The sequence below is a fragment of the Ambystoma mexicanum genome, chromosome 5p (genome assembly GCF_040938575.1).
Source record: "Ambystoma mexicanum isolate Mex_15411 chromosome 5p, UKY_AmexF1_1, whole genome shotgun sequence".
NCBI classification, from domain to species: Eukaryota; Metazoa; Chordata; class Amphibia; order Caudata; family Ambystomatidae; genus Ambystoma; species Ambystoma mexicanum.
In genome coordinates this window covers 1008964224-1009036312 of record NC_090930.1, presented here as the reverse complement: position 1 = coordinate 1009036312, position 72089 = coordinate 1008964224, and positions in this window count along the sequence as shown.

The following is a 72089-nucleotide window of genomic DNA, read 5'->3' as shown; positions in this document are numbered from 1 at the left end:
CACGCTCCACCCATACTGTTTTTATTGGTGTGCTGTCTACTCGGAACAAGAAATCGCTGGATTTCCATTTACCTTCTTGTAGCATAGTGGAACTTTGTAATGGGGCGGCAACTGTGGATGTCCTCCACTCTGCTTTGGTAAGGCTGTCTCGCATAGTGTCTGCAATCATGCTATCTCAGCCTGTGTATTCGTCATTAATATTTCTAAATCAGGGGCACCCGTGGAATTAACTAGAACATATGGGGGAGGTGGTGCAGCTACTGGGGTAGTCGGCACACTTGGTTGTGGTAAGAAGAGTGCATCACAATACCCTTCGGTGGGTTTTGTGAGGAGTGGGTACTATTTCTTAGGTTCTGTCCTTCCTTTGTCTTTTTCTCCTGCCTCACATTTTGGCACTGCTGAAGCTTCGGACTCCTTTTCTTTGGTCTTTGTAGGGGGCATTTCTTCGAACATCCTCCACAAAACCAACACTTCTCATCTATTTTGGAGCTGCTTCCCTTTGTATTTAGCCATCAAGTATGTCTCCACATGATCTAACAATATCTTATCAAAAGATCCCTCTTCTGGCCAGACCCGAGGTAGCCCTTCGCCTTTAATGTCTGTCACCCACTGGCCATGATATTTCTTTATTTTGTCACTGCAGCGAAGGAAGTGTTTACAAATATGCGAAAGTGGTGTGTCCCACCCATGATGCTGCTATATACCTTTCGCCCCCCTTAGTATGTGTAAACATGTGTTGATGCTGCTAGTTCTTAACCTTTGATGTATAACTTACACTTTGTGTTCCTTTCAATTACTTATAATTACTTGTAATTTGCAATGATAGGCATACAAAACATAAAACACATTTACCAGTTAACGTTTGGACACAACAGACCAACAAATATATTAACAACACTGAACAGAGAACATAAAACCTTAAAATATTCCCTGAAACCCAAGCTGTTGTTCATATAGACATCTACTTTTTACCCACAGTCACACTCAACATTCACACCACCTCTGCCCCTTCTGGGCCTTCCTCCAGAATATTATAGGTACTAAATAATTAGTCACTACTGTTTTCCCGAGCCTACTATCTATACGAGGCTCGTACTTTTATCCTTTTTCTCAATTATATTCCTGCACTGCTCGGGACAGTGCTATGCGGCACCGCCTTCCACCCCCTTTCGGAGATAGGTTCCTATATCTCCTCTTATTTCATCACCTTATTTATAAAAAGAAAAAACCTAATGGCCATGAAAGAACAAAGAACTCCTTTATAGCGAACAACCACTCCACTCACTTACATCCATCCCAACCCTTAAGGCTGCTCCCACTTTAAAAAATGTGCTCCAATCCCTTTTAATATCCCAACCTTTAATTCTTCTTGCAATCAATACTCACGTGTCCATGGTATTTCCGAGAGACTCTGTTTGCGGTATATCCAGAAGTGGGGCTTCCCTGTGGCCTGCCCGGCTCTGGAGAGCAGTTGGGTATTCGCAAAGTCAGGACCCACAAAACCTGCTCAGGAGCATATACTTTTTGTAGAATTCTGGTCAACCGTAGGTGGCGTTTGCCCCTCCTGGGGAAGCCCCGGATCTCGCCGCAGTACGGGGACATCAGCGATCTATCACGTCGGACTGGTCACCACTTGGTAGCGACCTTGTCCCAACACGATACCAAACAAGCCAAATAAGGACACACCCTACTAGTGAATGAGACCAGGAGATGGATTGCAAGTTGAACTAAGTTTTACATAAAGTTGTGCATGCAGAGAACTCTGCTACCCTGAGAACGCTCTGCCAAACAATACACAGGCAGCACATTCTGAACCCAAAAAATGTCAGGAATGATGTAATGACATATAGTACAAAATAACAGTTTCGATTGGTTGGCCCTCATGTCATAGTGTACTGTAATGGTGATGTCAGGCTCCAATTAGCTGAGGTGGTTGGGGCGGTCAGTTGGCACGTGGGTCAGCTGGGCTCATCTTCGCAGGGTGAAGATCAGGCTTAGTTCACAAAGTGTTACAATCCTAACTAATCTAAACAACACAATGGTCACTAGCAGGCAAAGAATAATGTGGGTCATAAAATCAATATTAAGATGGGGGGTTGTTCATAAACTGTAGACAGATATATACACATGCTAACCCATGCCTGAATGGTGGCAAGGGTTTGTTAGTTCCTCTCCCAGGTGCCTTATCTGTGGGATTTGATCTGTGATTTATTCTCCCAGATGCATCATGATTTAAAACGAAGGATGGATGGGTTTTAGTTTTAATGGAGGATATATGATTGCGCTGGATTAGGTATGTGATGGGCAATTTAGAGTGGTCTGGGGGAAAGGCCTTTCAGGCACTTATATTCAAAGAGAATGGAGGGGCATAGGCTCTGTAGGCTGTAACTTCTAAAAGTGGGGGTGAGGTGGCACAGGCAGGTACGTGAAGAGCGATGGGCACGCAGGCCCGGGTTTGCTCTGGTCACGTGTGGGGCAATGAGCTCAGAGAAAGAGAGAAGGCTACTGTATACTTGCAACTATACATGGCCAAGCTTCCATGAGAAATGGGTTTGTGCAGAGCTGCCAGGGGGAGAAGGGGGAGGCTAGGCTTTCTGTGTGCAGCGCTGGACAGGGGGAGATCATTGTGTATGTAGCCTAGGAAAGGATGGCCTTTCAGGGTGGCACAAAAGTGAGTCCATACATCTCACCAGATGGCTTTGTTTATCACGTCCAAATTATATGAGCAGACAAACAAACGTGGGGACGTCTCCCACCATTTGGGTCTTCATAAACTCCATTTCATGCGGGAATGTCAGGGGGGTCCGAAAAGACCTTTCCTCACCAACACCTGGAATAAATACCATCACTGAGACACAACTTGCTTCCACATATACGGTGTGTGAGAGAAGCTCCTATGTGGCTACTTTTGCCTTCCACTGCCCCTCTCAGAGCTTTTTCTACAAGTGGACCAGAGAAAATGAACACCAAAAACAAGGTGTTATTCTCATTTAGTTTGAATCATTGCACCACCTCCACAAGACCAAAAATGTGCAGTACGTTCCTGCACAGTTTTGAGCATGCAGTGTCCTACACATCCAGCTATTTGTTATTTGCCGAACCAGCTGTCTATTGGTACATTTTGCCACTTTTTTGGTCCCAATTTTTTATCTGACTCATGCAGAACACAGGACTCTGACAGACAGTTTATCATTTCAGCACTAGGTATCATTTAAAAGGGTGGAAGCACAGATGACTGCAATAACTGTTCCTAACCAAAAATGCACTATGAAGTTGAGGAGCCAGTGGTGTAGGCATCCTTTCAAATATTTAGATGGTCAGTCACCCATGTTCTTCTATAACTTCGGTGTATACGTGAATAAACCCCTTCCTGGACCACCCACAACCTTTTGGAGACCAGGGTTCGAGTATGGTGAACACATTAAGTGGACAAATGCCTCATCAACTTTGTGAACTCCTCCCCCAACAGAGCACCAGGTTTTGCTCCACTCCACCTATATTATTTTGAATGCATTCAGTAAAAATTGAATTTTAGAGGTGAGCTATCATTTTATTATTTATTGTTTTAATGTGTTAAGAGGGGTTTTCAGTGCCTACTCTGGTGAGGGGGTTCAGAGAATGTGCATCCAATGTTGCCCCAATGCTTTTGGCTAAACTCTTAATTCGAACATCGAACTGTGAAGGGTACCTCCCACCTTTATAACACAACTGGCAGAGATAGCACTCAAAAAGATGGTTTGTTCTATATGAGGAGACTTTTTACCAACAGATCTCAGGCAATGCCATGAGTGCTAATTTTGCACCCAGTTTGGCCAACTTTTATGTGCACCAATTTGAACACGATCATGTATACCCTAGGACCAACCCCTTCAAACTACATGTATGCACTTGGCGCTGATACATTGGTGACATCTTTCTGATCTTTGAAGGAACAACAGAAGAACTTAAAACCTTTCACACCTGGCTCAATGATGCAACAGACATCTTTACTTCAGCCTGCGGTCAAATAAGCAGGATATATACTTCCTCGAACTCCATATTGTGGCACAGGGTGGCTTCATGACAGCCAAAGTCTATTAAAAAAGTACAGACCGGAACTCTGCATAGTCCAGCTACCATCCACAAGCACTATGGGACAACCTCCCATTTGGACAATTCCTGAGGTAGAGACAAAGTTGCACCTTACCAGGGGACTGTGTGGTCCAGGCGGCGCCCTGAAAAAAATACTGGTACAGAGGGGGTACCCTAAAAAGATTGTCAATACAATATGCAAAAGAACAAGAAATATCCCAAGGGAAATCACCTTACAACAGCAACCAACACCTCCAGCAAGGGAAAACAAAACTGCAGTGTTTAGCTACTCCACTTGTTTTAAGAGCCTTAAGAGAAAAATAACATAAAATATGCCACATCCTTGGAACGGGATTGAGACCGTGGCATCCCCTTTCTTTGTAATTAAACACAGACAAAACCTCAGGGATAGACTAGTGCACATCCTTCCTAACAACAATCATCAGGAAATTGAAAGAAATGGGGAACTAACCCTATTGGCCAGTGTCCCTGTTACAGGACACGCACCATGCGGCAGATGTTCCATGTGCGTGCAAACATATTGCAGCATAAGTATTGACATTGGGAGGAAAACACCATGGCATCAAAAGGTCTTTTCCAATTGTAACAGCACAGGAGTAGTCTATCTACTAACATGCCCCTGCACATTACGCTACGTAGGGATGACCATATGACCCATTAGGAAAAGTCTAATTGAACATGAATCATGTATAAGAACTCTTAAAATCACATCCCCTATGCTATCACATTTTAAGGAAATGGGCCACACTGCAGAAGACTTTTGAATGGACAGTGCCAGAGAAGCTACAACCCCCATTCTGGGGTGTTCATTTCACAAACATGCTCCTCAAAAAGGAACAGCAATGGATCTCCAGCCTGGATATGTGTAAGAATGGTCTTAATGAAGCCATTGAATGGCGCAGCCTAGCGGTCCTACAGTGAGCCGGGTCAAGCTATATTACTTGCTGGCAGTATCTCTTGCACTACAACATGCAAAGTTAGTTTGTGCTGCGAGAGCGCACCATGGGACCAGAAGAGTCGTAGACATCGGGAACAACAGCACCCCTGATGGTGCCTTGAAGTTATTCCACTATGCGCCCTCTAGGAGAGGCATTTCATTTTGCCTTGGATGTCAGAGTCAACTGCACTAAGCCTGACAAGGGGTTTAGGTCCCCCAGCGGCATACACCAGATTGGTGCTGTACTTTGACAAATCACCAGCTGTTGTTTTCAAGCATGAAATTATTGGGTAAAAAAATAAGAAAAAATAAAACAAATAAAAATAATCATCAATAATTCACAGTATTATTGAAGGTGTGTCAACAGTAGAGGATTGCATCTTTTGACTAATGCAGCTTCCAAATGCACGTATTAGAGATCCTAGTTTGGGCTTCCTGCAAACAGGCACACTAGGGCATTGTCCCTGATGGAACTCATGGTCCTTCATTCCAAGATGGCCACTCCTGTTTAGCCATCCATACTTGCTCACTGCAGCCCGCCCTCACAATCATACAAATTACACATGCTGTACAAGATGTGTTGCTTAGCAATCCTCTATGACTTTGTGTCGTACCAACAAGATGGTGCAAGATCAATGCCGAGTGACTCACCTGCTCCTTCATGGTAAGCAAACCTTTGTAGGTGCAGCGCTGCGCCAGCCCGCCCACCTACGCAGAGCCATGATTTACAGCAACTCTATACCCACTGCTCACGCTGTGGGCTCTCTAAGCCATGCCGGCCGACACAGCGTTGATGATGGAATTGCCATCACGTGTGGCTGTGGCCAGGCACACATTACCACAAAATGATACCCTTAAGATTCACCTTAGACCAGCATCAGCATATTGGATTCACTCTTGCGAGACCTTGCCTTTCTTTTCTCCCATACAGCGAGACAAGCACGCTACATCCATATAGTTTGACTGTGCATGAGTGCTGTTCTTGCTCATTTCTGGGCAAGCACTGAAACTGGTCCTTTACGACCCTACCAAGCATCAATATCTGGCAATAAGGTACACATTTACTGATTTGCTCGTTTTTTAAACAAAACAATGTGTTAATCACGTCTGCATGAAGAGTGTTGGTGTGGGAACCTAAAAACACCTGAATGGAGCCTTTTTAAGTGCCCTGAATAATGGCATTCTTTTCTGTGAAATTGTTAGCCGACATTTATAGCACATGAGCGACTGTCCCTACACCATGGTGGCATGAGTTGAATTGTTTTTCATTCTCTTCCTCCCCCCAACCCGCAGGTCACAGGATGGCAGTCTGATCCTTAGACATGGATCACAAGGGAATAACACCCATGCTCAACTTGTTGGTCCTGAAGATAATGACCTCAACAGCTTCAGTCAACCTCTTTCTGTGTAAGATATCCGACAAGTAACAGGGATTTGTTCTTTGAATACAATACCAGCCTAGTGGTCGGTTTATTGAGCATCATAGTCACTACTCAACCTCAGTGGTTGGAAAGAAAAATATTTTAGATAACTTACAGTAGCCATTACACATTTACTGCACATATTGCTCTGTGGGTGCATAAAGGACTCTGTAGCCACGTATAAATCCCCCCCTGAACGTGCAGGATGTAAACACGATGGGAGAGCATTGCTCTGTTTCTGATTATGTGGGCTACTGTATGCTTTTTAACGTTTAGTTAAGTAAAATGGGGCTTTGTAAGTAAGGACAGTTTTCTTTCCTTTTAGATAGGTGGCACACCACCGCCAACCTAGGGATAGCACCCTCTGAAAGGGACATGATGTGCTTCTACCTAGGGACAGTGTAAACATTCTGGAGACGTACTCTCATATCAAACCTTGTTGTACTGCTGTGCGCTCCAAATCCCCTTCTTGTGAACGGTATGTTAGGCAGGTTGAAGTTATGAATGCTTGTGTAGGTAGAGGCACGAGATACGCACACTCATTCAGGAACACTGGATACATGCCATAGTTCACTCTGTTTAAGCAGCAGAGTACTAGCAGGACAATCTGGGCTACTGCGGACTGGGGGTTGCACCACAAACCACTCCTATATTCTGTCACATCTTGAATGTTCATTGTTTGTGGCTAACATTGCTCATTGTTTGTCCATGTGCACAGCACAAGCAAAACATGTTTTTGTGGTTAGGGAGGAGGTGTGGATGCCCCTCTGAGTGCGACAATATTGCAAAACTCATACACTCTGTGGACAGTCCGTACTGAAAGTGTACATGCATTCTATCACCATAAAACTCACGTTAAAGTCAGCATAGACTTGCCCTTAATGTGAGTTTTTAGGAGATGTTAGTCATGTAATGTACATATTGTAAATCTCATACGCTCCGTGGACAGTTCGTAATGAAAGTGTACATTTATTCTATCAACTTACAACTGACAATGTCAACTGTGAATTGTCTTTGATGTGAGTTTTTAGGCGATATTAATTGTGCAATATACTAACTAAAAAACTCCTACGCTCTGCATGCGTGATGTCATCTTTGATGTCCTAGGTGTTAGTCTTAACAGTGCATGGCAGTGGTACTAGTTATGGTTGCATAACTTACCATAACTGGCACATTTCTTTGTTTTGTTTTTTTGATTTTACCTTGCTACCATAATGCCCCTTTAACACACTTCTTTTCAATCAATGTCATAGTTTTTTATAAGTGAAAATTCACCATAACGTCCCTTTAACCTTTCTTAAGACAGAGTTAAGAGAGAATTAAGGTGATCAGATTTAACACAAACAAAACCTATAAAATAGGAACTCATATTTCAAGCAAGTCCACCTTAACTTTGCGTCCCCTGTTGCGCAGCGCATGACCATGATGATGATCTCACAGATGATGACAGTTTTTCCACTGAATATATGAATATATATATATATATATATATATATATATATATATATATATATATATATATATATATATATATATATATTACATGGCCACGGTAGTGGCCATGTAGTTATGGTTAAGTTGCTGTTTCCATAGGAAGAGCACTTTTTGGGTGGCTTATAACTTCGCTCTCCCTGGACGGATCCTCACCAAACTTTGCAAAAAAAGTAGTTGGGTCACTCAGAATTTTTTAGCAAAGTTTGGTGAGGATTCGTCTAGGGGGGGCAAAGTTATAGGGGGGGTCCCAAAACTTTTTTTTCCCCATAGACATAATGGGAAAAAACTTTGCTCACGCCTACAGCTAAAACCGCTGGACGGATTTACACCAAATTAGCGGCAGGATCGGCGGCTTGGTCCCGAAAGCGTGCTTTGCTTTATTTGGTGTAAATCCGTCCAGTAGTTTTTAAAAAAATTACAAAAATGTAAGTGAAAAAAATTAGTGATATCTGTGTTCGCTTCGCGGACACACTTCCCTGTTCGCTCCGCGGACAGGACAGTGATTGGGCAAGCAGCTTGCGTGATGTCCGCGGACATCTGACGTGCTCTCTCATTGGATGCGTGAAAGCGTGCAGTGCGTCTTTGTTCCTCGCATGAGAGGCTTTGTATCCCGCCTGCACAGTAAGTCCCCCACCCCCGCTCATGCCCGTGTCTGTCTCCTGTTCCTCCCACCCCTGCTCTTGCCCGTGTCTCTTTCCCCCTCCCGACCACCCCTGCTCTTGCCCCATGTCTCTTTCCCCCTCCGGCCCACCCCCGCTCTTGCCCCGTGTCTCTTTCCCCCTCCCGCCCACCCCCGCTCTTGCCCCGTGTCTCTTCCCCCTCCCGCCCAACCCCACTCTTGCCCCGTGTCTCTTTCCCCCTCCCGCCCACCCCTGCTCTTGCCCCGTGTCTTTCCCCCTCCCTCCCACCCCCGCTCTTGCCCCGTGTCTTTCCCCCTCCCTCCCACCCCTGTTCTTGCCCCATGTCTTTCCCCCTCCCTCCCTCCCCCGCTCTTGCCCCGTGTCTTTCCCCCTCCCTCCCACCCCCGCTCTTGCCCAGTGTCTTTCCCCCTCCCTCCCACCCACGCTCTTGCCCTGTGTCTTTCCCCCTGCCGCCCACACACACTCTTGCCCCGTGTCTTTCTCCCTCCCACCCACCCCTGCTCTTGCCCTGTGTCTTTCTCCCTCCCGCCCACCCCCGCTCTTGCCCCGTGTCTTTCTCCCTCCCGCCCACCCCCGCTCTTGCCCCTTGTGTCTTTCACCCTCCCGCCCACCCCCGCTCTTGCCCCTTGTGTCTTTCACCCTCCCGCCCACCCCCGCTCTTGCCCCTTGTGTCTTTCACCCTCCCGCCCACTCCCGCTCTTGCCCCTTGTGTCTCTCCCCCTCCCGCCCACCCCCCGCTCATGCCCCGTGTGTCTCTCTGAATCCCACCCACCCCGCCCACCCCCCCTTTATCTCTCCCCCCCCACCCCGCTCATGCCCCGTGTGTCTCTCTCCCCTTCCCCCCGCTCATGCCCCGTGTCTGTCTCCTGTTCTCTCCACACCCCGCTCATGCCCCATGTCTGTGTCCTGTTCCCCCCACCCCCCGCTCATGCCCCGTGGCTATCTCCTGTTGCCCCCCACCCCTCCCGCTCATGCCCGTGTCTGTCTCCTGTTCCCCCCACATGCTCATGCCCCGTGTCTCTCTCTTGTTGCCCCCCACCCCCCCACTCATGCCCCGTGTTTGTCTCCTGTTCTCCCCACCCCCTGCTCATGCCCCGTGTCTTTTTCCTGTTCCTCCCACCCCCCGCTCATGCCCCGTGTCTGTCTCCTGTTCCCCCACCCCCGCTCATGCCCCGTGTCTGTCTCCTGTTGCCCCTCACCCTCTGCTCATGCCCCGTGTCTCTCCTGTTGCCCCCCACCCCCCGCTCATGCCCCGTGTCTGTCTCCTGTTGCCCCCACCCCTCGCTCATGCCCCGTGTCTTTCTCCTGTTGCCCCCACCCCCCGCTCATGCCCCGTGTCTTTCTCCTGTTGCCCCTCACCCCCGCTCATGCACCGTGTCTGTCTCCTGTTCCCCCCACCCCCCGCTCATGCCCCGTGTCTCTCCTGTTGCCCCCCACCCCCCGCTCATGCCCCGTGTCTGTCTCCTGTTGCCCCCCACCCCTCGCTCATGCCCCGTGTCTGTCTCCTGTTGCCCCCCGCCCCCCGCTCATGCCCCGTGTCTGTCTCCTGTTGCCCCTCACCCCCCGCTCCTGCCCCGTGTCTGTCGCTGTTGTTCCCCCCACCCCCCGCTCATGCCCCATGTCTGTCTCCTGTACCCCCCACCGCCTACTCATGCCCCGTGTCTGTCTTCTGTTGCCCCCCCCTGCTCATGCCCCGTGTCTGTTTCTGGTTCCTCACACCCGCTCATGTCCCGTGTCTCTCTCCTGTTGCCCCCACCCCCCGCTCATGCCCGTGTCTGTCTCCTGTTGCCCCCCCACCCCCTCTCATGCCCCGTGTCTGTCTCCTGTTCTCCCCACCCCTCGCTCATGCTACGTGTCTGTCTCCTGTTCCCCCCACCCCCCGCTCATGCCCCGTGTCTGTCTCCTGTTGCCCTCACCCCCCGCTCATGCCCCGTGTCTGTCTCCTGTTGCCCCCCACCCCCGCTCCTGCCCTGTGTCTCTCTCCTGTTGCCCCCCACCCCCCGCTCATGCCCCGTGTCTGTCTCTTTTGTTCCCCCACCCCCCGCTCATGCCCTGTGTCTGTCTCCTGTTCCCCCCACCCCCGCTCATGCCCCGTGTCTCTCTCCTGTTGCCCCCCACCCTCTGCTCATGCCCCGTGTCTGTCTCCTGTACCCCCCTCCCCCCACTCATGCTCGTGTCTGTCTCCTGTACCCCCCGCTCATGCCCCATGTCTGCCTCCTGTTGCCCCCCTGCTCATGCCCCGTGTCTGTCTCCTGTTCCCCCCACCCGCTCATGTCCCGTGTCTCTCTCCTGTTGCCCCCCACCCCCCGCTCATGCCCCGTCTCTGTCTCCTGTACCCCCCCACCCCCCCGCTCATGCCCTGTGTCTCTCTTCTGTTGCCCCCACCCCCTGCTCATGCCCCGTGTCTGTCTCCTGTACCCCCCCACCCCCCGCTCCTGCCCCATGTCTCTCTCCTGTTGCCCCCCACTACCCCGCTCATGCCCTATGTCTGTTTCCTGTACCCCCCACCCCCCGCTCATGCCCCGTGTCTGTCTCCTGTACCCCCCCACCCCACGCTCATGCCCCGTGTCTGTCTCCTGTTCCCCCCACCCCCGCTCATGCCCCGTGTCTGTCTCCTTTTGCCCCCACCCATGCCCCGTGTCTGTCTCTTGCATTTCCCCACTCCACGCTCATGCCCGGTGTCTCTCTCCTGTTGGCCCCCACACCCCCCGCTCATGCCCCGTGTCTGTCTCCTGTTGCCCCCCACCCCCTGCTCATTCCCCGTATCTGTCTCCTGTTCCCCCATCCCCTGCTCATGCCCCGTGTCTGTCTCCTGTTCTCCCCACCCCTCGCTCATGCTCCGTGTCTGTCTCCTGTTCCCCCCACCCCCCGCTCATGCCCCGTGTCTGTCTCCTGTTGCCCTCACCCCTGCTCATGCCCCGTGTCTGTCTCCTGTTGCCCCCCACCCCCTGCTCCTGCCCTGTGTCTCTCTCCTGTTGCCCCCCACCCCCCGCTCATGCCCCGTGTCTGTCTCTTTTGTTCCCCCCACCCCCCGCTCATGCCCTGTGTCTGTCTCCTGTTCCCCCCACCCCCGCTCATGCCCCATGTCTCTCTCCTGTTGCCCCCCACTACCCCGCTCATGCCCCATGTCTGTTTCCTGTACCCCCCACCCCCCGCTCATGCCCCGTGTCTGTCTCCTGTACCCCCCCACCCCACGCTCATGCCCCGTGTCTGTCTCCTGTTCCCCCCACCCCCGCTCATGCCCCGTGTCTGTCTCCTTTTGCCCCCACCCATGCCCCGTGTCTGTCTCTTGCATTTCCCCACTCCACGCTCATGCCCCGTGTCTCTCTCCTGTTGGCCCCCACCCCCCCGCTCATGCCCCGTGTCTGTCTCCTGTTGCCCCCCACCCCCTGCTCATTCCCCGTGTCTGTCTCCTGTTCTCCCCACCCCCGCTCATGCCCCGTATCTGTCTCCTGTTCCCCCCATCCCCTGCTCATGCCCCGTGTCTGTCTCCTGTTCTCCCCACCCCTCGCTCATGCTCCGTGTCTGTCTCCTGTTCCCCCCACCCCCCGCTCATGCCCCGTGTCTGTCTCCTGTTGCCCTCACCCTCGCTCATGCCCCGTGTCTGTCTCCTGTTGCCCCCCACCCCCTGCTCCTGCCCTGTGTCTCTCTCCTGTTGCCCCCCACCCCCCGCTCATGCCCCGTGTCTGTCTCTTTTGTTCCCCCCACCCCCCGCTCATGCCCTGTGTCTGTCTCTTTTGTTCCCCCCACCCCCGCTCATGCCCTGTGTCTCTCTCCTGTTGCCCCTCACTACCCCGCTCATGCCCCATGTCTGTTTCCTGTACCCCCCACCCCCCGCTCATGCCCCGTGTCTGTCTCCTGTACCCCCCCACCCCCGCTCATGCCCCGTGTCTGTCTCCTTTTGCCCCCACCCATGCCCCGTGTCTGTCTCTTGCATTTCCCCACTCCACCCTCATGCCCCGTGTCTCTCTCCTGTTGGCCCCCACACCCCCCGCTCATGCCCCGTGTCTGTCTCCTGTTGCCCCCCACCCCCTGCTCATTCCCCGTGTCTGTCTCCTGTTCTCCCCACCCCCGCTCATGCCCCGTATCTGTCTCCTGTTCCCCCCATCCCCTGCTCATGCCCCGTGTCTGTCTCCTGTTCTCCCCACCCCTCGCTCATGCTCCGTGTCTGTCTCCTGTTCCCCCCACCCCCCGCTCATGCCCCGTGTCTGTCTCCTGTAGCCCTCACCCCCGCTCATGGCCCGTGTCTGTCTCCTGTTTCCCCCCACCCCCTGCTCCTGCCCTGTGTCTCTCTCCTGTTGCCCCTCACCCCCCGCTCATGCCCCGTGTCTGTCTCTTTTGTTCCCCCCACCCCCCGCTCATGCCCTGTGTCTGTCTCCTGTTCCCCCCACCCCCGCTCATGCCCCGTGTCTCTCTCCTGTTGCCCCCCACCCTCTGCTCATGCCCCGTGTCTGTCTCCTGTACCCCCCGCTCATGCCCCATGTCTGCCTCCTGTTGCCCCCCCTGCTCATGCCCCGTGTCTGTCTCCTGTTCCCCCAACCCGCTCATGTCCCGTGTCTCTCTCCTGTTGCCCCCCACCCCCCGCTCATGCCCCGTGTCTGTCTCCTGTACCCCCCCACCCCCCGCTCATGCCCTGTGTCTCTCTTCTGTTGCCCCCACCCCCTGCTCATGCCCCGTGTCTGTCTCCTGTACCCCCTAACCCCCTGCTCCTGCCCCATGTCTCTCTCCTGTTGCCCCCCACTACCCCGCTCATGCCCCATGTCTGTCTTCTGTACCCCCACCCCCGCTCATGCCCCGTGTCTGTCTCCTGTTGCCCCCCACCCCCGCTCATGCCCTGTGTCTGTCTCCTGTTCCCCCCACCAACTCATGTCCTGTGTCTCTCTCCTGTTGCCCCTCACCCCTCGCTCATGCCCCGTGTCTGTCTCTGTACCCCCCCACCCCACGCTCATGCCCCGTGTCTCTTTCCTGTTGCCCCCGACTCCCCCGCTCATGCCCCGTGTCTGTCTTCTGTTCCCCCCACCCTCCGCTCATGCCCCGTGTCTGTCTCCCGTTCCCCCCACCCCCGCTCATGCCCCGTGTCTGTCTCCTTTTGCCCCCACCCATGCCCCGTGTCTGTCTCCTGCATTTCCCCACTCCACGCTCATGCCCCGTGTCTCTCTCCTGTTGGCCCCCACACGCCCCGCTCATGCCCCGTGTCTGTCTCCTGTTGCCCCCCACCCCCTGCTCATTCCCCGTGTCTGTCTCCTGTTCTCCCCACCCCCGCTCATGCCCCGTATCTGTCTCCTGTTCCCCCCATCCCCTGCTCATGCCCCGTGTCTGTCTCCTGTTCTCCCCACCCCCCGCTCATGCCCCGTGTCTGTGTCCTGTTCTCCCCACCCCCCGCTCATGCCCCGTGTCTCTCTCCTGTTGACCTGACCCCACCCCCTGCTCATGCCCCGTGTCTGTCTCCTGTTGCCCCCACCCCCCGCTCATGCCCCGTGTCTCCCTCGTGTTCTCCCCACCCCCCGCTCATGCCCCGTGTTTCCCTCGTGTTACCCCCCGCCCCCCGCTCATGCTCCGTGTCTCCCTCGTGTTCCCCCCACCCCCTGCTCATGTCCCTTGTCTCTCTCCTTTCCTCCCCACCCCCGCTCATGTCCCGTATGTGCCCTGTACACCCCCGCTCATGCCCTGTGTCTCCCTCATGTTCCTCTCCACCCGCTGCTCATGCCCCGTGTCTCTCTCGTGTTCCCCCCACCACCACTCATGCCCTGTGTTTCCTTCCTTTTCCCCCCACCCCCTGCTCATGCCCCGTTTGTACCCTGTTCCTCTCACCCCCCGCTTATGCCCATGTGTCACCCCTGTGCCCCCCTAACCCCGCTCATGCGCCGTTGTGTTCTTTTACACCCCGCCTTCCCTTTCCATGGTGGCCATCTTGGTAAAAGATTTTCCTTCCTACGCCGAGACGCCGCAGGCGTCCCGGCGTAGGAAGGAAAATCTTTTTGTTTTTTTTACCACCCGGCATTCCCACTTTGAGGACATAAGATGTTAGTGGTCTTCAACTATTGAAAAGTATGTTATGGTCACGTTGTACTAATAAAAACCTTTAAAATTTAGTTAAGAAATAATGTTACAGGGACGTTATGGTTAAGTTGCACTAATAAAAACCTATGAAATTCAATGAAAAAACTTTGTTAAAGGGACGTTATGGTTAAGTTGCGCTACTAAAAACCTATGAAATTCAGTGAACAAACTTTGTTAAAGGGACGTTATGGTAAAGTTGCGCTACTAAAAACCTATGAAATTCAGTGAAAAAACATTGTCAAAGGAACGTTATGGTTCCAAGTAAAACCGAAAAACCCTTGAAATTCGCCAGTTATGGTAAGCTAAGCAACCATAACTCGCGCCACCACCGTGCACTGCTAAGACTAACACCCAGGACATCAAAGATGACATCACGAATGTCATAGGTTTTTAGTAGCACAACTTTACCATAACGTCCCTTTAACAAAGTTTTTTCACTGAATATATATATATATATATATATATATATATATATATATATATATATATATATATATATATATATATATATATATTACACAACCACGGTATTGGCTGTGTAGTTATGGTTAAGTTGCTGTTTCCATAGGAAGAGCACTCCAATTTTGGTTGAAACCTCGCTTTGGTTAGTACTATTATGTATTATTCATTCTGTAACTGAAATCGTATCACACAAGGTCAAATGGCTTGATGGTAATTTAGAATTATCTATTCATGCGGTATTTTATGATATCTGTGTATTTTAAAATGTATAAAAAGGCCTTTTATGCACTAAGCACTTTACTCTATTCTCAAATGCAGAATAATAATGTCAGGCTGCTAAATGCACAAAGCACTTTACGCATTAGGAATTGCATTCCATGATTGCTGCTAGCACTAAGCACTTTAATAGCATATTCTGCCCAGCAAGTCTAAATAGACATTTGTACCCAAAAAAAAATCAATTTAAATACATACGAGTTTTAACATGAATAATTTATGTGCACTAAGCGCTATATTTTTCTAAATACCGCACTGTTTTAAAAAAACCGTACTGTTTATGTGAAAATACACCTTATATAAGTGTGATTTCGATTCTGCAACATGTTTTTATCGATATTTAAGAATGGCAGCTTTAAAATGTTTTGCTTTACTTTACCATTACGAATGGTTTAGTTCTTGTACCCAACCCAAAATGGCAGATCTATGGAATAGACCAATAGGAAATGAGAGTGACTGTCTTCACCGAAATCATAGAGTTTAAACGTGGTTAAATAGTCCTTCCTTTGTGTTTCTTGCACTAAACGTGAACAAGCGGTTTGTTACCGCGAAACGCGTCATTTTTCGTGTTGTTTTCTCTTTTGTCCTACTTAATTAAAGTACATTTTTTTGGCTGACTTAATGGTTTGTTGCCTCAGTGTTTACTGCTTCCTGGAGTGCCTTCCGCTTTCCCTGCACCTTCGTACAGGGTTTACTATATATATATTCCCGTTGTTTCCTCCCTCCCCTGTCCCCAATGGCCTCTTTCTTTCCTCCGGTTAAGGAGGGACCATATATAGTGAAAGCATTAAGTACCTTAATTTGGCCAAAGAAACATTTTTCTTAATCAGGGAAAACTATGGCATGAATATTGTGTTTTATTATACATGGTAATTATAAACATCATAGTTAAGTTATATACTGAATATACTAAGCTTTCTATTCTGATGAGAAGACTCTTTTATAATCAGTGAAAACCTTGTCAAAATTGTTATGTTGCACTAAGCACTTTATTTGTAACATTTGTCATTTATATGACACAGAATATTTGCTGTGATTAAGCATAATGCATTTATTAACATCCTTGTTACGTTATATACTGAATGCACTAAGCACTTTACTTAAATAGGAACACTTTTTTATAATCAGTGTAAACCTTGGCAAGATTGTTATGTGGCACCTAGCACTTTATTTGTACCATTAGTCACTTATATGACATATAATATTTGCTGCTATCATGCATAATGCACTTTACCCAGCATTTAAGCAACAGTGGAGGGGATGAAATATTGATTATTATGATGCCTATTGTATTCTATTCTTAAGGATGGAAAATGATTGTTTTTTACCCCCTGTAATACTGAGAGACAATTTTGTTGCCAAAAGTGTTTAATCGATGCTATCATGTACTAAGCACTTTATTCAAGATATTAGAAACTTGATATATTGGAAACATTGGCAGCTATAATGCACTTTGCACTTTGGTAATGGCATTTAAGATTTTATGCTGTGGTAATTTAAATGGAAGTGACTTTCTCTCAAAAGAATGTTTGGTCATATTTTGGAGATATTGTTAATACATGACCTATGACAGCACAAACGTTTTGAGAATTGTGGAAACACATATTGTCATATTGCACAATGGACTTTATTGATATGGGGATACTATATTAGCCTATGAATATCTGGGTGGCTATTTTGTAGCATCTTTAAAAGTAACACATTGGATGTAAGATATATATGTATATACATTTTCCCATTCCAAGATGTCACTCAGAGAAACATGCATTGGGTCTGAGAGGGAAACCTAAGGGAAAGTAAAGAAGGACTTTTTTCTCGCATGCACAAGTGTTTAAATGAGAAGCCTGTCATTTATGTTTACAACCAGATGAAGCCCTTTGGGGTGAAACGCGTAGTTGTTTTTGTTCTCTCCTGAGCAACTTGTCCACTGTACTTAACAAATAAAGGACGTTTGATGGATATCCTTGGATCCGCCAACAGCGCGGCGGGGACCAGAGGCGAAATGCTTTTTTGGAAACTGTTTTGGTGTGTCAGAGTGCTTGGGGAGGTTCGGAGAGTAAGAGATGGGTGAAATACTGTATTTGTTTAGGCGGCAGGTGCTAATGATGTATCCGAGCATGCCCGCCCTGTCCGGGATGTTTGTAATTACTGAAAATGAGGGGTCTCATAGGGATAGTTCTTCCGTCCGTGCTGTGCGCAGGCAACTTGAAACTGTTCTAAGGACAAGCGTGGTGTTAGTGAATATTAAAATTGAGTACATGGCGTAGTTAACATTTTTGTTTCTATGGGTGTGCTCCTGACTTATACGGTGCCATGGGTGTGATATGCTGCAGTGGTTGTGGCCAGGGCCTAGAGTCTTGGGTGCATGGCTGTAGGCCGTAGGCCGTAGGCCATACTCCCAAGACTCTAGGCCCTGGCCACAACCACCGCAGCATATCACAGCAATAGATACACACGTAGTATCGCATATCGATCAGGTGGTTGTGGGGAGGGCCTAGGGCCAAAGGCCATGCACACAAGATCAAATTTATACATAGAGATGATATGAGCCACAATGGGTATGATATGCTGTGGTGGTTGTGGGCAGTACGTAGAGTCTTGGGTGCATGGCCAAAGGCCATGCACCCAAGACCAAAGTTATAAGCACTTCAGATATAAGGCACCATGGGTTTTATATAGTGCAGTGGTTGTGGGCAGGACGTAGAGTTTTGGGTGCATGGCTGCAGGCCGTAGGCCATACACCCAAGACTCCAGGCCCTGCCCACAACCACTGCAGCATATCACATTCATACATCACACCCATACAATCGAATATCTATCTGGTAGGTGTGGGCAGGGACTAGAGTCCTGGGTGCAAATTGAGTATATGCTACAGTTAAAATGTTTCATTCTATGGGTGCGCTAATGATTTATAAGCCACCATGGGTGTGATATGCTGCGGTGGTTTTGGCCAGGGCCTAGAGTCTTGGGTGCATGGCCGTAGGCCGTAGGCCAGAGGCCATACTTGCAAGGCTCTAGGCCCTGGCCACAACCACTGCAGCATATCCCAGCAATAGATACACTCGTAGTATCGCTTATCGATCAGGTGGTTGTGGGAAGGGCCTAGAGTCTTGGGTGCATGGCCGAAGGCCATGCACCCAAGAACAAAGTTATAAGCAGAGGAGTTATAAGCCACCATGGGTTTTATATACTGCACACCCATACTTTCAAATATCTATGGCCATATTCCAAAGACTCTATGCCCTGGCCACAACCACTGCAGCATATCACAGCTATAGATGCACCCGTAGTATTGAACATCGATCAGGTGATTGTGGGAGGGCATGGAGTCTTGGGTGCATGGCCAAAGGCCATGCACCCAAGACCAAATTTGTACGTAGTGAAGTTACAAGCCACAATGGGTATGATATGCCGTGGTGGTTGTGGCCAGGACCTAGAGTCTTGGGTGCATGGCCGGAGGCCATGCACCCAAGACCAAAGTTATAAGCACTGAAGTTATAAGCCACCATGGGTTTTATATACTGCACACCCATACATTCAAATATCTGTGGCCATACACCCAAGACTCTAGGCCCTGGCCACAACCACCGCAGCATACCACAGCAATAGATACACCCGTAGTATCGAACATTGATCAGGTGGTTGTGGGGAGGGCCTAGAGTCTTGGGTGCATGGCCGAAGGGGTGCACCCAAGACCAAATGTATACATAGTGAAGTTATAAGCCACAATGGGTGTGATATGTCGTTGTGGTTTTGGGCAGGAACTAGAGTCTTGGGTGCATGGCCATTTGAATGATGTGTTGATATCATTTTGATATCATGGAAGGTGCTTTTGCAAATAGGTCCTGAAATGCAGGCTAATAAATGTCCTTGTAGTCCTGTGTATTTGCGCACTGGACAGGTATCCATATTTTGCAGCACTTTCATTTTCATTTTGTCTTTAGCTTTCACATACTGATTGAGGAACTGGCATAAAGATTTGAAAGATTTGTTAGGAATGTTACACATTGACGTGCACGGCCATTTGTATACTGGATGGTCTGATTCAGTCGAATGGAGAGGTAATTCTGAGTTTTCTGGGGATACTTTTGTAAGCAGTTTTTCTTGTTCCATTGATGGTATTATTGATTTTTTCATATCCTCGTCCACTGCCATGGATGGCAATTGTGTTAGTTTGATTTTGTTTGTATGCTTCTTCATTAAAATATGGTTCTGTGGTCGTTCTGTGACTCCATTCACCTCCACAAATATTTAAGAAGTTATTTCTGTTGACATTCCGTTTATTGAGAAGTTTCTTTTGTAGTTTAGTACTTAGTTTTGTTAGTGGTTTCATCCTATTTAACACTAAAATAAATAACTTCCTTTTGAGAAGGATTGCACTGTCTACGAGAGATTGTAGGATTCATTTTCTACGGTAGGTTTCAAGGGTTGAGGATGATTTCGCTCCTCTTCTTATTAGATTCTGAAGGACTCTGTGGCGGAACATCTTTGCTAAAATACTTTTTTTTACTATGGGTTCTTGCTAGTATATCAGGATTTATAGGAGCATTGTTAGCAGTAGTGGTAACCGAATTCTTCTAAAGCATTTTCTGTTTCGTGCCACATTTTGATAGAGGAGGCAAAGTTTCTGTAGTTGAAGCTTGCTTTGTTTCGCTAAATAACTGTATTAGCTGTTTTGTTTCAATGTTCTGTACAAACTCTGCTAGAGATGAATGCTTACTTTGGACACTTTTAGTTTCATTTGCTCTATTTCTGCATTCCTTTCTATGGACTTGTTTTTTGGTAGGCATTCTTTGAGGTCTGTTGAAAAAAAAGAAGGCATGGGTTGGTCTGTTTTACAATTTATGTGTGCTGTGTGCATGCGTGTATGAGTTTGATGGGGAAGATGTTTGTGGTGGCGTGTGAATGTGCATTGGGCAGTTACAATGAGTTGGGAAGGCTATTTTTCTGTTTGTATATTACTACACTGTGCTTCAGATGAGAGTAGAAAGTGAGCTAGTGGTGTGGAGAAGCATTAATAGTAAACGTAAAGGTAAAAAATTAAAACAGCTATTTGTTTTGTAGTACTAAAATTCTAAGGCTTGTGTATGTTATTTGTGTTCCAAAAACACAGGGATTTGTGTTCCATTCTGCCTGTTATTCTTTGTTTAATAAATGGGGATTTGTGGGCAGAATGGTTCAAAAATCAATGTTTTGTTTGGTGCGCAAATTACATAAATAACCCACACAGTCTCTTTGAGGAACAGTAAAAATATAAAGGTAGTACTTTACTTAATTTTGTTTTGTGGAATGACCAGGTTTCTTCGGATATGTTGTTTGCAGTGTAGATGCTGTTGATTTTCAGGAGAGTAGTTTTCACTGCAATTGTAAAAGGAAGAAGTTAGTAACTTTGTGTGTTTAAAGCAGTGATGTTAATGTACACGTTTATTTTTCAGCTTTCGTAGGAGTATTCTCGTTTGATATCTCAACACAGTGTATGTGTGCATTTCATTTCACTGTGTGCAGCCTTTATATGTTATTTGCAGAATGTTAGTTGAACCTGCTTTGCAAATTAGTACAATTCTCAGTTCATGAAATTGCCTTGTTTTTTTTAAGCTGTGTTGTCCATAGCAGAGAGGTTTGGAAGTGATAGGTCATTATAGTAGATGGGAAAATGGGAAAAATGTGAATACTTTCATATTATAAGTAGGAATGCAAAAAATCGGGAGCACCTGAGAAGGAGATGTCACCACAGCAATCGGGAACGTTTATTTTTCTCATACAATCACATTGGAAGTAGCATTAAATTAGGCAGAAGACTGTAAAAAGTTGTGACATTTTTTAATGGAAAATCGAGTTCCGCGCATAAATCGGGATAGTTGGTACGTATATATAGGTTATGCGGGAGATAGTAAGAAGTAGTGTGATTTCTCACTGAAAAATCGGAAGTCTTGCACTCAAAGCCGGAGTATGTAGTATTGGTATGTATTGGCTATGCAGATTTAGTTGCATTCATTTGTTTAAATGGAATCATAAGAGTTGCACATGTTCTCTGAATAAAATATGCATACCTGTACTTTGTAATCATGCATGTGGGTATGGATGGAGCTGTAAGTAGAAATCCGCGACACTTGCACAGTAGTTTTTGAAGTAGGTGCTTTGCAATGATTTGCGACTTGTATTCAGAGTGATCAACAGTACATTTGAAGTGCGTAACTCTGATGACGGAGTTAGATTTAGAGGTCTTGGATGTGATTGGTAGATGGTTTTGTGACTGCTTAGCTGTGTCCAATGAGGGAATGGATTTGCAAGTGATGTGGAAAGGGTAGAAGGACTGGCTAAGAGTTACATGCCGCACAGACACTGCGCTTGTCTGCGGGTAGGGTGTGCCACATACGGGGTTCTACAGCAAATCCAGCATAGAAAGCGGACTGTGGACACCAGCCAATCAGATGTTGCCATTGTTGATTTGTGTAGAAAGAGAGTGTGTGTAGTGAAGATGGCAGAGGTGGAGACAGTCAGGGTGTTGGTGCTCAGAGATATTTTTGTCCATGGTTTACAGCACTATTCCGAATGTAGGCATGTGGCAAACAATTTCGATGTCAGAGGAGTGGAGGTGGTGTGGAGCGCTGTGACTGATTGCAATGTAGCAGCAATTCTCCAATTTTGCAGAGATATGCGTAGGATGGCCAGTCCCCATGTGGTAGTTTTGCACTATGGTGTTTGCCATTTGGGCTAAGTGAGTTCACCTACTTTATTGGGAGATTTGGAACAGTTGGTTCAAGCAGTCATTAACATCTTTCCAACTGCGAAAGTAATTTTTTCTGGCTTACTCTGTAGAGCAAAATGGGACAACAGTTCTGTTTTTTGTCCTGATCAAAGTATTGGTAGGTGTGCCATCAATCGCAGCATGCATGCTTTCATGTTAAGAGCTGGTTTGTTTTTCTGCAGCCACGAGAACATTGTTTCCAGTAATGCGGCTTATTTTGAAGCAGATGGTGTTTCTTTATCTTTTTTGGGAAATGCCATGTTCTTTTGGAATGTAAGGCTTGCTTTGGAGAAGGTTCTGTGATGATTGTAGGAGTAAACTAAGAAGAAAAAAAATAAAAAAAAATACAAAATAACAAGTGTCTGTCAGGCATCTGCAAAAAACCCAAAAGAAACGGCTCTTTTCAGAGCCCACCTTAAAGGGGAAAAGGGGAATACTATTTAAATGTACAGTCGTCACGCTCAGATCCTCTACATGTCCGCGGACATGGCGGTAGTCTGCAGGCAGCACTTATTACCAACGGGGATTCTGGGGTGGAGACGCATGCAAATGAGAATGAGCGAAGCTAGGGATTGGTCAGTAAAGTTCAGTGGGTGTTTTCTGAACAGAGAGATTTAGTGAGAACGTCTTTTTCCTGAGAGGAGAACAGACGGCTATAGCTCTGTGTGCTCGAAAACAGATTATCTGGATTTTGGGAGACTCATGGATACATTGGTTGAAGGTGAATGCAGAACGTTGCAGTATATCTGCAGATCTTGGATTTTCTCATGTGGAAGTGCACTGGCATGCAGTGCATGGAATGAAGTGGCTGGACTTGGTACCTCTCTGTGCTACTTTACAGACAGAGCGTCATCCTGATATAATTATCATTCATTGTGGAGGAAACAGTTTAGGGCATGTCTCTGGAATTTCTTTGCAATTTGCAATAAAAGAAGGACTTGCCAAGGCCATGGACATGTTTCCAAATTGCCAAGTAATTTTTTCCCGTATTGCACAAAGACTAATGTGGCTCCGTTCTGCTTTATTTGGTCCACAAATGGAGAAAGTGAGGCGCAATGTCAAGGCTGTTTGTGCCTTTCTAAGAGATGTTGGCATGTCCTCTTTCCACTATGAAAATATTTTGTTTCGTAGCACATTCATTTTTTGCAGAGATGGAGTCCATCTTACATATGCTGGTAATCAGAATTTTCTTCGAAATGTACAAAATGCATTGCAACCGTTTTTGGATTCATAGTCACCTATTTTGCATTACATTTTGACGAATCCAAGTTTTTCAAACACACAAAACACCACCAAAAGGCCCTTTTCATAGCCACCACTTACTCCCAGAGAAAAGTGCATTGGTTTTTCTACGGTTGCACCCTAAATTTTTGTGTGTCCTACGACTGTCCGCAGACTTTTTGAAAAATGCGCGGGGGCCTACACCATTCACTTAATGTTCCATTGTTAAACTGAGAAAGGCGGCTCTGAAAAGGGCCTTTTTTAAAAATGTTGTTGTTTTATATTTTTTTGATTTTTTTTTACACACGACACACTAGGAGAGGAGGGTAAAGGAGGGTAAGGAAGGGACAACAACCACGGGGATAAGAAAGGGCAGGTGGAGAGAGACAGATGTAGGGTGGGCCTTATTTAGGTAGGTAGCAGTTCTTCTGGTGCTCTGTGACCGTGGTCTCGAAAGTACTTACTTTGAAGACTCTCCCCCCTGCAGACTACTGCGTCGCAGTACATACACAATATTGTGACCTTTGAAAGGTAAGGGTCAACAGCATTGCGAATGGCCTGTGAGGCAGCTGGAGTGATGCGCTCTCCCACAGGAGTGTCTCTTGTGGTGAGAGGATCGGACACAGAGGATGCTGTGGAGGAACTCAACCTACTACGTTCTTTACATGGTACCACCTTGCGATTGTCCGTACCGTGGAATGAAGTTAGGTGTCGCTTCATGGTTGTTGTACCAAAGCTGTACGCACCAGGTCTCCCACGACTCAGCACCAAGTTGCACTGTTTACAGGTGACCAGGTTCGCACATGCTTTTGGTACGTTACCAAAAACGGTAAACAACCGCCACACCCATGACTCCCAGCGAGTGCTAGTAGTAGGCAGTTACTCCACCTCATTCTCTTCATCCTCTTCTTCCTCACTCTCTACATCATCACACGTATTTCCCTCTGCAGGCCCTTGGGGAGGTAGTGGCGGTGGAGGGTTTTGGGGTGGTGGTGAGGTTGATGTAGCAACAGCAGCCATGGATGCCATTAGGGTTGGTCAGATAATCTTCGCTACAGCACTAAAGGCAGCAAAACTCAATCTGCTATAGCCAGAAGTACAATGAAGATGAGCTTGTGGGTGTGGCCTTTTATAGGGGTGGAGGGGTGCGCCTCGTGATCATATCGATCACTCAAAAGCGTTGAAAAAGTTATAAACAATATGTTGAAAGATAGGGCCATTGTATAAGACATGTCAAATGGTGATTTTGTATTGTGAAATAATTTGTCATGTCTGCATAAATTGAAATGTTGCAGAATCAGACAAAGTGCGCAAATTAGGACACACGCTCAGCGTGGGTGCGGTCACATGATGACGTTGTGAATACATCCGCGAAGGAAATGGGTGCCCGCAGGACACCAAATACACAGTAACGGTCGTGCGCATGCGTGCGGGTATTCTACAGACAGTTTTCGGGTCCTGAAACTAATTAAAAGTGCGACACAAGTAAGACGGACAGTTACAGACAGGCACGATTTTCACAAGACTTACGGGTGTGGTGCGCATGTGCGTAGATATTCTGCTGACTACGGCCAGGTACAGTGTCCTTAGGACACCTCCATTTTGTTTGACTACGGACATGCCGGCCAACACGCCTGTTCTACAGACAGTTCCATCTTGGCTGTGGATGGTACGGACAGGTATAGTGTCCTTAGGACACTCCCATTTTGTTCATTTACAGACATCCGGGACACCTGGTGTATTCTAAGAACAGTTTCATCTTGGTTGTGAACAGTACAGAGAGGTCTAATGTCCTTAGGACGCCCCCATTCTGTTGATTTACGGACATCTTGGACAGCTGGTGTGTTCAAAGAACAGTTCCATCTTGGTTGCGAATGGTACGAGTAGGTGTATTGTCCTTAGAACATCCATATTTTAATGATTATGGACAGCCCGAACAGGCGCGCTGTCCGCAGACATTTTAACTCTTTAAAAAAAAAAAAATGTGATCCAAACCATTCCACTAAAACTAACATAACATTTTTTTATTAAACAAACATACATCAATCAAGAGAGAGAGGGGGAAGCAGACACTGAAACAAATATAGGGGAATAAGGGTTTTCCACAGGCTGGTTGTGAGGGGATGAAAGGATGGATGTTTCGTCAAAACGTTTATGTTGTTCTTGAGAGTTTGGGGATAGTTCACTAGGAAATGGAGAAGGGGGACAGGTACAGGTGGGACAGTGATATCTGATTTTTCCTTACACATTTCCTCCAAAAATTGCCTTAACCCATAAAATTCCCTTTTAGCATGTCCATTTTGTCTTCTATTCATTTCAGGCTGTCTTGAACTGTGTCCTTTGGTGGACTTTCTTCATTTCTGACCTGGTCTGTTAAAAATAAATATATATATGTAGTGTCCATAAAGTACTGACTATTCATTTGCTTATGCAGAGAAGTGTGTACCATTATTATCGCTATCTTCCGACATTTCGCCATGCGGAAACACCAAAGAACTGCACATTTCTGTGTCAAAACAACAGAAATACATTATTTGTACTGCACCTCATACAAAAAGTATACACATATATAAGAAAAATGAAGTTCACTTAATTTGCCTTCGTTGTGTTGTGTTCGTCTACAGTCGCTCCTAGCTGCACAGTTTCTGTGAGGTAATTACGTTGGAGGCATATCTTTTTTTGTTATGGTATAATCCATTTCATTCCACATGGTAATTAAATGAATGGGTAACGTGTGAGACGTGTAGGTTCGAATGGTTACTTATTACTACTTTTAATGTGTTTATGTGCTCCTTTTTAAACTTGTGCATTTTTCATATGGCATAATAGAACAATTTCAGATACCCCCTGACTTTTTGGGTAGTGTTGATCTCGTCCGCGCCCGTCCGCAGACAGGCGCTCAGTCCGTGCCCTTCAAATATCATTAGCGAGGGGGTTCAGTATGTTCTATGTAACATGTATATAAAGTAAGGGAATTATAGTACATATCTCCCAAATTCACATGATGAAAGTGAATATTCAGTAAAAAAACTTTGTTAAAGGGACGTTATGGTTAAGTTGCCCTACTAAAAACCTGTGAAATTCAGTAAAAAAAACTGTGTTAAAGGGACGTTATGGTTAAGTTGCCCTAATAAAAACCTGTGAATTTCAGTAAAAAAATCTTTGCTAAAGGGACGTTATGGTTAGGTTGCGCTACTAAAAACCTGTGAAATTCACTAAACAAACTTTGTTAACGGGATGTTATGGTCGAAGTAAAACCGAAAAACCACTGAAATTCACCAGTTATGGTAAGCTAAGCAACCATAACTCGCGCCACCACAAATATCATTGATGACATCACTGATGACATCACATGTGCATTTACTTTTCATACAAGGGGTTGTGAATGTAATGTTGGCAAAAAAGTATCAGGGATTATCTGGAAATGTGTAATAAACTACATACTTCATAGAACATTTCATTGCAGTGTTCTTTCTAGTACAGGAACCTACTCATACATAAATGTAGGTATTGGCTGCAGCATACACCACAGAGTTGCTATATTTGTAATTTTCTAATGTTATATAAAGAAACGTTGAATGCTTCTGTATCAGACTTTTCCGTACGATGAAACATGTACTAAGTAGCTAATAATGCATCACTTACTACATATTTCTACTACTACACACAACATATGAATAGACTACAGTGCATACAAATATGGGCCTTATATCTGGAGAGTAAAGTAAGGAAACAAGAGGCAGTATCATTAGCAACTGTGTATAATCTACATGATTGCATTGACGCCCAAAAATGATTGCTGTGTTTCAGGGCTGCTTCTTCCCCTATATATGTACATCATAAGATGCAATTAAATTCTAAGGATAGTAGTGTAAGAACATGTGAGAATAGCAATATCTATAAATGTAATACCTTTTGAAAGTTAGGTTTCTGACTGTCAGTAAATAAACCCACCTGGCCTCGATATGGCAGTGATCAAAAAAGAAGGGCCTAGACATGTGAAGTCATCAGTGATGTCATCAATGATATTTGTGATGTCATCTTTGATGTCCTGGGTGTTAGTCTTAGCAGTGCACGGCTGTGGCACGAGTTATGGTTGCTTAGTTTACCATAACTGGCGAATTTCAGGGTTTTTTTGATTTTACTTCGAACCATAACGTCCTGTTAACCAAAGTTTTTTTTTAGTGAATTTCACAGGTTTTTAGTAGTGCAACTTAACCATAACGTCCCTTTAACAAAGTTTTTTTTTACTGATATATATATATATACATATGTATATATATATACACGGAAAACTCCTTGATTTAGAGAGAGTTAAGGTGATCAGATTTAACACAACAAACCCCTATAATTCAGCACTCACATTTCAAGCAAATCCACCTTAACTTTGTGCCCCCTGTTGCACTGCGTATGACCATGATAACAACATCATAGATGACATTACTGATGACATTAGTGATGGCTTCACTAATTACATCATACATGACATCACTGATATCACTCGTTTGCTTTATTACATTTTGAAATATGACAATTCTACTTTGTTAAATATCATATGTGTATGTATTTCATACTTACACAGTACATTGTGTTCTGACTTGGTTTCTTTAAATGTAAAATATGGTATACAATTGTAAGTGCATACACACATTATTACAGAGAAGAGTACATAAGCGTGTATGTACTTTGGAGGGACATCTGTTATATTTGAATACAAATTTATAATTTATTTTCCAATGACAAAAATTATTAGCAATAAAATTGGTACGTCAAAAATTAAATATTTACCTTCTAATCTTCATTTCTCTTAAAATAAAATATAATTATGTAGTTTAAGCAACTGATTTTTTTGTATATTAACCAAACTTGGAATTCATAGATTCTATACTATCACAATGCAGACAGGCATGTATTTTTGTAAGTGATTATTTTGTTTATAAACTTGTTATGTAGAAAATAATGTGTTCTTGTAATGGTATTATGGTAAGGAGAATTGCACATTTAAGTGTGAACATTGTTTTTTTTGATAACACTAACTATTAAGCATGTTTCTAATTCTATCTATTCTTGTTTTGTGTACTACTATATACTGACACCCTATTCCCCCTTGTTTACCCTCTTTTTTTCTCTCTCTCTCTCTCTCTCTCTCTCTCTCTCTCTCTCTCTCTCTCTCCCTCTAGTACGCCCATTTTAGTTCTATTCATCTTGCTCCATCTTTCCTATGACCTCTCTTCCTACTACTCACTTTACTCCCTACTCTCTCTCCCTCATCCTTCCTTTCCAATCCTCCTCCTCTCCTCCTTATACTCATATGCAAATTGTTCTACATACTGTTTTTTTGTTTGACTCGTGTATATTGTTTGCTTCTACTGTTCCATGTTTGTTGTATTCTTGTTGTTAAACTGTAAAGCGCCTTGGATTAAGGCGCTATATAAATACAACAAATACAAATACAAATATATTATATTATATTTGAAATACCTGAAATAGATAAGATGGATCAGGTACTTTCCCTTCAATTAAATATTTTAAGTGCTTACTAATACATGAATTTCAAACTATTTGTATAACATTACATATTTGTATTCAAAATATAATAAGTCTTTAAGTACTACAAATAAATGCTACACACATAATCATATGACATTGTGGATGATATGTCATGTTGTTATTATTGTTAAGTGTAATACATAGAAAAATATATCAAAACTGGTCAACAAAAATATTCTACCTTTTAAATAATCAGTAATCATATTGCTCTCATCAATGATGCCATGTTTGATGTAATTAGAGATGTCATCAGTGATGTCAGCAGTGATGTCATGTATGATGTAATTCGTGATGTCATCAGTAAGGTCATCCGTGATGTCATCAGTGGTGTCATCATTATGCACATACTGCACACTGGGCTTGGTGCTCATTTTATTTTTTACAACACCCACCCTAAATTTACAGTTTTTGCCGCTGTCGAACAGCCACAGAATTTGGACATGAGGATGAAATGTCTGTGTCTTTTGTGGGTCTATGGACCTATTTAAGCAAGCATTTTGGGAGTAGACGGGCAGAGAGGGTAAGACATCTTCCACACCAATACATGTATGCTATTGAAAACATTAATTGGAATGTGTGCACCATCAAAATATTTACACTACAAAAACATACCTATGTGTTTACAATACAAAAAATACATGTCTTGTTACCTTCAAATTCAAACCTTCATTGAGTAAAGTACTTAAGGTGTTCTGTGTGCAGGGAATTAATGACAAATAACAAATAAAGACAAAGTACAGTAACACTCACTTAAGCACATATGTTCAGTGTTACGTGTCCAATCAATGAATAATGATGAATATGGACATTTAATAAATGCCCTTCCCATGCACATTACAAAACAACACATTCTTATGATGTATACACAATGATGAGCATATAGCAAAATGTAAGCACGATATGTGCTGTGAAACCAACAAACCACCCGCTGGGTTATTAAAGCATCAAGCAGAGCGTAATACATAGGAATGAAAGACATAGGGCCTCATTACAAGTCCGGCGGTAACCATGCCGGAAAAACCGGCAGGCAACCGCCGGACCAGTATTACCATTCCGTCTCTGTGATTCCTGGAATCACCGGGGCATTACGACACTGGTAACGCAGGAATTCTGGAGGCGGAATTCCGTAAGTTCCCATTCCCATGGAGTCCCATAGACTATGACGGAGCCGGTGTTTCCATTTGCGCCTGCTGGCGGGTGGCGTCAATCCCGCCAGGTCAGACCTGACGGGAGTGACACCTCCCGCATGCAGGACTCTGAATCAGCCGGTCCGGAAAGAACGATGGCAGCGTTTTTACCGCCACCGTTCTTTCTAGACCGGCAGGGTCGTAATGAGGCTCATAGATACCTTATTGCACACATTAATTAGTAGTCAGAACATTTTGAAAATGCTGAATAGTTATTTGCCAGGTGGAGCCTCAAACAAAATGAATACATACTGATTTTGTGGGATGTTTGTGCTGAAACCTATGGTAATTAATTTTTCAGGTGTCATGGCCCCGGCTCATGTTATTTCTTTCAAATTGTTAACGCTACACATACTTTTTTAAGGGAAAATATTTTCCTTTGCTGGTAGTTGAATGGATAATGATGATTAATGCATAAAGGGACATCCCTGGTAGTGACAAAGAATGCTGATAATAATCCTTTCAGATTACAACAGGTGATTTATTAGGCTCGAAGAGCACGACAGTTGTACAGAATCAATCAGTGGGAGGGAGGGAGCAGAAGACAGGCACCATAATCATGGGCGTAATTTTAGGGGGGGACGGGGGTGTTTGTCCCCCCCAACTTTCATGGCACACTATTTTGTCCCCATTCATTTGAATGGGGCACCTTTTCTTCAGAGGTCATGTCCCCCCCAACATTTTCAGCAAAGTTTCTCCACTGACCATAATTAATTAAAAACTCACTGACATTGCCATGCTCATCTTTAAATTTTGCAACAGCTGGTGCAAGGAATTGCACAGGTCTTAAACGAGTCTTTGAAACAATGTGGTTTAAATAGGAGTTAGACCCACTAGTTTTTACAACTATCAAATGTGATTCATGGAGGCGGGACACTATGTCATTCATAAAGGCATATGTTTTGCTGCTTGAGGGTGTGCCTTTGTATTACATGTCCACGCGCGCCTGTTAGAACTGCTTGGTATCTGTTGACAATTCGGATTTAGAAAGGGCTGGTGGTCAGTTAAGGGGGGAAGGCGTTGGCATATTATTGAGTGCCAGGCCTTACTCTACAGTAAGTTCGCGCTCACTCTGGTGCACCAATGCGCTGTTCTAAACATACATATGGCTGAAGAAAAGCAGCCATCATAGGCTATTTTAACAGTTTTCCGGTAAAGATAAATGTGCAATGAAAAAAAAGTAGGCATTTTTGCAAAGCACACTTTTTGATATCTTCATTATAAACTGTTTGATTAGCATCTTTGGTATTTTTTGCATCAAAGGGGCCCCTATTGGTCTGCAAAGTCAACACACACTGGCCTGTGACACCAGGCCTTCAGCATTTGCCCTATATTCCTACAGGGCAGGGCAGGGATTAAAATGATCAACTCTTATTTTGAAAACAATTCCAAATGAATGTACCCCTTATTTATGTTTCAAAACAAAAGTACCACAACATATCTTGCAATAGATGTGGGCAGTCATTTTGCACAGGGGTCATCTTGTTTGTATATGCACACCCTGGCTACACCGAATTCAGACACACCACTCTGGTGCACTTCATAGTCATATCCATTTTTGGATTAGAGGTTAGAGCATTAGTCCAAGGATGTGCAGTTGTGATTGCTGTGCGTGATCATCATCACTGATACGCCCTTTTGACTTGTCATAGTTAGAAAAAAAAGTAATATTTTCATTTCTGCCATATAACAAGATTTAAAGTTAGGGCTCCCTAGCAGTGAAGCAAGCATTTTATATTACATTAACTTTTTCTAAGTGTTAAAACTTACTATGGTATGGTATGTTATGGGTGGGGGGTTATTTATTGTTTATTTATTTATTTATACATTTATGACAACGCCCAGACCCATGGATATCACAGCGTTAGCACAGCATCAAGTTAAGAAAGCAAATTCCTGGAAGGTCAAGACAGTATAATACATAGGACAATGTGTCACTCATATTTGTCGAATAGCTACGTTTTGGTACGTTTTTTAAAAGCAAGGAACGATTGTTCATTACAAATATGGACAGGTAGAGCGTCCCAGAGCATGGGAACCATTACACAGAAGCTGATTACACCAACCCTTTTTCTCTTGAAGCGAGGGGTGACCATTGAGATGCTTGAGTTAGATCTGAGTTTGCCTGCATGGGAGATTTGGGTGATGGAATTGATAAGGTGCTGGGGGGCGGTATTCAGTCTTTATAACGAATATGTTTTAAAGAATGTACTTTTATCGAATTTTATTAATGAAAAACTTTATAGAGAATGCATTTAGGGGTGGGATAAAGGGTTAAATATTTTTGAGAAACGGTTGGGGTGGATTTTTGCGGGTTGGAAACTGGGGTTTAGGGGGCGAACACGCCAAAAAAAGTGCTTTCTGTATAAAAACCTTTAGTTAAAAAATATTAGCTATATGTGCATTCTTAATAAATGTCTTCGGTATAAAGACATGTCACCCTGGGGGGTCACCTTATAGACACAGTGGTGCATGATGGAAGGTGTTTTAAATTCTACACAAGCTTTGGCAGGGAGCCAATGGGCATGCCTTTTGACTGCTGAGATATGGTCCGAACATTTGAGGCTGAGGGCAGAGTGAAGGGCTTTGTTTTGGAGTATTTGCAATTTAGCTAAATTGGTCTTGGAGGTACCAATAAAGAGGACATTGCAGTAATCAAGTTTGGAGAAGATAAGCGCTTGGGCCAGTGTGATGCATTTCCTCTGCGAGAGGAGTTGCCTGCTTAGGGAGATGAGTCTGGGAGTATATGCAGTGTGGGATGCAAGGGCTTTAATCTGTTTGGTCATACTTAGATTTGCTTCAAGGTAGACCCATCGGGTATTTATATGCTTAGAGACGGGGAAGGAGGTGCAGTCTATGCTGAAAGACGAGTAAGAGGAATCCAGTGTCTAATCCGATGTGGGGAGCCGATTACGAGGAGCTCTGGTTTTTCATTGTTCAGGCAAAAGTTGTGGGTGGCTATTCAGTTTTGGATAGTGCTATAGACAGCAACAATATGGACAGTATTAGTGTCATAGTTACCAGAGAGTGGGATGAGAATCTGATTATTATCTGCACAATTGGTGTAGATGATGCCTCTGGAGTCAAGGAGGTCAAATAGGGGTTTTGCATAGGTATTATAAAGGGTAGGTGAGAGACAAGATCTCTGTAGTACACCCAGAGGGGCTGGGAAGACATCAACAGCTGAGTCCCCTATGAACACTCACATGGTCCGACCACTGAGGAAGGAATGGATCCACATAGTGGCTTCTGGTGAAAAGTGGAAATGCTGGCTGAGGTGTTGGCAAAGGAAATTATGATCAACCAAATCAAAAGCTGAGGAGCGGTCAAGTAGGAGCAGGATCACTATGTTGCCCGAGTCCCAAAATGAATTCATTTGTATTTTTAAATCCAGAACGGTGGATTCAGTGCTCTGCTTCGGGTGGATGCCCAATTGAGTGTTGCCTATCAAATTATTGATTTCTAGGAATTGCTAAACTTGAGCATAGGTTAGGCGGTCAAGGATTTTTAATAGGAAAGAGACGCTGGAGATGGGGCGGTAGTTGGTAAGGATGGCAGGGTCCAGCAAGTTTTTTTTTTAGATGAGGAGTGACCCAGGCAGATTTGATCATGGAGGGTATGGTTCTTGATACAAAGGATGCATTATCAAAGTCTGTGATGAGAGGAGCAAATGTGGGAGCGCAGAGCTTCACAATGTGAGCTGGACAAGAGTCACCTTTACAGTTAGATGGTTTGAGAGTTCTAATGGTGGCTACTACTTGCTCAGGAGTGACTTGGCTGAATGCGAAAGGGGGGATGTTAGTGGTATGCATCCCAGTGGTGGGGGTAACCAGGTAGAGCATCTGTGGTTTGCTGGTGAGTGGGCTTTTTTAGCATTGATTTTAGCGAGTAATGTCTCCATTTTGTGGCAAAGGGATCTTGAATTGTGGTGCACCACACTTTGTCGGTTTGTGTAATACCCACACAAAGAATGGGTGTTTCCAGTTTCCATAGGATTGTAAATAGTTCCTTACTATTGGAACTAGCATTAGCAATTTTGTCGTTATAACTATTAGATTTGCAGTGGAAAACTGCTTTCTTATAGTTGAGGGCCAAAGTGGTGAGGGTCTGACACTTCTTGGCGAGGGATTTATTTTACAAAGGTAATTGAGGGATCTGTGTAAGTGGACCAGATCCTCAGAGAACCAAGAGTTATTTGTTGTATGAGGTTTGGGGATTTTCGATTTGAGAGGAGCATGTATATCCAGGGCCTGGAGCAGGCATGCGTGAAATTGGGTTGCCAAATCATGGGCTGAATGTCTAGAGCTTTATGCACAAGATCTCAGACCAGTGAGGAAGGATGGCTGTAAGTTCTATTGCTTCAGCTTACGAGTTTTGGATACCAAAACAGGGCTGAGTGGCGCAGGCCTGATTTTGTGGAGCTTCATGATGGAAATGGTGAAATTAATAATGAAGTGATCAGGCGAGCCACGGCACCCACGCAGATAGGATGACCTCCAACAAGATTTCCTTACTATCCTGGAATGTTAATGGACTAGGCTCCAGCATAAAACGAAGGCTGGTGCTCCAATATCTTAATCGCTACTCGCCGGACATAGCTCTTTTAAACGAAACACACCTGATCGGTACGAACTCCAATTTTTTCAAAAGGTCCAACTACCCACACACCTACCAGGCCGGATTTACGAAAGGCGCCAGGGGCACGATGATCCTCGTCCACAAACGCGTCCCCCTACAGGTTAGGAAGGTCAGAGCTGACCCCCGAGGCCGCTATGTGTTGCTACTTGCCAATGTCTGGGGCGAAAAATGGGGCATCGCAGCGATCTATGCCCCTCCCACGCTCACGAAGGAACTACTGTCTGAACTGCGACATGTCCTCCTGGAGGAAGAGGCCGATCTGTGGGTGATAGGAGGGGACTTTAACGAGGTCATGGACACCGATCTTGATAGATCTCATAGGAGACCCGGAGGCCGCCCCGCCTCCACGCCACTCGCCTTGTTTGCCGAGACCCTGGGAATGACGGACACTTGGCGTTCACTTCATGGCGACGAGGCCGGTTTCTCATTCTTCTCTGGCGCGCACAAATCGTTCTCCAGGATCGATTATGCCTTCATTCCTAGTAGCATAAACCACCGACTCCTGGAGGCTGAGTTCCTCGCAAGGGGAGTTTCGGACCACTCTCCACTCCTCTTGACCCTAAAGAGCGCTCGCCCAGGTCCGGATCGCAACTGGCGTCTGAACACATACCATCTGCGACTCCCCGAGATAGCGGAGGAACTGGAAAAAAAGACAACAGAGTTTTTTGACCTCAATGTGGGCTCAGTAGATTGCCCGATCGCGATCTGGGAGGCGTATAAGACAGTCCTTCGGGGAGAAGCTATCTCGGCGGTTTCGGCCCACCAAAAAAGACAAATCCAGAAGATCAGAGAGGCAGAGGCATATGTCCTGGAGTGTGAAAAACAGACCCTGGAGCGCAACGACCGAGAGACAAAGGATGCCCTGTCCACGGCACAAGATGCCCTCAGTAACCTGGCCCTGGACACAGCACGAACTGCCCACCAGCTCGTCCGGAGTCAAATCTATGAACGTGGCGACAAAGCAAATAAAACACTGGCCTGGCTGGAGAGGCGGCAACAAATCAGGGGACATGTACGCGCCATCAAGTCACTGGATGGCACACTACTCACGGACGACCCTGACATTGTCGAAGCATTTGCCGCCTACTATGAGAAGCTCTATACCCCACCCGCCGAGAACTCGCCGGCTGCACCCTCCCATTACCTCGACCGGATCGAGATCCCGAAACTCTCGCGACGCCAGTCGGAACTCCTGAATGCGGAACTCACAGAGGCCGAGGTGCAAGAGGCGCTAACACAGCTCCAACCCGGGAAAACCCCGGGCCCCAACGGCTTCCCCACAGAAACATGGAAATACCTCGGAGGTGGGCTGTCGACCCATATGCACCGCATGTTCCTACGTAGCAAAGAACTCGGGGCGCTCCCCCCGGACCTCAGGAAGGCATGCATCATAGTTATACATAAACCTGGGAAACCTCCGGAGGAGTGTGCCTCCTATCGCCCCATCTCATTAATTAATGGGGAAGCCAAGGTCCTCGCCAGAGCACTCGCCAACAGACTCCTGAAAGTAATAGGGACCCTTATTCATCCGGACCAGTGTGGATTTATGCCCAACAAGTCCACTCGTATGAACCTACGCAGGGTCCAACTGGCGCTGTGCAGAGCCAAAGAGATACCGGCCCCACTAGCCCTCCTGGCGGTGGACTTTGAAAAGGCATTTGACTCGGTGGGGTGGGATGCTCTGTGGGCGATCATGGACCGGATGAACCTGGGACACGCTTTCATATCCTGGGTCAGGCTGCTATATGCATTCCCAGAGGCCACGGTAAGGGTAAATGGTAGATCCTCCAAATCATTCCCACTGGGTAGGGGTACGAGACAGGGGTGCCCGCTGTCTCCGCTTCTCTTTCTCCTGGCGATCGAACCACTTGCTATTGAGCTCAGAGCTAACACCAACTGGACTGGGTTCGCCTGGCCGGGGGGGGGGTGAAGACCGCCTTTCGTTATACGCGGACGATCTCCTCGTCTACCTTAGTAACCCTTGCATCTCATGCCCTATTGTTTCCCATATCCTTAGGGAATATCAGATCTTTGCGGGTCTGAAAGTGAATGAAACCAAAACTATTTATTTCCCAGTCCAGGGTGGTCATTCCGCGATCCCTGAGCCCTGCCCATACCACATCTCTATCAGGGAATATACATACTTAGGCATACGACTCGATCCGACACTTGAAAGGTTCCCCCAACTGAACCTACACCCTGTGCTTGAACGGTTCAACAGAGACACTTCCCACTGGCAATCACTCCCCCTATCGCTGTTGGGCAGAGCCGCACTATTTAAGATGATGACCCTCCCCAGACTCCTCCACGTCCTCCAGAACGCCCCATTCTCCATCTCCAAGGAAACCTTTGCACTTATCGATAGGAATCTCCGCACACTATTATGGGGAGGGAAGCAATCCAGAATCGCCCTTGATACTCTCCAAAGATCGGTCTGGGAGGGAGGGATCGGCTTGCCCTGCATACGTACATACTACCTTGCAACACAGATCGGTGTGGTAAACGATTGGCTGCATGCAGACCCCACATTACCGCACATCCGTATCGAGCTGGAGACTATAACCCCGCTATCCCCACTCCAGACATTGTATGCCACCCACGACCAACTCCCGAGGCTTCCCAAGACGATTCACCACGTCCGCCGAGCTTGGCGAGAGGCACACAAACTGGTCGGCTGGAAGGGAATCCCAACACTGTCCCAACCTATATGGCACAACGCACTCCTCCCAGAAGTAGTGAAAATGGGCGCTTTCGCTCACTGGCACGCAAAAGGGATACATACACTGGCACATGTAATACAGGGGGGGCGCCTCCTAGACTTCGAGACTATGCAAGTACAGTTTGGTCTGACGCCCATGGACCGGTTCCGACACGCACAGTTGGCCCACGCCATCCACGCCCAATTCCCAGACATGACGGACATACCCCCGTGCTCTCCCATTGAGACCAACATCCTCCCCCAAGGCATTCCTTCAAAGGTCACCTCCACTCTCTATCAGGCTCTCAATTCTTTCGGGACTACGCAACTTGATGAGCTCAGGGCGAAATGGGAAAGGGATGTGGGTCAACTGGAGCCGGAAGATTGGGTAGATGCATTGATGTCCCCCAGGGAAATTGGGATAGATAACAAACTTAGACTAATACAATTGAGAATACTCCACCGCTCGTATCACTCACGAGCTGCGATGGCCAGGTGGGGGGGACTAGATGATGGGACATGTATCAGATGCCAAATCGAGCCCGCCACCTTCTACCATATGATATGGGAATGCCCAGTGTTACAGCTCTTCTGGGGGGACTGTATTAGTAGGATCTCGGCTGCCATGGGAACACCAATCCCTAGGGACCCCAAAATGGTACTCCTGGGCATCTGGGGAGAAGTAGACCTGACAAAACATGGGAAAATGTTCCTCTCAATAGCGCTTGGGGCCGGTAAGAGACTTATCGCGGCTAAATGGGGCTCCGCTGACCCACTGTGCCTGAACCGATGGAGGAATGACCTAGACAGGTGTGCGGCCTCGGAACGCCGGATCTACAATGCGCGGGGTTGCCCCCGCAAATTTGAGAAAATATGGGGCAAATGGCTAGATGCGTAGTAAGCCCTGCCGGTCGATACAGCTCAACATCTTGCTTAACTTCACCTGCCTGCCTTGACATGCAACTGCCTTTGGCCCCTGGCCTGGTGTTGCCCCTCTTGCCTCAGATATTGTTTTTGCTGCTGCTATGCTATGCCTTTCTCATTTATTGAATGTCGATGATTCATGTTGCTTGTTATGTTGTTATGTTGTAAAACTCAATAAACAGAGTTATAAAAAAAAAAAAAATAATGAAGTGATCAGACGAAAGAACCGGATCGATGGCATCAATGTTGATGTGGATGTTGACCTTAAGATTTCAGTCCAAGATGCATCCTTTGAAATGGGTCGGGGAAGAGATAAATTGTTGGGTGAAGCACATGTCGCTAAGGGCAGTTGACAATGCAGTTGCTTTGGGTTCGGAGATGTAATTGAAACCTATGTTAAAATCTCCTAGAATGATCTATTTGGTGGCTGGTTTCATGAAGGGCATGATTAGGAGCGGAATATCGAGATCAGTGAGGCTACGGCCCTTGAGTTGTCTATATATAAGAAGAATGTTAATCATGGTTTGGGGGTCTGTGGCCAGTTTAAGGAATAGCATTTCATACCCTGGCGTGGGGGACAGAGGGCATGTTCTGATTCGTATAGAGGACTTAGATATGAGGGTGACTCCCCGTCCCGGCACACCTATGCGATCAGATCTACAGATAGTATAGTTGGGCGGGATGGCCATGGAGAGAAGTGGTCTGGACACGTCATGTAGCCAAGACTCTGTAGTGGCTAGGATGTCTAACTGCAGCTCGATTATGAGGTCCTGGATTTCCACTGCCTGAGCACCTAGAGACCTTAGATTGATGAGAGCACTTTTAGCTAATAGCTCCATGGCTGCCCCCAACCTCGTAATGAGGCCCACTGGATGAAAAGAATGGCCTAATGCAACTCTTGCATGTAGTTTGCTCGGCAAAGCATGTCAGGTAATTTTGGACTGTGAAGGGAGAGCCGGGGTCTGTGCGGAACAGCAGATACTTCTGCCTGACCAGCAGGACAGACAAAGAAAGGCTCCTCTAGCCTTATAACTGGGCCTTGAACTGGCTTGTGAAGCGCTCGCTATTTGCTGCCATCACTGCCCAATCAGGTCACAGGAGGATGCAGGGTGCTGCCTGAGCATGAAACAGAATGATGGTGCTGGTGAGAGTCTCCGTGGTGGCGGCCATATTATCAAGGGATCTCATCCCTTCTTGTAGTGCAGGCATCATAGTTGCACATGCTGTTGGATCGATGGAAAGGATCACAGCAGAGTGCTCTATATCAAATGGGGCAAAGACAGGCTCCTATAGCCTTATAACCAGGCCTTGAAACAGGACCAGCTTTGCCTCCAGACTCGGGAAGCGCTAGCTATTTGCGCCCATCACTGCCCAATCAGGTCACAGTAGGCTGTAGGGTGCTGCCTGAACAGGAAACATAATGTTGGTGCCGGTGAGATTTATCTTATCAAGGGGTCTCATCACTTCTTGTAGTGCAGGCATCGTAGTTGCACATGCTGTTGGATTGAAATAAAGGATCACAGCCGAGTGCTCTGGATCAAATGGGTTATAATGCAAATGTATAAATCGAGGGTATCATGGCACTTTATCTAGGATCAATAGTAGGATTAGGGAGAAGAGTTAACCTTAGCAAGGTTTAAAATGGTGATCCACAATTTTTGCTGCTTGGACCGCAAAGGAGCGACATCCTGTCTATCGCTCTGATATCTTGGTACATCAATTATTCTATTGTAGTTAGATCTTAGGAGTCGATTTGATGTATGCAATTTCAGTTTATTTCAAAAACTATATGGAAATTGAATGGTTTTAAAGACCAGGCACATCTACTTAAACATAATTTTATGTTTTACTGTGAACTAATGTAGGGTACATAGTGCCAGTCAGATGGGGTCATATTTGTTTAGTTTCAGTAAAGTTCTATCTTCAACATTTTGAAATCTCTATAATCATGAGATAAACATTTTGTGAGTTTTAAATATTATTGTTGTTAAAATCTAGCCAAGAGGGTATAAATGAGTACATCACTAGTACCCGATGGGAGAATGAGAGGTAATCTCATCATGAGGAAGAAACAGGTTGATGTTACTGGCACAATTTCACTTTATGTTGTCAGTTTGTTATCCAAGATAATGCCCATGTTTTATACATCCATATTTGGCTTATCACGCCCACCTCTTGGGGTATTTGCTCTTTCACCATATCTTGGGCTCTCTGCTTTTTCAGCTCCTCATGGGCACTTCAATTTCTCAGTCCCTGTTCGGCTTTTCAGTCTTTCTGCCACTCTTGGGCACACAGCACCTCTTGGGCTATCCGGCTGATAAGTCCTTCTTGGGCTCTTTGGTTTCTCATCCCCTTTTGGAATCGCCAATCTCACAGTCTCTGTCAGGCTACCTGATCCTCTTGGGCTATTTAGTTTCTAAGCCCCTCTTGGGCTGTTCGACTCCTCACTCCTTCTAGAGCTGCAGCCGTGTCTGTCTGCCCTCCTTCACTTCCCTGGATGCACTGCATGCCTGGTTTGCTGCAGTGGCACCCATAGGTGAAGTCAGGCTCTTCGGCGGAGATGACAGCTCAGTTCCGGCTTCTCCTTAGTCTTCAAAATCATTGTGTGGGCATTAGTGTTTCCCACCAGTTCGTGATGGAATTTTGGCGTCGGTTCCAGCTGGCCCCAGTTGACGACTTTTTGTGTGATCGCATCTCTTCTCTCGGTGGCAGGGCCAAGCTTCTCCTGCTCCAGACTCCCTCCAGGTAGCAGAGCCCCATAGGTTTTCTCGCTCCTCCATGCACCACTCTCTCTGCATTAGACTCCTTCCTGGCTCTGCCTCAAAGGGTGATGGGCCCTCCTCTATGTGGTTCATCAGGCTTCCAACTCTCTCTCTTGTTCTCCCGGCTGGTGTCACACGTATGGTGTAATTATACTTCAGGCAATTGCAGACACTTTAATTCCACAATCCTGAAAATATTGGCCCTTCTCTAGGGCATCCTTACCCTTTTCCTTCAACTTTACAATTCCACTAGGCATTGATTTAAAACAGGGGTCTTCTAACGTTGGCACTCAAGAGGATTCTATTTGTAACTCCAACCAGCTCTAGCCAGCATATGCAATGTTGATGGATCATGGCAGTTGTAGTCAACTTTATCTGGTGAGCTGAAGGATGCTGACCCCTGAGTTAAAGATTCACTCAGGGCGTAATCCGAGAAAAAGTTCATATACTTTTGATGGTCTTCCATCAGAGTCAGCCAACAAAAATATCCTCTGGATGAAATATAAAATAATGTTTCCACTTTGTCATAATATGATCCTGAAACTATTTGTAACTTATAACGTAATACAAATAAAGCATACCCTCACTAGAAAGAGTATTTTATGTTGTTGCACTGAGATTGGCAGTTCTCAAATTAGAACCCCCAGGGTGGGAATGACTGCCATCCACCTCCCTGCCTTCTTGTGATAGTCACCTGTGTGTAACTTACCCGAAGTTGCTCTTCTCCTTCTCATTTATTTCTTCACAGCCATTCATCAGTTGCCGTTGCTAGCTTGTGGCTTGCTGCTAAACACTGCTCATCTGTCTGCACCATAGCACTGTGAAAGAGATCTTGGATAATCGGTGCCACATGTCCCAGGCTGGGATATAATTTCTTCGTCAGTTTCATTATGGGAGTTGCAAAGGTGGGTTGCTTCAAACACATATATAGGTTTATACAGAAATGTAGTCAGTCCTGGGGCTATGTATTATAGTATATTAGTACCCGGCAGGGGACAATCAGATTGCAACAATCAATTTGATTGGCCCTCACCAGGTTGTTACCAGCATTACAAAGACTTACCTGCTATCGTCCCACGCACTACGTCCTTCGTTCTTCCTTCCCCTACTACGACTGGCCACCATGGAAATTGTAGTCCCTTCTCCCCGATCCATGTCTGTATTTTTTTTGCTTTTAATATTAGTAGCCCAGTACCCCAGTACAGCGTGCCGGGCTACTGTTAGCAATAGCAATAGAACCCAGGGCTTACGTTAAAGCCCTCACTTTGCTCGGCCTTGTAACTGATTTCCCAGGGCATTACCAGACCATTAATGCCCCCCTTCTCAGGTTTGCTTGCTAAAGAGATGTCTTCAGAAACAGTAACATTCCAGCTCTGCTCACTATGGTTGGATTCTTTTTAGCAATTGTTACTTTAGTAAAAGTCAGGAAATGGACTCAGCCATTAAGTACAAACTCCGAATGAGAACTTGATTAACGTATCTGTTTTGACAGTAACTTGTTGTTCCACTTAACGCTATAATTCACTGCTTACATTCAGCTTCCCCATACTCTGCTTCACATCAGAGACTACAAAGGTACGTGCCAGAATGTAGCACCTCATAGCATAGCCAAACACAGTGAAGGAGTACCTCGCTAAGCAGCATATTTAGAAGTACCGAAAGTCACTGCATTTCATGAGGTAACGATACAACAATTACAACTAGCAGTACCTTACACAGAAGTCCTGCTCACTCAGATAATTGAATTACCAGATCACACCCCCTAAGAGGAGAAGGATTTGTAGGTGAAACAGGGGTGGTCACTGTCACTGACAGATCTTATCTGGAGACAAAACATTACAGGTAAAGAAGTAATGCCACAGGAATTGCTTATGGTTGCTCTTTAGCAACTGCATTACCAAATGCATATGTCTAAACAGTATATTGCAATGGATATCCAGGAGGACTAGTTTGTCCCTAACCTTCAAGAATATGTGGTCAGTTCGAAAAGGGAATCAGCATTGGGAGCAATACCAAGTCCCTGGAAAGAAAGCGTTCAAAGCTGACAACAGTCATATGACCCGATGTAAAATGATAACTGCATGGACCACTACAGCGGCGTCAATCTTGGACTGTTGTCGAAATGCATCCAACCGCTTTACATAAGTAGCACCTTTAAACAAAGGGAAATAAAGGAATATAATAAATTGTCATCCATAAGCTGAATAGCGCTCAGAGACAAAAGCCAAGGGACCTCTGAATGTACAAAAATGCAACTAATGTATGCTTGCAAACACTGCTGCACCAGCTGCCATATTGGACTGTAGGGAATAAATATAACCTCCTAAATAGAAGATAGGATACAGACCAGGATGGCATGATACGTACATCTAAACATGAATCAGCATCGACAAACTGGGTCCCTGGAGGTAAACCATCCGAAGCTGCAAACAGACATGTGACCCAATGTAAAGTGATTGCTGCATGGACCGATACAACAGCAGCCATCTTAGACTGTTATAAAAGTGCATCCGACCTCTATAAATGAGTAGTGAATCCCAACCGAAGGGAAATGGAAGGACAGGTAAAACGTGTCATCCATAAGCTAAATGCCACTCACATCGGAGACTAAAGGCTGCTGGGGTTCACACATTCAACCTCTGAATCCAAATAAAACTACTGATATATGCGGGCCAATGCTAACAAGCACTATTGCACCAGCCACCATATTAGACTGTAGGGGATGAGTGTAAGCAACTACATGAGTGATAGGGGAAAAAGAACCATATAGCAAGATACGTGGATAAGGAGATTTGTCGTGTGTGAAACACAATACTCAGGATGTTCAAAGAGTGACTGATGTGTCTCGACACAATTCACTGTCCAGAGTCTATAACAGAGAGGCCCAGTGGAGATCATAATTCAGTCCTGACAGGTGACTTTTTAAACAACACTGCTAAGACAAACACCCAGGACATGAAATATGACATCACACATGTCATTGATGACATCCCTGATGGCATCACATATTACATTCATTTTAATAAACAGTTCCTTCACAGGTTTGAGTTTATAATGTTGGAAACACAGTGGTAGTGGAGATTAGGAGACCTATCATGAACTACTTAATGTATTAAAGAATGTACTCATGTAAACAAAACATTATATTCTAGTGTTATTGTTAGTATAGGAACCCAATCATACAAATAGGCAATGGTTGCAGCATGCACCCCAGAACTTAAATCTTTGTAATCTTGTAATGTCTGATAGTGAAATAATAAATGCTACCTTATGAGAGTTTCAGTAAAGTTAAAAATTGAATAAATAGGTAAAATTGAAAACTTACAGCACACTTGTGCTAGTAGAAAAATACAAATAAAAACTCACAGTGCATACAAATTAGAGGCAGATACAGGGAAACATGTATGTGCACTGTGAGCTCAGATTACACTTTAAGGAAAGTACTTTAAGATCATAAAAAAAGGTAAATATGTAGATATATAGCACATTTTAAATTTTGGAAATTCTCATTATAAGTAAAAACAAAAAACTAGCCTAATCATGTCAGTAAACAAAAACAAGTGGCCCGGATATGTGATGTCATCAGTGATGTCATCAATGACATTGGTGATGTCATATTTCATGTCCTGTGTTTTTTATTCTTAGCAGTGCATGGTGGTGGCACGAGTTATGGTTGCTTAGCTTACCATAACTGGCGAATTGCTGGGGTTTTATCAGTTTTACTTGTAACCAGAATGTCACTTTAACAAAGTTTTTTCACCCCCATGTCTGGATTTCAACAATACTCTGCTTTATAAAGCTAACTTGAAAAGTACACATACCATAGTGTCAGTCAAATATATACATCCTTATAAAAGTGTGCACTTGTGGCATTATTCCCTCCATCTTGACTGTGAGACCACAAACACCATAATACAATTCAGCAAAAGGCCAAGAAATGGTTTCTGAGTGCAAAACCTTCAAGGACTGACAGTAGCATGGTTTATAATTATGCTAAGAAAACACACAGCATTTGGTACTGTGGACTGTCTCCCATCCATGCAGTAACCAGGCAGACCCTACTTAGTTTCAAAGCGAGGAAGGATTCAGCCCCCTTAGGCCATGTGTATCTAAGTGGTCATATAAAAGGGGCTCATTAATTAGGAAACACTGCCTTAGGGGGCTGGCCCCTTCATTGCTTTATAGACAAGCAGTGTTTGTCCCAGTTACTGCTGGGATGGGAAACTCATAGTTGTTTTAAAAATATCCATTTTTTTATTATTGATTAGGAGAATACAAATAACAGAATGCAATTCAGCAAAAGGCAACATGGTCTCTGAGTGCAAAACTTTCAAGGATTGACAGTAGCACGATTTAAAAGAAATAAATAATTTGGATGCCCATTCGTTAGCCCATCCATGCAGTTACCAGGAATGACCCTGCTTAGCTTCAAAGCAGAAGTGACCCTGCTTCGCTTCAAAGCAAGGAAAGGGCCAGCCCATTTCTCCAAGTGGTTTTGTAAAATTGGCTTATTTATTGGGGAACATGGCCTGAGGAGTCTGGCTCCTTCCTCCCTTTGAAGCTAAGCAGGGTCTGTCCTGGTTACTGCATGGATGTGATACTTAGATGGAAATTGTGTCACCCCCCAATGTCACTATAGCTGTAAAAATATCTTTAAAAAAATAAACTGTAACTATGGGCACTGAACTACACATACTCCTTCCTCCCTTTATGTAAAGTACCACTCATACTCTTGGCTAACAGTAATCCTTTATAGCCTTGAATATTGGAAAAACAGGCCATCACTAAGTGCCCCCTTCATCTGTGCCTGCTCCCCACACTCCCCAGATGGCCTCATCACCTCTCCTGCCCTCCCCCTTTCCCCCACAACACATGCTGTTTCTTTGACACAGTTTGCTTTGAGATGTCGGCTATTTGCGGCTATAGCCGATGCTACAGAAAGCTTTGTGTTGCAAACTCAGTCTCTAGACCACCTCCAGCTCCCAAATTTCACATGGTGGCCTGTAGCCCCCCATCGGCATCCCCCCTCTAGCGTGATGGCATGTGCATGTTTTTTGACATGCAAATAGCTTTTTTCCTGTGTTTCATTTTCCCATATCCTCTGCTATAACTACGAATATCTCTCGCATCATTTCACTATCCATTTTTGAGAAGGGGGCCCGCCCTTATCCTTCACATATTTAAATAACTACTGCACAGTATAACCCCACACCAGGCATGGATCACGGATCAAAACTTTGTGCCAAAGTTGTTTTGGACCTTGTCCAACTCAGTCCAGCGGTTTGGGCTGTGCACTTTGGCAAAAACTGACCTTGTTTGTCTATATGAACATGAATGTGAAGTAGGGCGCAACTTTGGAAAAAAAATGTTTTGTCATCTTAATAACTTTCATATTTTGAAATGTGTCTTTACAGTCTGGTGGGGTGAGTCCCTAATCACTTTCAAAATATCTGTCAAATCCATTGCTCAAATCAAAAGTTATTAGCAATAATTTTGAGGGGTTCCTATGGGAAATGGCTCACTTAACTATAGGGGAGCTATCGCCGACCTATAATTACACGGCCTGCAGTAGTGGCCGTGTAGTTATGGTTAAGTTGCTCAACTCAGAGGAAAATCACTTTTTGGGTGGCTTATAACTTCGCTCTCTCTGGACAAATCATTACCAAACTTTGCTAAAGAGGTATATGACCCACATTGGATTTTCTTGGCAGGTTTGGTGAGGTTTCCTCATGGGGGGGCAAAGTTGTAGGCGGGGTCCCAAAATGTATTTTTTTTCCATAGACGTAATGGAAAAAAATAAAATTGGCTCACGCGAACAGCCCAAACCACTGGATGGATTTTCACCAAATTTGCAGCAGGAGTAGCAGCTTCATTCCAAAAGTGTGCTTTTGTACATTTGGTGTACATTTGTGCATTATTTTTCTTTAAAACAGGCAAAATGTAGGTCCCGAAATATTTGTGACATCTGGGTCCACTCCGTTGCCCATTTCACTGTTTGTTCGGTGGACAGGACCCCGATTGGTCCGGAGGGTGCTGTGATGTCCGCAGACACACGAGGCGTCCGCTGATTGGCTGGTGAAAAGAATGATGTGCATCATATTTTTCCGAAACGCCCGCCATGTTCTATCTCTCCGTGCATAGTGCAGTGGGGAAGAGGGCTGGAAAACATGTTTTGGGGCATTTGCTGTTGGGAAGAGGGGATGGGAAGGGTGGGGGAGTGAAGGATGGTTGATATCATGTATTTGTTTAGGTGGAAGAAGAGCATGCGGGGCCCGGCAGTCCGCGGACACTGCAGTAGTCCGCAGACAGGGCCTTGGACGGACGGCCTATCTGGTGACTGCAGGCAGGCTTCGTTAGGGTAAGGCAGTGGAATATAGATGATATGAGGATGTTTGCATAGGTTAAAAATAGGCCATGCACCCAAGAATCAAGGCACTGGCACAACTGCTGCATTATCATACGGCCATGCAACCAAGAATGTACCCACAACTATTGCAGTAGGTAGTGTTTGGTGGGAAGTTGGAGAAACATGTTTGGGGTTATTTGGTGACGGCAAGAGGGCTTCTTAGAGTAAGGGAGTGGACTCTGGATGATAGGGTGATATTGCAACTGGTGAAAAATAGGGTGGGCAGTCTACTTTATCTGCAGATGGTGTTCAAATTGGAAAGTTAAGGGCGAATTGTTGTCTGTTGGTTGTGGCCAGTGGTCCGATTCTTGGGTGCATTGCCGTATTATGCTGAGGTGGTTGTGGACAGACCCTAGAATCTTGGGTGAATGGCTGGATTATTATTTATAACACATATTATTACATAGCATTGTAATAATATTTGTACAGAAATGGAATTTGGCCATTGGAAAGAATCATTACAACAATATGTGTAGAGTCATTATACATACTGTTTAGGCAGTGTATACTTTTTGGAACACAGTCACACAATACCATTGAAGTGGAAATGGTACTTTTCATTGATGTACCATTGCGGGCACAGATTGAGTTTGTTGTACATGGTAATGCAGGAGAAATCACTGCTTCTTTCTCTGTAAAAAAACAGCATAATATGTTAGGTAAGGTGCTTCACAATGTCACATTACACACAATCTCACATAGTCATGACCTTTGTGGACCCTCATAATTGGTACACATACTATGCTTCAAAAAACATTACTGTGCGTTTTGCACATTTGCTGTGTTTGGTTGCATAATCATTGGCTCTGTGGGAAAAAAAATCCATGTAGGATATAAAAAACCTAATACATTTCTTTGACATTACGTGTCACACTATGTTTGTTTGAAGTGTGCACTACTTACATGAATGTTTAAGGTGCACAAATAAGTGCATTTGCTGTTACAAGCACTGTTGTAGTAGTAGCAATTGAAATGGTGTATGTGTTTTGCTTTTCGAAAGGGGTGGTGGGATGGCTGTAGTTGGATCCCAGTTTGTTGTATTCTGACTGTTTTTCGTTTTGCAATTTTTAAGAATATCCTTTGATACAGTTTGATTCCTGTTGGTGCATTCTAAGTACTTTACTTTTTAAAACTAATGTTGTAGTACTGTGGGTGCAGTTAGATACCAGTTGGCATATTCCAACTGTTGATAGTTTTACAGTTTTCAAGGATGCTTTGAAGCACTTTCATTCCTGATGGTGGATTTTAACTGTTTCACAAGTGGAAATAATATTGCAATATTATGGTTGCAGTCAGATACAAGTTGGTGTATTCTGACTGTTGATAGTTTGAGAGTCTTGAAGGGTATGTTTTGAAGCACTTTCATTCCTGTTGGTGGATTTCATGTCTTTCTCTATTGGAAAGTGATATTGCAGTATTATGGGTGCAGTTAGGTACCAGTTGGCATATTCTAACTAATGCTACTTTTATAGTTTTGTAGGGTATGTTTTGAAGCACTTTCATTTCTGTTGGGGGATGTAAATTTTTACACTATTGGAAACTAATATTGCAGTATTATGGGTGCAATTAGATACCAGTTGACATATTCTAATTTTTGATAGTTTTATACTTTAGAAGGGTATGTTGTGAAGCACTTTCATTCCTGATGGTGGATTCCAACTATTTTACTGTTGGAAAGTAACATTGCAGTGGTATAGGCACCATTAGACAGCAGTTGGCATAACGGTTGATAGTTTTACCGAGTAGTGACTAAAGTTTGTAGACCTTCATAATCAGTACATTGTAAGTACTATGGGTGAAACAATGTTAATGCATGTTTTGCACAGTTCTTGTTTCTGTGTGCATAATCATTGGGTCATTGGGGAAAAAACTGTATAGCATTATCAAAAATGTACAACATGCACATCTGTTGGCATATTGAAACTGTTTTCCATTTCACAAACAGCATTTTAGTGCTATGGATGTACTCACATACCAGTTGGTCTATGCTAAGTTTTTATACTTTTAAAGTTCAGAAGGGCATTTATTTTAGCACATACCTACCTGTTGGTGTCTATCGTGCAGTAACTTAAGCTACAGGTCAGGGAGCAAATTTAGGTTTAAGGAATATTAAGTAGGCATTCATTAGATTTGCTGGTAATCTATGTTTTAGAGTAATGGAAGTGTCATTGCATTCAAACCAACCACATCTTTTTTAATTTATGCAGTATAGTGACTGCATTGATTACTACATTTACTTAGCAATTTACACCAGTTGTGTTGGAAAATGTAAATGGACCAGAGAGTTCTGTGTCTGTGTCACTTGGTGGACCTTCACTTGATGCAGTAGCAGCTGCTTTAACTGTCTTTTGGTCGTACTGTTGGGAGATCTCTTATAAGTTCTGTTTGCATTACTTTTCTTTTAACAAGTTTTCCTTTTTGGGGAACAGGGTACAAATTGAGATGGGGGGTGTAGAGTGCATATAGTCTGTTGTACTCCAAGATGCAAGGAATGTCAACCTTGACTTTGTTTGTATCAAAATTGACTAGAAATAGTCCTTCGAGTGTACATAGATGTGACAGTACTATGTAACTCATACTTTTTTTAAAGACTGTGTTGCCAATGCCAATCTAGATCTAGAGTTAGACCTTGCGATTTGTGATTAGTGACTGCATATGCAAGAGACAGAGAGAATTGATCTCTGCGTACATACATGTCTTTGAAAAGAAGGAATCGTGCTGTTGAGCATCCTATTCTTTTATCATCTGAAAGTTTGTCAAAGTGGATGCTGACAAACTGAATGTTGTTCTCACATGGATATGTCTAGAGGCCAACAATGTTCCAAGTGCTACATTATCTAAACCTTGCTCCACATCAAGGTTATGTTTCAGAATTACTCTACAGTTTAAACACAATGTTAACATTTTCTCCAAACCAGCTCTGTCGGAGATACAGTTTTCTAAGCTATTCAGTCGTGATGTTGCTTGTTGACACATGGGGAGTGTTGTGCCGTGCCCTTCCAGTTTGTCGGAGGAGTTAATGTGCACTATTGGTTGCATTTCTTTTTTAACATTGTCTCATTGCATTGCATACAGCTTGCTAGGGTTGACATTAAGGACATACATTTCACATTTTTGTGTGCTAATTGTTCCATGACATCAGGAGCAGATGTGTCATGCCCATATAGCTCATCGATGAGTCTACTATTTAAGATAGATTGTGCATCTTTAGAAAGAAGACCAATCCAAATGCTTTTCAAAATGTTAACATAGGTGAGGTCTGCAGACTGACACATGTTTTGAGTTAGTTCTCTGTATTGGAAATGTTGTTAGAGATTTACATTTTCTATGCTGCCAAGTGTGTTACAGCACTGTTTGTGTCCTAAGGTTTTAAAAATAGGTTGACCTTTGACTGGTGTTAATTGCAGTCTCCAAAAATAATAATTTCCTTCTAATATTTCTTTGTAGTCTGTTTTGAGGGTGAATCAAAGACAACATTAGGTTGGAGACCATGCTCACCTCATCTATTAGGAGTATTTTCATTTGTTTCAGAATTCGGCGTAGCTCCATAGTAGTTTCTGTTGAAAGTTTGTAGTACTGTAATTTGTTTTGGTGTTCTATCAGAAGGAGCAGTAGTCGGTGCAAAGAAATACCTCCTAAATTGTAGGCAACTAAACCTGTGGGGGCTGTTACAACAGCTGAAAGCTTGTTGTTTGTTTATTTTTGGAGGAATTTGCTGATGATTTTTATTGAGAATGTTTTCCCTGAACCATCTTATATAGAGTAGTAAAGGATTATAATTTTGACAGCTACAAGTTTTACTTTGATGCTGAAAACCATTGTCAATTTCTTTAGTTACTTTTATGAAAATGCTACATTGCTCATCTTTGAGTTGTGATTTCAGCAGAGCAAAGTTTTATTCTGATTCCTCATATTGACACATGATGTTCGTTACTTCAGTCATGGCTAATTCTGCTTCATTTACTACGAGTGGCTCTCCAAGTGGTTCTTGGCTTCCTGTAACAGAAGGTTGACTGCCCTCAGGAATGTCTTCATTTAGTTGTGCTTGAACTTCTTTCTCTTGTTGCCGTTCATTGTCCAACTTGTTTTTGTACTGCTTGAAATTGATATTTGTTGTACTGTTTTTATTTGCATTGAAAACATCTTCAAAGGATTCATGGGTGCCTAATAAATCTTCTTCTTTTCACCATGGTTTAAAAGGTTGGAGTAGGGGCATGTAGTCAAGTTCTCTATGTTGAGGAGTTTTCAATGATAGCTTTATATGATTAATTAGGCTGGGTTTGTTAAGTTTAACAAGGCTGCCTTCACAAGTTTTGACTATGGGCCTCATCACGAATTTGGCGGTAACCCTTAAATGGGGCGGTAGCGCTATTACCACTGCATTTAAGGGTCCGCCACATCACCGGTTTGGCAGAGCTAGGCGGAAATCTGCCGAAATTTCGTGCTCTTCCCTGTCAGAAAACGCTCCAGGTCTTGTATCACCCCTGCGGTTCACGTGTCTCATCCTCACCAAAAGCTTCTGTCCCGTTATACCACCATACAGAAGGCGGGCTTGCGGTATCCACGCTCTACGCACGGAACACATTTGCGTCGGGAACTGCGTTCCCGACGCCTCACGTGGAAGTTGCCATGGAGACTACGTCAGTGGACGCAGCATCTTCCACGTGATAGAAAACGTGTTGGGTCACGTGACCATCTTGGTGCCGGTACTTCAAGTACTTAATGATCTGGCGCCCACTTCTCGCTGCTTCTGATCCAATAGTGACAGCGGTTTTTTCTTGCTCAGATTTTGTGGTTTTGTTTGATCTCGGATTACGTTTACTGGACTGCTCTTGGATTACCCTTCCTGTTCTTGTATCTTGACCTCGGATTGTTTATGGATTATTCTTGCCTAGTGATTTGGTTTTGTCGAAATCGGACCTCGAAGCTTGGGAGACCTCTTACCTTCGTTCTTTCCTTCCTTCCTTTTCCCTCTCCAATCCCTTCCCTGTCCTTCCCCAGGGTGCTGTAGGCGTCCTCGTGCCGGCGGGTACAGGCTTGGTGCTGGACTAGAGACTTCCTGAGCACCTTTTAGGCGTCCTCGTGCCGGCGGGAATAGGTGGTTGCTGGACTAGTGACTTCTTACACCTTGGATTGTTTGGTCCACCGAACAGAGGGCAGATACCATCACACTGTTCCTACAGGAAAGAAGAAGGACTTTGCCAGGGACGTTCACTTCCAGGGAAAAAAGGGTAAGAAACCTACCTTTCCTTACCATTATTTTTTCCACTCATTCTCTGGTACTGATTGTCTTTTCTCTTCTTCTGGTCTCCAGAGTACCCCAGTATAGAGGACATTCTTGCATGAAACACTTCTGGTTAAACCGTTTTCTGCAGGTTAGTCTGTTGAGATTTTGTTACGTGTTTTCTTGAAAGGGGCGTATTTGATTGTAATCAGTATAATATTCTGCAGTCGTTGGCTGGAACCTGGAACCATCATCTACCGGGAAGTTGCGGGCCGCTCAGCTCTACGATCCCAACGACTCTACACCATCTTCCGATCAATTGGATTCTTAGACTGTCCTTTCGTACTCCTGAGAATCACATTGGTAGGAAGAAATATATTCTTCACGACGGGTCAACGCGGAACCAGGTTCCCGGATTTCTGACAGAATCAGAAGCCTTATTATGGATGCCGCGAATGACCCGTTGGCCGTTTTGGTTCAGTTAGTGGCCGACCTACGTGCCGATATGACGGCCACCCAGGCTGACACCCACCGGCGCATTGATGAAATGCAAGCCGGTATCAGGGAAGTGGTTACAGGAATACCATCTTTGGCCTCCGCTTCCGCTTCAGGTCAGGCAGGGCCTTCGGTCAGACCTGATTCTACGCATGTGTACATGGCCGCTCAGTTCCCGCTTGCTCCCCCAGAAAGGTTTACTGGGGATCCAAAATCCTTTCGGACATTCATTAACCAATGCAGACTGCATTTCTTGTGTCGGCCTACCTCGTTTCCTGATGCGACTACTAAAGCAGCCTTTGTCTTATCTAACCTTGGAGGTATGGCCGCGGTTTGGGCGAATCCTTTGTTGGAACAAGGCAGTCCGCTGTTGTTCGACTGCGATGCATTGATCAGTGCTATGACGAGGGTGTTTGATACTCGCTACAAGACTCAGGCCACGGATCTGGAATTGCTGAATCTCCGTCAGGGGGACACTCCTTTATTATCGTATTTGGCTAAGTTCAATCAGTTGGTGGCTGAGACTGGTTGGCCGGAAGATAAGAAAGCCGCTCTGTTCTATAAAGGACTGTCGGATACGTTAAAGGATACCATAGCTACGGTTCCGGTGGTTCCTACGTCCTTTTCTGATTTCTTGGATCTAGTACTCCAGATTGATGCCCGACGTACCGAAAGAAAGGGGGAGAAGAGAATGATTACGGTCAATACCACTATATCCCCAATCCCTGTTTCTGGCGGTGACGAGCCTATGCAAATTGGGGCAGTTAGGGGCCCGCTAACGACAGAAGAACGAGAACATCGTAGACGGAACAATCTGTGCTTTTATTGTGGTTCCTCTACTCATCTGCTTAGTGCATGTCCAAAGAGACCCCGCAAGTCGGGAAACGCCAAGGCCCGGTCGTAGAAGGAACCCCTACGCCGAGCTCTTCCCTGCAGGGTTCCTCGTTGTCCACGCCTTTTTACATTGACGTCATGTTGAGTTACGATCAGGTCACTCCTTGGAGTTCTGCAGCTGTTCTTGACTCAGGGGCAACCGGTAACTACATTGATGCCCAATACGTTCGGAAATGGGGTATTCCCTTGTTGTCAAAAAGTGTTCCGGAGGTAGTCAATGCGGTTGACGGTTCAACCCTACTTTCGGGGCTTGTTACTGAACATACCATTCCGTTGTTGTTAACTATTGGCGCCGAGCATTCGGAAATCATCACATTTGACGTCATTATGGCACCGCAATACAAACTCATCCTGGGTTTACCGTGGCTCAAGCTTCATAACCCGGTCGTTAACTGGGAGACCGGGGTTATCGCTTTCAGTGCTCAGCAACGCCCTCGATCCTGCAGTTCCCTAGAGTCCATGTATGAAGTACCTGAAGCTCCTAGTCGGGCGTTGTTGAACTCTGTGGTTACAATCGGAGCTGTTGTTAACACCGTATTACCTGTCGAATACACAAGTTATAAGGACGTCTTTGACAAGGGGAAAGCAGAGATCCTGCCGCCTCATCGGCCCTATGATTGCCCCATTGTTCTCAAACCGGATGCCAAGACACCTTCGGGACGTATCTATTCCCTTACACAAAAGGAAGAAGTCGTCCTTAAAGAATATTTGGATAAAGCCCTCGAGTTAGGTTTTATTCGGCCTTCTCACTCTCCATTTGCTTCACCGCTCTTTTTTGTACCCAAGAAGGAGGGGGACTTAAGACCTTGTATTGATTATCGGGAACTCAATGCAGGTACTATCCGTAATCAATACCCGATCCCGTTGATTTCTGTCTTGCTGGATCAGTTAGGGTCTTCAGAATTCTTCACCAAATTAGATCTAAGGGGTGCGTACAATTTGGTCCGGATACGTCGAGGGGATGAGTGGAAAACAGCCTTTAAGACACGATATGGCCTATTCGAGTATTTGGTGATGCCATTCGGGCTTTGCAATGCCCCGGCCACATTCCAGAATTTCATCAACGACGTTCTACGCGACATGATCGACAGATTCGTTATTGTCTATTTAGATGATATACTCATCTATTCTCCATCCATGGAAGATCATGTACGTCATGTTTCACAAGTCTTACAACGCTTGCGGGAGCATCGTCTTTTTGTCAAACTGGAAAAATGTGTATTCCATGCGAGTGAGGTCGAGTTCCTTGGATATGACATCACCAATAAAGGAGTGCAGATGAGTAGCAATAAGGTGAAAGCTGTCTTAAACTGGCCTGTACCAACTTCAAGGAAGGAGTTACAATCATTTCTGGGGTTTTCGAACTTTTACAGGCGGTTCATTAGACAATTCTCTTCGATTGCTGCACCCCTCACCGAATTGACCAGTAACAAGAAACCTTATTTATGGAACGATAACGCCCAAATAGCGTTTGAGTCTTTAAAAGCCGCGTTCACTACAGCCCCGGTGTTGCTACACCCAAATGTCAAACGTCCATTCGTTGTCGAAGCTGATGCTTCGGATGTTGCGGTAGGGGCTGTCTTGTCCCAAACCTGCGCTGATACCAAGGAGTTGCATCCAGTCGCCTACCATTCGCGCAAATTAACGCCCTATGAACGTAACTACACCGTTACTGAACGGGAATTGTTGGCCGTAAGAGACGCATTTATGATCTGGCGTCATCATCTCCTTGGGACGGAATTACCGGTCCAGGTTTTTACTGACCACAGAAACCTGTTGGCGTTGCAGTCCCTGACGTGCACCACTGCGAGACATGCCCGTTGGCATGAATTCTTTTCCATGTACAACTTTAGTTTGACTTACCGCCCAGGTGTCTTGAATTCCAAGGCGGACGCGCTATCCAGAAGCCTGGGTAATGATGGTTCACGTCCACAGGATGGGTCTTTGTTATTACCTACACAAGTGGTCTGTAGTTGTGTTCTACAACCCACTTTGAAGTCAACGCTCCAGAACTGGGTTGATAAAGAGCCCACAGAACTGGCAGACTATAACATGGATATTCTGCATGGTCTTCCTTATGTCCAGGGTCGAGTTTATATGCCTGATCAGGATACCCGGTGTACAGCTATTTCTTTGTGTCATGACGCTGCTATCGCAGCGCATCCTGGTTCCCAGAAAACTCTTGAACTCCTCAAACGCTGGTGTTGGTGGCCTTCCATGCGAAGAGACGTCTCGCAATATATCTTGACCTGCGCCATCTGTGCCCAGTGTAAGTCCCATTCAGCGAAACCTATGGGGTTATTACAACCATTACCAGTGCCAGCCAGACCTTGGGCGATGATTACCATGGACTTTGTGGTGGAGTTGCCTTTGATTGATGGGTTTGATACCATATGGGTGGTGGTTGACAGCTTTTCTAAAATGTCTCTCTTTGTGCCTTGCCAAGGCCTGCCATCAGCTGCTAAGCTGGCAGAGTTGTTCTTGCGACATGTTTTCAGGTTTTTTGGGTTGCCTGAGATTGTGGTTTCTGACAGGGGGTCCCAGTTCACGTCGCGTTTTTGGAGGCATCTAATGTTCTCTTTGGGGGTAGATGAACGGTGTTCCACAGCGTTCCATCCCCAGACGGATGGTCAAACAGAGCGGGTTAACGCTACCATGGAGCAGTACCTCAGGTGTCTCATCCTTCAACATCAGGAATCCTGGCTAGCAGTTCTTCCTTTGGCGGAATTCGCGTATAATAATTCCAGCCATTCATCAACGGGAACATCGCCATTCTATGCCTTGTATGGGCAACACCCACGCACCCTTCCTCTTGATTGGAATCTACCTGAGGATTGTCCGGCAGTTCAATCTTGTATCAAAGATTTGTCTCTGGTCCGTGATAGGGTGCTGGAACATCTGAAACAAGCACAAGAACAGGCGAAGAAGTACGCGGATCGGAATCGCCGTCCTGCACCCGTCTACATTCCAGGTACACGGGTATGGTTGTCCACTAAGAACCTACGCATTCCAGGTCGACGATGCTTGTTGCCACGTTTTGTAGGTCCTTATGTTATAAAGGACGTCTTGAGTCCATTGGTGGTCAAATTAGAACTTCCGCACTCTTGGAAGATACATCCGGTTTTCCATGTGTCCATGGTTAAGCCTTGTGTAGACAGCACCAGGATACCGGCTTCTCCGTCTCCGATATTGGTTCAAGGGGTGGAGGAGTATGAGGTCAATTCCATTCTTGATACCAGGGTTTCTCGTGGTACCAGGTATTTCTTAGTGGACTGGAAGGGTTACGGTCCGGAAGAACGGACATGGGAACCGGAGCAGAATGTGCATGCCCCGTTGTTGGTTTCCCAATTTTTGGCCTCTCGGGGGCATGGGGGTCCTTTGGGGGAGGATACTGTCAGAAAACGCTCCAGGTCTTGTATCACCCCTGCGGTTCACGTGTCTCATCCTCACCAAAAGCTTCTGTCCCGTTATACCACCATACAGAAGGCGGGCTTGCGGTATCCACGCTCTACGCACGGAACACATTTGCGTCGGGAACTGCGTTCCCGACGCCTCACGTGGAAGTTGCCATGGAGACTACGTCAGTGGACGCAGCATCTTCCACGTGATAGAAAACGTGTTGGGTCACGTGACCATCTTGGTGCCGGTACTTCAAGTACTTAATGATCTGGCGCCCACTTCTCGCTGCTTCTGATCCAATAGTGACAGCGGTTTTTTCTTGCTCAGATTTTGTGGTTTTGTTTGATCTCGGATTACGTTTACTGGACTGCTCTTGGATTACCCTTCCTGTTCTTGTATCTTGACCTCGGATTGTTTATGGATTATTCTTGCCTAGTGATTTGGTTTTGTCGAAATCGGACCTCGAAGCTTGGGAGACCTCTTACCTTCGTTCTTTCCTTCCTTCCTTTTCCCTCTCCAATCCCTTCCCTGTCCTTCCCCAGGGTGCTGTAGGCGTCCTCGTGCCGGCGGGTACAGGCTTGGTGCTGGACTAGAGACTTCCTGAGCACCTTTTAGGCGTCCTCGTGCCGGCGGGAATAGGTGGTTGCTGGACTAGTGACTTCTTACACCTTGGATTGTTTGGTCCACCGAACAGAGGGCAGATACCATCACACTGTTCCTACAGGAAAGAAGAAGGACTTTGCCAGGGACGTTCACTTCCAGGGAAAAAAGGGTAAGAAACCTACCTTTCCTTACCATTATTTTTTCCACTCATTCTCTGGTACTGATTGTCTTTTCTCTTCTTCTGGTCTCCAGAGTACCCCAGTATAGAGGACATTCTTGCATGAAACACTTCTGGTTAAACCGTTTTCTGCAGGTTAGTCTGTTGAGATTTTGTTACGTGTTTTCTTGAAAGGGGCGTATTTGATTGTAATCAGTATAATATTCTGCAGTCGTTGGCTGGAACCTGGAACCATCATCTACCGGGAAGTTGCGGGCCGCTCAGCTCTACGATCCCAACGACTCTACACCATCTTCCGATCAATTGGATTCTTAGACTGTCCTTTCGTACTCCTGAGAATCACATTGGTAGGAAGAAATATATTCTTCACGACGGGTCAACGCGGAACCAGGTTCCCGGATTTCTGACATTCCCACCAACGGGAAATCCGCCAGCGGTAAGAGCGCGAAAATTCCCCATTGAGCCCAATGGGGAATGGGGAATTCCCGAATGGGCTCAGTGGGGAATGGGCAATACCCGTTCCGCCAAACCCGTGATCCGGCGCTATTAGCGGTGGGGGGTTTGGCGGTAGGGCTATTAACGCCGGCACTAATAGCGCACGCATTACCGCCCAACTCGTGATGAGGCCCTATGTATTTACCTTTTCTTTTTTTCATCTGGTTTAATGTTATTCTTGTATGAGAACTGTTGGGCTAAGTGGTATAGGCATATGTTTTTTTCCAAAGCACTACTTCTGTTTGGGTAGTATGTGTCTAATAAATTGATTTTAAAAATGTCCTGGCTTCTGGGATCATTTTTGGCTATTGCTTCTATGTTTGGTATGATTTCAGTACTCTTTTTCTGGATGCAGCAGGACCAAGGCTCAGCCAGATTATGTTTTCAGATTTGCCATATATGCCATATAAGGCTGTGCATGTTAAATGGTCTGCAGCTTTGTAGCACCCACATTCGCTGTGGGAGAGCATTTTTATGCCAAAGCCGTGCAATTTGTGTGACAGTGTTTTGTCAGATTATATGTCATCCCAGAGGTCTTTTAGCTCTGTTTCATCTGCTTTCGTTAGGTAGGCTGTGACATATCGTGCAACAACAGTGGAATTGTCTGCAATGTACTGTATATCTATGTTTGCGTTACACAAGAGGGCAATGATTGCAATGTAATCATTGATGTACTTTGAAGCTTTGTTTCTTTTAATGCAGTATGTGTGTTTAGGCAATGTGCCTTTTACACTTTGTCTAACAGAAGACATGAAGCTGTTTACTTGTCCTTTTGCTGAAACTGGTCTAGGGAACCCAAAACAGCATTTGGTGTAGTATTTGACTTGGTTTTTATATCTGTGTTGACAATATTTGCCACATTTATGTCTTTGGAAGGGTAAAATATCTCACTATGTGTGCTTTCTGAAGGGATGTCGCAGGTTACGTATATGTGAATGAACTGCAAAACAGTGGTATCACTGTCCTGACCAAACTAAGGAGCATCTTTTATCCACAAAAGCATGTGGATGTGCGGTGTTCCTCTGGATTGATAGTCTTCTCTCCAAAAGAAGTGTTGCACTTCTCCAAGGGGGGGGGTTATTTTATTACAGATGAAGTGCAGCATGGCAATAAAGCAGTGGTGAAAGTATCTTGATACATTTACAGGGTCAAGAGAGCAGTGTTCTCCTGGAGTTTTTATGTCTATCCCTTCTTTGTTTTGGTTTACTATGCATAGGAAGTCATGCAAGTACTACCAGGCATATTCTGCACAACTCAAAGTGACAAACCATTTGGGAGGGCCAAGGTTCCGTAGCATATGCCATACATCAGCATGACATCGGAACCAGTATTCTTTTGTACCACACATGTTTGCCAAGAGATTTGGGATACTTGACTGCAAAAGTTTATCTTTGTCTTTTATCTTTTTGAGTAGTTGGGTAGCAGACATGTTTAAAAAAATGTGAACATGTTTTCAATGTGTGTGCAACTCTGTAACATAGAGTTGCTAGTTCACTTTCAAACAGAAGGTGGAATATGTATCCAATGTTTTGTCTGAATCTGGGGTCTTCAGAATACATTCGTAAAGAGCGGTATTCTGATGCTGTTATTTGTGTGCATCTTTCATCATACCTTCCCCCTTTTCAAGTAGGAAAGAGTAGAGGAAATGATTGTACTTCTACACTTTTTTCCCATAGGCTGAGTGGAGATCCTTTGGTTTTCCGCATTTGATATGTTTCCAGTGCATCACCTATGGTGTCTTTGGCATACAGTGGTGAATTATATACTGGTCTAAAATATTGGATGCTAAATAGGATCTACAAGTTCAACTTGGCCAGTAGCTGAGAAATCCTGAATTATTTCAGTGGTTTCCCTTAGGTTTTGTTCAATGTTTATTTCATTGTAGTACTCATTGTTCTTTAAGATAATGTAGGGCTTCTCTAACTTTGTTTAAGTATATTAGTTGTTGCCAAAAGTTTTTGTCTTTCGTTGGTACACCATTCACTAGGATAATCAAAGATTGATCTATTGAATGTTGCACTCCTAGAGTGTGTACATTTTTTGAAGATCTTATGTTAAATAAACTAATTTGCAATGAATGCCTTTCAGTAATTCAGAAGGAGGCAACTTGGCTGTTTTGGGTTGAAGATGTATTATAGCTTGAAATGGGTGTACTGTTTGGTTTATAAAACTCTCATTCAAATTAAGCTGTTGGAGGTTTTGGAAGTGGTAATATTTCCAAGTTATTAGTGATAGCCCATGAAGGCATTTTGTTATTATCAAGCTTTGTATTCAGTATGTGCAAAGTATTGCGGGGTTAGTAATGTATTTGTTTTCTGTTGTAAGATAGAGAGCTAATTGAAACCATTGGGATTCCTCATTGTCTTCTATTTTGTATGTTATTTCTACAGTTTTGGTGCTCTTTGGATACAAAAGCTCTGTGACAACACACATACTTGGTTTGGTATTTCAGCAGATGTGCTTTTAAACTTTGCTATTTCTTTTTTTCACGTGTTTAACACAAGGTTGGCATTTTTAAGGTTTTCGCTACTCTTTCTCTAAAGTTACTGGATTTTCTGAGTGATCTTCACTTCCAAAATATTTGCTTTGGATGTGGAACATTTCTTCAAGGAGTTCTTTGGCTGTGCCATGTAGGAGAATGTTATTAAAATGTTCCAGTTCTAAAGCATGACTTTTTGCATAGTACAGTCTCTGGACAAGATTCCGTATAGTGGAAGGGTGTGTCACTAACATTTTGATGTGGTGGAAGGTGCTTCTGCAAGCAGGTCCTGAAATGCAGGCTAATGAATGTCCTTGCAGTCCAGTGTAATTGCGCACTGGACAGTAGTCCAAGGTTTGCAAAGTCTGTATTCTTATTTTCTCGTTTACTTTCACATATTGATTGAGGAATTGCCATAAAGATTTGAAGGATTATTTCTGTACGTTACACATTGAGGTGCAGGGCCATTTGTTGATGGGACGGATTGGTTTGGTGGAATGGAGAGTTGGTTGTAAGTTTGTTGGGGACATTCTTTCAATGAGGGTTACTTCTGCCATAATGGTGTTGTCTACCATTTTCATACCCTCGGCCACTGATATGTATAGCAATTTGGTTTTTCTGCTCTTGTTTGTATGCCTCTTCATTGAAATATGGTTCTGTGCCATTTGTTGAATCCACTCACCTGCACAGAAGTTTGCAAAGGTATCTATGTTGACATTGCGCATGTAGCGGAGTACTTCTTGTAGTTTACTGATTAATTTTGTTAGTGGTTTCATTCTTGTTAAAATTAATATAAACAATTTTTGTTTGAGTTTTGTTTGAGGAGCATTGCACTGTCAATGAGAGCTTCCAGGATTAGTCTTCTGCAGTCATTTTTAAGGGTTGAGCGTGATTTCTCTGCTGTTTTTATAAGATTGTGATGTGCTCTACGGTGGTTTAAGTTTTATGTAAAATAATTTTTTTGCAATGCTTAACTGTGGCTACATTAACATTGGTAGATGCAGTGCTAGCACTATTGGTAGTTTTACTTTTTAGAAGAGGGGCCATACTTTATTTTACTGCTAGCTGGTTCATTTTTGTTGAGTGACTGTATTAGCTGTTTTGTTTGAACATTTGCTATAAACTCTGCTAGAAGTGGATGACTATTTTGCATGCTTTTAGTTTTAACTGCTCTATTATTTTGTTATTTTCCACAGAGTTGCTTTTTGGTAGGCATTCTCTTCTGTCTGTTGAAGAAAAAAGGACAGTGTGGGTTTGAAAGTTGTGCAATATATTTGTGTGCACTGTGCATGAGTGTCAGGGCAGGCATACATAGAGGGATGTGTGATTATGCAACAGGTTGTTAGTTCCAATTGGGGAGGTTGTGATAGTAGCTGTGTGTGTTGATATGTGAAGGGCTTGCTTCAGTGTGTATGACAGTGTACTGTGCATGACTAAGTAAGGACATTACAATTTTTTCACAATACTAGTGGGTGTTATGATAGTGCTGTTCATATGAGAATACAAAGAGTGTACCTTCTGAGGTGCAATGAGTAAGAGTGAAGCAAATTGTGTTGGATTGGATAGAATTTTCTACCATACAATATGGCTACACTGCACTGTATGAGTAACAGAAAGCATACTACTACAGTACTGCACTTCTTTGTTGGATGTGATGAGTAGTTTTCTTCTGGGTTTTATATTCTAGTAGAGATGTTTCTTTCTTTCAGGAGAGTGTTCTTCACTGCAATTGGGAAAGAAGAAAATTAGTCGGTATGTGAGGTAATGGCAAAATATGTGTACTAGAAGAACACATTATGTTTCATTATTTTACAATGTAGGAGGATTTCCTGGGAAGAAGAGTTAGTAACATTGCATATGAATATGAGTATGGTTGTAACACTGCTGTTGGTGCATACAGGTTGCCACCAGATTCCTAATACTTGTTTGGCAGCTAGGTTACGAATGTCACTAGGAGAGTACAGGCCATGTTGGCCTGGAAAGTCAGGTGTTGGAAAATGTTAATCTCTATGTGTGTGCAATTGTATAGCACTGCATGGGAATGGGGTTTTGGGAGCATCATTGGTATTGGGCCGGTGGTTCTGTGATAAGTATGCCCTATGGGGCTGCAGTTTACAAAGTTTAAGAGTGGTTGTTGCACTATTTGTAGTACTGCAAGTCCTAGTAGGTTCAGAAAAATGGAGAAGCCAAGAAGGATGTACAGATTAGAAAGGAGAATGTTAGTGTGTAAAATGTCATTAACTTTCCCACACATGGATGCTTGGTACATGAGTATTATTGCAGTATGTTGGAGAAATCCTTTCACTTTCCTTTCATTTATTTATTCACAATTACAGACAGCACTGCTGTAAATGTACACATGCATTCAGTTGGTTTCCTTCAAATCGTGCTGAGATGAGTAGTTGGAAACGCAGAGCACTTTGTCATTTTTCAATCCATGTACATGGCATGCTTTGGTAACATACACTATGTTTTTGTTTTCAGTGTGCCTTGTGGAAGTTTTACTGCAGGTGTGTAGCGGGAGAAGTGGTTTTAAAAGTGACAGAATGAAAGAAGAAAATAAAAGTTTCCACATTAGAATGGGTGATATGGGCAGGCATGCATGCTGTGGTAATATATTGAAGTTTCTCATAGGCTCTGGCTCTTAAACATGCTCTGCAAATGCTTTTTCATCTGGTTTTCTTTTCTCTTACAAAAGAATCACAGGGGGTGATGCTGAAATTGAAATATGGGTTTTCAAACTGTTATGAAAGTGCTCATTAAATGAAAACTTTCTAAGCACACAGCATTGTAAGTAAGTGACAGTATGATTACTGAGTAGGTTATGCAGGGTAAGTGGAAGGAACGCTTGTTGATATGCATTTGTAAAAGAGTTGGAAATGTACTTTACAAAATATATGCATATCTGTAGTTTGTGTTGATGGATGCACATGTGGATGAATCTGGAGGTAGAAATCTTGGAGAGTTTTACCGTAGTTGTTGATGCCTGTTCTTGGGAATAACAGGAGACCTGTATTCTGATTGTTGAACAGTACATTTGATGTGTTGAACTGGGATGAGAGAGTTAGATCTAGAGCTCTTGGATGTGATTGGTGGATGGGTGGATGGGTGTGTGACTGCTAACAGTATCCAATGCAGTATCCAATGAGGAAGTACTGCAAAGAGTGAAGTGGAAAGGGAAGAAGGTCTGTCCTGTGATTCGGGGTCTGTGGACACCGCGGTAGTCCACAGACAGGGCGTACCATATCCAGGTCTTTTCAGGGTGCCTGGCATGGAAATAGGACTGTGGGGATTAGCCAATCCGGTGTTCAGGTTGTGCTTTTTAGGAAGAGAGTGTAATAGTTTTTTTCATTGCTGTGCATAGTGAAGATGGCTGTGGTTGGAGAGATGGAGAGAGTCAGTGTGTGGATGGTGGGAGATTGGTTTGTCAGTGATCCGCAGAGGTATGCAAAGAGAAGTGGCATTTCTGTCAATCTTGGATTTCAGGGAGTGCACGTTTTGTGGTGTAGTGTGCCTGGCAACAGTTTGCAAGGAGTGCTTTCACTTTTTAGAGATATGACCACTTTTAATATCCCTAATGTTCTTGTGGTGTACTGTGGAGCAGTGCATTTTGGTTATATCAGTGCAGCAAGTTTACTGAGTGCACTGCAGGACATGGTGAAGGCACTGATCCTGCTTGTTCCAAGTGCAAAGGTGGTATTATCACACATGCAACCTAGAGCAGTATGGAGCAGCCACAATGTATTCTGTTCTCAGCAAGATGCAGGAAAGTGTCTTGTGAACAGAGGCATGTCTTCTTTGTTTGTGTAGGGCTGGGATGTTCTCTTTTGATAAAGAGAACATTAACTTTTTGCCGCAGATGACATTTCTTTTTCCAACATTGGAAATTAATTTTCCTTTACATTGCAAGGGATACTTTGAAGAGGTTCATGTAAGGCTGTAAGGAAGAAAAGAAGAGAAAATGACAAAGAAGAAATGCTTAAAAGGTGTTTGTTTAAAAGCACCTTCCAAAACAAAAAGGCTATTTTCCGAGCCACCACTTAAAGAGGAAATCTCCTAGCCTAGGTTAAATTTCTCTCCCCGGAGAGTGTGACAGAAGGTCTGTTTGCTGAAAGGCATGCAGATGGCTATGGCTATGGCTATGGCTGTGTCTTTCAGGTAGCAGAGGTGGATTTTCTGGACTTGTGAATCCATTGGTTGTAGGTGTATGCAGAGCAGTGTGGAGTGGCTGCGCATCTTTGATTTGATCATGTTGATGTGCAGTGGTATGGAGTGTGCGGAATGATGTGGGTGGACTTTCTCCCACTTTGTGACAGTTTGATGACGCACCATCATTCGGCCATTATTATTGTTTATTGTGGAGGGAACAGTTTAGGCCATGTAACTGGACTTTCACTGCAGTTTGCAATGAAGGAGAGATTTGTGAAAATGATGAACATGTTTCCAAACTCCCAAGTAATTTTTTCTCACATTTCCCAGAGACAGATGTGCCTGCTCTCCAGTTCATTTGGTCTGCAAAGGGAGAAAGCGAGGCATAATGTCAACAAGTCTGTTTGTGCATTTTTGAGAGATGTTGGCATGACCTCTTTCCATGATGAAAACATTAAATTTCACAGCACCAATATTTTTCGAAGAGATGGAGTACATCTTACTGATGCTGGTAATCAGCTTTTTTGTGAAATATCCCAAATGTTTTGCAGCCCTTTTTGCAAATATAGAAAGCATTATACAGTAGGTGTTGCCTACATTACTTTAAACCTTGAAAACACTTTCCAAAAAGAAAAAAAGGAAAAAAAGGCTCTTTTCAGAGGCACCACTTTCTCCTGCAAAAGAGTGCAATGGCGTAGATGCTGCCACCACCCACATCTTTAGATGTCCGCGGACTTCGCAGGCTGTGCAGGGGCCTGCACCTTTTTTTTGATATTTCTATTTTTGAACTGTGAAAGGTGGCTCTGAAAAGAAACGTTTTCTTTTTTTTAGTGATTTTTTTGACATTTTCACACAGGACACACAAGGAAGGGAAATGAAGGGGGTAGGGAAGGGGCACCAACCACAGGGACAAAGGGGGCAGGTGGAGAGAGGAAGATGTTGGGTGGGCCTCATTTAGGTAGCGGGCACTGTTTCTCGTACTCCCAGAACGTAACCTCAAAAGCATTTCAAAACTACTCCCCCCTGCAGAGTAATGCGTCACAGTTCATACAGAGTACAGTGACCCTCGAAATGCAAGGGTGCACTGCATTATTTATGGCCTGTGAGGCATGTTCAGGGATCCGCTGCCCCAGAGGAGGGTCTCTTGTGGTGGCAGGAGCAGATGTTGAGGATGCGACAGAGGAACTCAAACTGCTCTCGCCTTTGAAATGGATGATCCTCCAAACTGCTGACTTGTGGTTAGACCTTAGAGGTCGCCGTATGGAGGTGGTCCTGTAGCTATACAGCCCAGGCTTTCCGCGACTGAGTACCATATTGTACTCAGTGCATCGAACCTTGGCCGCAAGCACCTTCGGTAACCCCTCAACAGTGGTAAATAGCCACCACACCCAAGACTCACGCTGGCAGCTGGTAGTAGGGACTTCCACTACCTCTTCCTCTTCTTGATCCCCCTCTGCATCACCATGCCTGTTCCCCTCTACAGGCCCTTCAGATGGGGATTGTGGTGGTGGTGGTGCTGAGGCAGCAGCAGCAGCCATGGATGCCATAGCAGATAAACAGCAGCACACCAAAAGTAGCACACCAGAAACATCAATTTAGGCAGTGCTCTGTTCTGGCCAGCAAAAAACACTATGAGTATCAGCAGTGATGTGGGGCCTTTTATATGAGTGCCATCTGCAGACAGTCGCGTGCTCCATGGACACTTCGAGACCCAGGCAGGGCTCAAGAAGTCTCTAGATTGACCAGAGCATGGTCTGGGATGTCTGCAAATGTGAAGTTTCAACTTAAAACACCCTGGATTGGCCAAAAAATTTACTTTTTAAGTGTCCATAGGTAAGCACAGTGACCGCGGTTATGCCTGATGCTCAGTACGGGTGCGGTCACATGATGAAATCCCCGGACGTCCGTGGTTAGGATGGCTGTCCGTAGGACACCTATTGCGCGGGATGCCATGTGTGTATGTGCCTATGTGTCCGTAGGACAGGGGTCGGGCCCCCAAACTAATTAAAAGTGTGACACGTACAGTGGACAGTTCCAGACAGGTGCAGTGTTTGGAGGACACAGGGGATCAGATGCGCATGCGCACAGGTGTCTGTAGGACAGGGGTCGGACCCCCGAACTAATTGAAAGTACGCCATAACTTTAGGGACATCTGCTGACAGGCGCGGTGTTTGCAGGACATAGGGGATCAGATGTGCATGCATCCAGGTGTCGGTAGAACAGGGGCAGGACACCCAAACTAATTAAAAGTGTGCCACAACATTACGGATATCTGTGGACAGGCGCAGTGTTCAGAGGGCACAGGCAATCAGATGTGCATGTGCCAGGTGTTTGCAGGATCCTGAATCATATGAATGTGCGTCATGATTTTGCGGACATATCCGGACAAGTGCGCTGTTCGGGGGTACCTCCATTTTGATTATGAACATGCCATAGTGTTGCGCTGTCCGTGGACTCCAAACAGGCCTTTTTAAAAAAAACACACACACACACAGCAACAGTAAACACATAGAAATGTAGTAACACACAAAAAACACTCAATTAGGAAAGGGACAGGTTAGCAGAATCGGAAATATATATAGGGGATATTGGGCAAATGGGTTTTTCCACAGGCTATTCATCAGGGGCGGAAGGGATTGAGGTCTCATCATAGCGTTGTTGATTAAAGGGATTTGGTGGGGATGATTGGCTGGGACTAGGGGAAGGGGCACAGGTACAAGTGGGACAGTGGGATCTAATATTGTCTGTAGTATGCCTTTCCACCACTGTCATTAACTGTGAAAAATTAGTGTTGAGCTGATCCATTTTTGCAGAGAGACTTGTTAGTTCATTTGCAACATTTGCACTTCTTCCTCTATTGGTGGTCTACTGTTAAAAAGAAAATAAACATGTTTTAGTGACATTTGAAACAATTCACATTACTTTTCCTACTTTAAAAATTGTACTGTGTACCTTTAGACTTATTTCCATCACTCATTTCATCGTGGGGGACATTTTTCTCTAGCCACTCTATTTAAAGAAGACAATACTTCTATTTCTTACAAGTCATGTACATACAACAAACTCTAATGTTACAGGAAGAAATAAAGTGTACTTACTACTTTTTTTATGGATTTCTTCTTAGTAGGTTGGACTTGATTCTGAGAGTTGCTTCTGACTGTGTAAGGAAGGTTGTACTGAGGTAATATAGTTAGATGCAAAAGTCACTGTTGTGCGTGGTCCATTCCATTATGTTACACAACCTATGTAACTGTACTTCTGGTTTCATAAGTACAGCGTTTGTAGACATATTTAATTTTTGAATGTGCTACATGTATGTGTTGCACGTTAACATCTTCTGTTTGTTTGCTGCACGATATAACAATGTAAGGTAACCCCTTTGCTTTTGGGCAGTGTGAATGATCTCCAGAGTCATGGACAGTCGTGCTGTCCACAGAGACTGTGGCTATCATGTTGGGGCGGGTGGGGGCAGTATCATGTAAGGGACATGTAGACAAATTAAGGGTATCCTGGTAGAAACCCATGAAATTCAGTAAAAGAAATGTGTTAAAGAGGCATTATGGTTAAGTTGCACTAATAAAAGCCTGTCAAATTCATTGGAAAAACTGTCTTAAAGGGATATACTGGTTACAAGAATAAACCCATAAATTCACCAGTTATGGTTAGTAAGCAACCATAACTCGCACCACCACTGTGCACTGCCCAGGACATCAAAGATGAGATCACAAATGTAATTTATTACATCACTGATGACATCACATGTGAAATTAACTTTGATAAAAAGTCCCTACAAGAGGTTGTGATTATAATGTTGGTAAACAGATGTCAGGGGTGAGCGGGAGACATACCATGAACTACTTAATCTAGTAAAAAATGTACTTCCCTAAACAACATTCTATTTCACTGTTGTTCTTAGTAGTGGAACCTAATCATACATAAATATAAACATAGACAATGGCTTCAATGTTGGATTGTAAAATAATGAATTGTACCTTATCAGAATTTTCAGTATTGTTAAACATGTACTAACCAAATAACAATTGAACACTTACTACATACTTGTGGTACTGAAAAAAATTACATATAAAGACCACAATGCATACAAATCAGAGGCACATACAGGGAAAGTAAAGTAGTAAAGTAAGCAAAAAAGAAGCAACATAATCAGAAACTGTTAATAACATTCACGTTTATCTTCATGTATAGAAATGGTTGGTGTGTTTGATGCCTGCTTATTGCCCCATATGCACCATGAGCTAAGCCCAATCCCTAAGGAAAGTACTGTAAGAACACATGAGAAGGGCAACGTCTAGATGTATAATACTGTTTGAATTTTAAGTTTCTGACTGTCAGTGAACAAAACCACCTGGCCTACATATGTCAGTGAACAAAAACAAGTGGCCCAGATATGTGATGTTGTCTGTGATGTCAACAATGATGTCCTGGGTGTTAGTCTTAGCAGTGCACGGTGGTGGCGCTAGTTATGGTTGCTTAGTTTACCATAACTGGCGAATTTCTGGGGTTTTTCAATTTTACTTGTAACCATAATATCCCTTTATCACAGTTTTTCCACTGAATTTGATAGGTTTTTATTAGTGCAACTTAACCATACCGTCCCTTTAACAAAGTTTTTTCTCTGAATATATATATATATATATATATATTTATTTATTTATTTCACAAGAGCTAATGAGAGAGGTACTGCAGAACATTTGGAAAGTAAAAACAATAATTAGCCATTTCTACATTGCAGCGGTAATGAGTTTTCAAAGAATGTTTTTTTCGCATTTTGTATATCTTCTGTTTGTTTACAAATTGTCTAAGCAATGTATGTTCACTATTCTTTCTCACTGTGACACTACAAATGTACTGAGGAGAAATGAACGCAAAAATGCTCGATAAACTGTGGCAAACCCTGCCAAGAATTATTTTAGAATAATACAGGAATATCTACGGAGAAGGTCTATGGCGGGGAAGTGGTTAGTAATCGCAGGACAAAGAAAACCGAAACATTAATAGAATAATGGATTTAGAAAAATAGAATGGTCTGTCAGACTTCCACAAACTCTGCTGGTTTCTGGCCTCCTTTGAGGTTTTTTTCTGCAAAATATGAAAGGTTTTGCCTCTAATGATTTCCTCAGTAATCAACAAACGGAAGATGCTCTTTGTGGTAAAACAGTGCCAAAGCTGCAGTCACTGTTTGGCCTTCCTGATTGTGACGGGCATGCATTTATTTACGGGCATGGAGTTCCCCGTCTCCTGATTAATTATGCGTGCCGTAATGTAAGACAGCTGGACACTGCCGGGTAATATGGAAGGAACATAGGCACTGATCATACAGCGCAAGTCTCTTTATTTATGAGCTAATGACACGCGCGTATTAGAAGATGCATTTCAAAGCGGCTATTACTGAGGTTCCGGGTGCATCAGAGAGGAAATGCCCTCTGCTATCTAATGGCAGATTATTTCCTGATGTCACACAGTTTAAAGAAATAGCTGCCGCCAAAATGTGTGCACAGCACTCACGAAAGAGTTGCGCAGCTGGCAAAGTGGAAGCGGACACTATTGTGGTTGTGGGTTTGAAAAGCAGCAACACATATTAATGGAAGCAGTGGAGCCCACCACGGGTCTTGTCTTGCACTTAACAGGCCAACCACGGATGAGGGAGCAATCCCCCTAACCCCCCCCCCCAAGAGTCCCATGAACATGGTACATTCTGACCTCCAGTCCCCTCAAGCAATACTGGGTGCTTCATGAGCCCGCATTCTGGTGCCAAAATGTACACCACCTGCGGGATGGCTTGATGTGCACGCGCATACAGCAAATGCCATGGATGTACTTGGAAGAGAATGCTAAGCTTTCCTTTATTTGTTTTTAGACTATGTTCTTCAGCACAAATATGTGTATGTGTGCGAATTTGAAACTTGCAAACCATGCATGTTAAAGAGAAAGGCAATGTTATCTTCTCCAATAAGTTCCTGATTTGAGGAAATAGGATGTCAAATACGACATCTGAACGTAACCAAATCTTTAACTACCTGCTCTCCATCACCAATGTTAGCATCTGAGGCAAAATAGCTCAAGCAAAATTTGGAGTCATCAAAGGTAACATTATTTGGTTCCATGTCATTTCTCTGACCCCCTTTTTTCGAACGGGTGTTTTGCCGCAGATGTTTTGCCAAAAAAGTTAATCGACATATATTTTACATTATTTTGGGGGAATTCCCCCCAAGACCTCCTTCATTTAATTATGTTTTTGATTTCCCTTCCCCCAACCATGTATTTACCCTTTCCCACCCCACCCCCCCCAAAAAATGTTGATGGACATTTTTGGCAACACTCCAGCAGCAAAACACCCGTCGGAAAAACGGGTGTCGGCAAAAGGACTCAATACCCATTATTTATATGACTAATTAATTGAAAGCATCTGTTGAAGACCAAACACCAAGAACGTTTTACGTATTTAGTTGTACTTACAAGGCAGAGAGAACTAAACAAGAATTGCACATTAAATATATGAAGAGAGAAGAGAAATGTGGATGTCTCCACAAATCATGTAATAGATATAGCAGTACATTCTCTATAGTGGGAAGTCTGGTAATGAACCAGTTCACCTGGACAAACTTCTCAAAAGTTGGTTTGTGGGACTGGTGAAT